General features: G+C 45.6%; 2 protein-coding genes and 1 pseudogene across 15 annotated transcripts; all 3 read right to left on the bottom strand.

Annotated features, from left to right (window-relative positions):
• Positions 1-1,064: 1,064 nt before the first annotated feature.
• Positions 1,065-18,166, bottom strand: LOC125542590. Of its 13 annotated transcripts, XR_007297981.1 has the most exons (9): positions 14,853-18,158; positions 14,480-14,596; positions 14,138-14,300; positions 13,692-13,793; positions 13,578-13,587; positions 12,513-12,629; positions 12,210-12,321; positions 11,909-12,122; positions 9,039-9,303 (listed from the first exon to the last, which is right to left on the bottom strand). XR_007297981.1 is itself a non-coding variant. In XM_048705671.1 (2 exons), exons 1-2 carry the CDS (start codon positions 12,137-12,139, stop codon positions 1,473-1,475), a joined length of 249 nt encoding a protein of 82 aa, XP_048561628.1. In that variant the 5' UTR covers positions 12,140-12,203; the 3' UTR covers positions 1,065-1,472. The 13 variants fall into 13 exon arrangements, 2 of the variants coding, with proteins under 2 accessions (XP_048561628.1, XP_048561627.1); XR_007297973.1 differs by having other exon boundaries at positions 12,513-13,793; positions 14,853-16,414; positions 17,453-18,166; XR_007297978.1 differs by having other exon boundaries at positions 12,513-13,587; positions 14,853-18,163.
• A 4,483-nt stretch (positions 18,167-22,649) lies between these two features.
• Positions 22,650-23,925, bottom strand: LOC125542592. Of its 2 annotated transcripts, none has more exons than XM_048705672.1 (2): positions 23,775-23,925; positions 22,650-23,673 (listed from the first exon to the last, which is right to left on the bottom strand). In XM_048705672.1, the coding sequence occupies exon 2, from the start codon at positions 23,610-23,612 to the stop codon at positions 22,968-22,970; it is 645 nt and encodes a 214-aa protein (XP_048561629.1). In that variant the 5' UTR covers positions 23,613-23,673; positions 23,775-23,925; the 3' UTR covers positions 22,650-22,967. The 2 variants fall into 2 exon arrangements, with proteins under 2 accessions (XP_048561629.1, XP_048561630.1); XM_048705673.1 differs by having other exon boundaries at positions 22,650-23,669; positions 23,775-23,902.
• Positions 23,926-26,955: 3,030 nt separating this feature from the next.
• Positions 26,956-38,957, bottom strand: LOC125542593 (annotated as a pseudogene).
• Between the last annotated feature and the right edge of the window lie 33,132 nt (positions 38,958-72,089).

Genomic DNA, 72,089 nt, shown 5'->3' on the forward strand with positions numbered 1-72,089 from the left:
GTGAAAAGCTCATAGGCAATGGATCAGTGATGGATAATTATGTCGGATGCAATTCCTCATGCAATAGTTATAACATAGGGTGACACAGAACTAACTGCAGTCCATCAATGTAATGTAAGCATGTATTCCGAATATAGTCATACGTGCTTATGGAAAAGAACTTGCATGAAATATTTTGTCCTACCCTCCCGTGGCAGCGGGGTCCTATTGGAAACTAAGGGTTATTAAGGCCTCCTTTTAATAGCGTACCGGACCAAAGCATTAACACATAGTGAATACATGAACTCCTCAAACTACGGTCATCACCGGTAAGTATCCCGATTATTGTCACTTCGGGGTTAACGGATCATAACACATAATAGGTGATTATAGACTTGCAAGATAGGATCAAGAACTCACATATATTCATGAAACCATAATAGGTTCAGATCTGAAATCATGGCACTTGGGCCCTAGTGACAAGCATTAAGCATAGCAAAGTCATAGCAACATCAATCTCAGAACATAGTGGATACTAGGGATCAAACCCTAACAAAACTAACTCGATTACATGATAAATCTCATCCAACCCATCACCGTCCAGCAAGCCTACGATGGAATTACTCACGCACGGCGGTGAGCATCATGAAATTGGTGATGGAGGAAGGTTGATGATGACGATGGCGATGGATTCCCCTCTCCGGAGCCCCGAACAGACTCCAGATCAACCCTCCCGAGAGAGATTAGGGCTTGGCAGCGGCTCCGTATCGTAAAACACGATGAATCCTTCTCCTTGGTTTTTTTCTCCCCAAACACGAATATATAGAGTTGGAGTTGAGGTCGGAGGAGCACCAGGGGGCCCATGAGGCAGGGGGCGCGCCCAGGGGGTAGGTGCGCCCCCATCCTCGTGGACAGGGTGCGGGCCCCCTGGCCTTGATTCTTTCACCAATATTTTTTATATATTCCAAAAATAATCTCTGTTGATTTTTAGGTCATTCCAAGAACTTTTATTTCTGCACAAAAATAACACCATGGCAATTCTGCTGAAAACAGCGTCAGTCCTGGTTAGTTCCATTCAAATCATGCAAGTTAGAGTCCAAAACAAGGGAAAAAGTGTTTGCAAAAGTAGATACGTTGGAGACGTATCAGCAGTCCTCGGATCGTGCGAGCAGATCCTCCTCGGATCATGCTCCCGCCAGCTGCAACCCTATTCCGCGGTCGGACCACTCCCGCGCCACCACGCCAGCGACATGCGGGACCAGCAGCGACAGGCGGGACCAGCAGCGTAGCGGGATCTGCAGCCGTGGTCGGGCAGCGGATCCGCTATGCCGGCTCGGTCGGTTGGCATGCGTGTGTGCACAGGGGAGGCAGCCACACCAGCAATCACAGAATCTCCTGTGCATGAGGCGACAGATTCGCCTGGTACGCTAGCGCATTCGGATTCTTCCGGATCGTCCGTGGCGAGTATTCCAGCGGTCCAGCCAGCGGGTCCTTCACGGGTTATGACTCGGCTACAGAAAGGAGACGAAATCCTAAAATAAGAAAAGATGGGACTATACCATACGGAATGTTGTGTATTTCAGGAGAGCCAACAACATTGAACAGTGCACTTGATGATCCTAAATTGAAGAAAGCGATGGATGAGGAATATTTTGTGCTTATGAGGAACAAAACCTGGCATCTTGTACCAAATTAGAAAGGTAAAACATCATTGATTGCAAATGGGTGTACATAATTAAAAAGAAAGCAGATGGCTTCATTGACAGGTATAAGGCACGTCTAGTTGCAAAGGGCTTTAAACAACGTTATGGTATTGATTATGAGGACACCTTTAGTCCTGTTGTGAAATCTGCAACTATCAGACTTGTGTTAGCCATTGTTGTATCTAGGGGATGGAGCCTAAGACAGCTAGATGAACAGAACGCGTTTTGCATGCGGTGTTCTGGAAGAGGAAGTGTTTATGAGACAACCACCTGGATATGAGAGTAAGAAGCTACCACATTATGTTTGCAAGCTTGACAAAGCACTCTATGGTTTAAAACAAGCACCCAGAGCATGGTACTCCAGATTGAGCCTACAGTTAAAATATCTTGGCTTCATTGCTTCCAAGGCTGATACATCCTTGTTTATTTATGACAAGGCAGGGGTAGTCATTTTTGTGCTTATATATGTTGATGACATCATAGTTGCAAGTTCTTCACAAAATGCTACTAATGCTCTCCTACATGATTTGAGTTCAGAGTTTGCCTTGAAGGACCTAGGTGATTTGCATTTCTTCCTAGGTATTAAAGTCAAGAAAACTCAAGATGGTATTGTGTTGAATCAGGAAAAATACATTGTTGAGCTTCTGTCTCGCATGGGAATGAAGAATTGCAAGCCAGTGCCTACACCTTTGTCTTCCTTAGAAAAACTCTCAGCATATGAAGGTGAGCCACTTCAAGAGGAGGAGATCACAAGGTATAGGAGTATTGTGGGAGCATTAGAATATCTAAATCTCACACGTCCAGATATCTCATTTGTTGTCAACAAGGTTTTTCAATATCTACATGCACCTACTTCTCCACATTGGTCAGCTGTCAAGAGGATTGTAAGATATGTGAAGCATACTATGGGAGCATGACTTCATTTCAAACGGTCTAATTCCTCTCTTGTGAGTGCATTTTCTGATGCTAACTGGGCATGATGTAGTGATGACAGAAGGTCAACTGGAGGCTTTGCAGTATTCTTTGGGTCTAATCTTATTTCTTGGAGTGCTAGAAAGCAAGCCACTATGTCACGGTCAAGCATAGAAGCCGAATACAAGTCTTTGGCAAATGCAACTGCTGAAACCATTTGAGTTGAATCACTTCTTGAGGAATTGGGGATAAAGAAAAATCGTATCTCATGTTTATGGTGTGATAACTTAGGAGCAACATACTTGTCTGCAAATCCAGTGTTTCATGCAAGGACAAAGCACATAAAAATTGTTTTTCACTTTGTGCGAGAAAGAGTTGCAGCAAAAAAACTTGAGATACGGTTTATCCCCTCCAAGGATCAAGTGGCAGATGGTTTTATAAAGGCATTACCAGCAAGACCATTTGAAGATTTCAAGAGTAGTCTTAATTTAGGATGGTTGAGATTAAGGGAGGGTGTTAGAATATGTCATTGTAATCTCAACCTCTTCCCTTATCTCTTGTTCTATTCAAACTCTTGTATCTCTTTCACCTTGTACGCCAAGGCAGGCTTCGCCCAACATCAATATAAACTGAACGCGGCTCCCCTCGAGGGAGTAGAAACGCTTACGATCTTGCAGGATTGTCCTGTTCGTGGAGAAAGTGACATATAAAAGTTGTATACTGAATCTACCATTTTTAAGAAGTTGCTCCCCACTTCTTCCTATTCTCTCAACATGCAACCCGTCCACATCATTATCTAGCCATGTCAGCAATTCTTCTGATTTACCTCACCTATGGTGAAGCCACGTCACCATTAAATGTTGTCGCTACAGTCTTAGTCTAGTCATAGTGAGAGTAACTTAGCTAGTAACATAGCGGAAAATACACAGGAGCTCTCGGGTGCTCCACACCCCTATACGAAAGATATCCATAAAAAATTCTCAGAAAATCAAAAGAAATCCAAATTTTCGAGATGTCAAACCTGGTTTCCCAATCTACTTCCGTGTGAAATTTCGCGAAAAAATACCCAAAAATGTATCCGTGGCGAAGGAATTACTGCCCGGAAAAAATGTACCCAAACAGTGTTTTACTATACATAGGAATTTTTTATCTTCTTTGCTACAAATACGTTTCCTGGTATTTTTTCACCAAATTTCAGATGAAAGTGCATCAGGAACCCATGTTTGATATCCCAAAATCCCAGATTTTTTTTCAAATATCTCGGTATTTTTGTTCCTGGTATTGTACGTATAGGGGTGCGGAGCACCCGAGAGCTCTAAATCCTCGTCCGTAACATAGCGCACTTCGAGAAATTTTTTCTTATATGGCAAGTAATTAATGAAAGATGGTAACATAATATATTACTGTAACATAATACTTTTCAAGACAAGATGAGTCTGTGAGCTAATAAATGAAGTTATCTATGATACTACTAGTATATTACTTTGTATTATGAAGGTAGTAACTTAGCCTAGTGTCATGACACTAGTCTAAGTTACTCCCCACTATGACCAGCCTTACTGGCCATCCAACACGCCTTTAATTCTGCACAAGGCAATTCCTTTTTTTCTTCTACAACGAAACGAAGCGTCTGACTTTTCCACCGTCGCACTGATTCCTGCCTCTTGGTCTGGTCGTTCCTTTCATCTCCCTCTTTATCTACTCCAATTCTTCTCCTCCCCTCTTTATCTGTGCCATACTTCCCATATTGCGCCGCCGCCGGCCAAACCTTCCTGGTCGTGAATAATAAGACCTACGCGCTGCCTCCCTCTGGAAGCCCCAGGAGCGCCGCGTGCTTGGACATGCTGGCCCAAACCAGTCGCCATGGTGTCGAACCTACCTCCCGGGGAACCAGACGTGCCACCGTCAGCGTCCTCCTTCAACCCCACATGCATCAGAGGTGCGAGCTCTCCATCTCCTCAGATTTGAATCGCGTTTTTCTATTTAGCTTGGTAGAAACCCCGATTTCCAGTTGGAGTAGCTGTCACTAGGAAGGGCGAGGGCGCCGCCCCCCAAGGGTAGTTCGATGGCGTGATTGATTCAGACTGATGCCAACCATGTACATGTCTACCGGATCCAAGGTAAGAGCAGAAGGATGAGGTCGTCCCATAGTATGTCTGTCCAGATATTTAAGTCTGTATGTTGACCTGAACGCATATGTGTGTTTTTTAGTGGAAAAGATGCATACTCACTGTAAATGCAGGAGGCTGTTCCCAACTTCCCATCGTATATTTGTACAGATCTTTGTTGTACGGGCCTGATATGTACTGTAAATGCAGCTTAATTACTTTTAGATGTTTTACTGATTGGCATGTGGCTCGTGGTCATGTACAAAGTCTAACATGTATGGATGTGCAGATTGAAAAGTTCATCACAATATTGCACGGGAGGTTCTATCATCCACCATCCAGATTTTTTGTGCGTTGGTTTGCTCAAATTTTCTTTCCTTTAAGTTTATATATACGGCGATTTAATTTGTGGTTCAACTTATTTTGCAGTGAGTTTGGTTGGTCTGCTTGGATAGGGGTTTAGGAGGTGCTTTCAGGTAGAGCTAAGACTTTCTAATATGCAATTCAACACCTTTATAGTAGTATTTGTAAGATTTTTTATGATAGAAAATTATGTATTTTTGAAAGATTTGTGATTGAAGTTTTCCTTTCATTTTGGTTACACATTATTTGCAGTTCTCTCCCTCTCTCTCTGTATGTGATTACATATGACTTGATGGTGATTAATCTGAAACATTTGTGAAGCCAGGCTATGTCTACAGGTTTTGCGGTTCTTTGTAGACATGCCCAAGGTTACTTTAGGATTTCTTGGTGGATTCCATTCTAAATCCTATTTGTTGAAATAATATATTAGCTAATTTCAGTTTTTTTTTCACCCACCTGATAAGAAGATAGGAACATATAAGCATGTGTAGTATCAAATTTGCAGTTGGATATAGTGCTTTTATCTTAACTTTTTTTAATTCAAGAATAACTTATTTCTCCATGAGTGCATTTTATCATGCTATGTTCCCTTGCTATTTCTCCTACATTGCTTGACTACCTAGCTCTAAAAAGTCAGTATTGACTCAATTTTTCCAGGGTTGGGTTAGTATCCTAATATTTTGAACAGGAGCTCTGTGAATAGTTTTGATATGCTACATTGTAAAGTTTTTGTTCGCGGTCAAGCTTATTTTTGCTTTTGATTCCAACAGAGTACACAAAACAATTTATTATTTTCTGACTCATTCATTCTTTATGCAGATCTAGATAACTTTGGTACGGAGTGTTCTGCTTATATTAAATTGATTTTCAGAGATGTTTGAAAATTTCCACAAACACGATTCTTTGGTTTCCAGTGGCCATTTTAAGAAGATGGTCTATTCATGCTTTTAAATTTGTCGATTCAATCCACCAACTAAATAAGTAGGTGGCGTACATGTATGTTGTTCCCAAACCTTCAGCAAAGCCTCGGATATTGTGCCTCGGCCAGCAAGCTTGCTCCAACCAAAAATATGAAGAGGCGGACACGGGAGACATCTAAGGTGAAACTGTGGGTATGGTTTGCTTGTGAGCTGTGTTCTACCGAAAAAGAGTTTCCCTTCGCTTTATATTTCAAAGCAACCAACACCGAGTACAGATAATGTTGTGACGAGCAGCACAACACACCAAGAGAAAAAGAAGAAGAAACAAATGCCAACCATGGCAGCTTGGCAAAGCGCTGATGACCCGCTACCGCGGCGCCCACCGGAAACAAAACACCACAGACCGAGGCTCCGATCCGCCGCGTACCAAGCTGCACCTCCAAGAAGGAATGCGACGCCGATGACGCTGCTGCCCAGAAGAGTCCTCAGGTTTCCCCAGGCACGCGGAGGGAGGTGCGGGGTGGATACCATCGACACCCCTCAGGAAGGAATGGTGACACCTGCAGGTGTCACCGCGTCGGGGCCGAAGCCGGCAGGGATTTCTCCCGCATTCCAACCCCAACCGAACGGAACCGACCGCCAAACCGTCATCCAACACCATGCGCCAACGTAGTAGCGCCGCCACCCAAGCCGCCTCACTACGAACACCACCATGAGGCCAAGAGGATCGAAGAGAAGCTCATCATGACGGGAGCAGCACCATCGACGCCGAGCGGGAGGGAACCACCTCCACCGTCGTCGTGCGGGAGGCCCGTGCCTTCGGCACCATCGCGGTAGCCGTCCGGATGCGGCAGCGGGGCATGCCGGGCCACCCCTGGCCCAGCCAGGCCCGAAGCGGGCCTTTAAGCCCCGTCGGCCGCGATGCAGAAGGCCGGTGTCATCGCCGCCGGCACCCAGCCACGCGTCGCATCTCCCCCGCCTCCCAAAAGCCACACCGGAGCCATCCCCGCCGCCGGCCCGCCCATGCCCAGATCTGGGCCGAGCGGACGACGTCAGATCCCGCTACCCCGCCGCGACCGGCGGCGCGGCCGCCCAATTGCTCGCCTGCATGTGCCACGGAGCCCCGCCGCCACGCCAGACCGCCACCGCCTAGATGCACCCCCCGGAGCCGCTCCGCCCGCGCCGGAGAGCGACCAGGAGGGGAAGGGCCAGGAGCCACCAGCAGCCCAGGGCCAAGCCGGCCGCGGGCGCCGGCGACGGCGGCGAGAAGGAAAAAGAGAGGCGGGAGCCTGGAGGGAGGAGGCCCGACGCGCGGCCGGGCTTTGCTTCCCCGTGGTGAATCTAGTGATTTCAAGTGTAATTTGCGATGTATAGTTGTATGTGATGTAACCAACCTTTTTTCACCTTTCTAAACAATATCCGCAAGTGGCACTGTTAGTTTCCCTTCTTTTGGCTGACGAGTTTCATTTTCAATGGAAAATAGAATTGAGCAGTTACTCCCTATTCTAAAAACCCATTTGTTCTGTTAGAAAATTATTTGTCTAGAAAAAGTGCTATGGAAGTTTTCAAGTTTTTCTTACCGAGGTATGATTTATAGCATGTTGGAATATATTTATAGTACATTGTGTTTTCGATGAATGTTCCCTTATTTTGGCATTCTAAGGGGATTACAACTTTGTTAGATTGATCACATACAAAATCTTTTCATTACTCGCACTTTATGAATTGTGTTATGCTCTAAAGATGTGCTTAACAAGAGACCACAAATTTCCACAGCAATGCGCGGGGTATCTTTTAGTTTTTAAATATTATACCATCCTTGTATACATATATAAGGGCCACGTGCGGGCAGGGGAGGTTTTTCAGGCCATCCCTCGCGCGACTTTCGACTATGTGCGTGCCCCATGTGATGCACAAACGAGAGGTGTCAAAATCACAAGCAATATACCCAGCAACGAGGGCTTGTCACGAGGCTACGCTGGACCTCTAGGCTGAGTGACTGTCGGGGATTGGCATCACCGCCATCTCTATGCCTATATCGACTTTCAATGAGACGGATACAACTGGGCGACAAGAAGACAACAATCAACCCTAGATTGCCCAAGTTTTGCTCGGTTACCCCGGCGAGATGTTCGCAGCGGCAAAGGACGGCTCCGTAGCTGCAAGCAAGACAAGGGGAGCCCTGCATAGTTGCGGCAAAGGACGGCTTCGTAGCTGATTAGTTTAGAAAGACATTACGTAGTATTACGTTGATTGATTGCGTAGGTCCAGTAGCGGAGACAGGGGACCAGCAGGGGCCCTGGCCCCCCCTAATAGTGCTAAAATTAGTGATTATTTTCTGTCAAAAGCATGTTTGCCATTGGCTTGGCCCTCCCCAAGCAGGTTTTACATCATTCGGCCCTGTTGATACTATTTTCCTGGCTCCGCCACTGCGTAGGTCTAGCATTATTGATTACCATATTAGTAAAAAAAATTACGTAGTATTACGTAGTATTACCATAGCCACGTTGATTGATTGCTTTGCTACACCTACGTAAAACTACGTAAGAGAGTTACGTAAAGGGACACGCTAAAACTCAATCGACTGAGTTTTAGCGAAGTCTCAGTCGATGCCTAGTCCGTTGGATTGTTTGACGCTTCAATAACTGGCTCTCTCGTTCAGAATCGGCCTGTTTATGTGCACACGGCCCGCTGTTCATCCTTTCTAATGTCAGCTAGTCCTGCACAAATGGGTTGGGCCTGAGTTTGTCGGGGTAGGGGCCTTTTCCTTGTCTGGTTGTTCTTTTGTTTGGACTGCAGTTTTTTTTCAATAGGGGAACCGGTTGTCTCTTTTTTTTTAAGAAAATGGGGAACCGGTTCTCGTGTGTCCCTTTTTATTTACTAGTGGTTGGGGCGCACCCATGACGCGTCGCTTGAGCGGAAGCAAGGCGGTGCCAAGTAGGACGCGTCCCTTCTACTATCCTATTTAAAGTAGTGTGTTTTGTATACATGTAATGTTGCTATAAAAAAACTGACATTTATAATAGAAGAAACCAGCGAAAATGCAACACATCTGGATCTCTATATATTTATTGATGTATCATGCGAAAGAAACTGAAATTCACTATCAGGTTAATAGCATCATGAGCATATATCTTGCTGTTTAGCAAAATAAGATATATCAATATAAATTGTGCGCGTGTCCGCCCCGGTAGCAGCGAGCCCTTGATGCCTCCCTCCAGCCATGTGGCCAACAACGAGAGGAGCACGCTCGCCTCGTCCGCTATGCGCTACATCACCCGGTGCACGTCGCCGATGAGTCGCCACGTCTTTGCCCGCCTATACATACAAGACAGAAACAAGAAACATCAATCAAACACATGCGGCAGCAGTGTTCTTGGGGATATCAATCGAGCACACTATAATAGAACACGTGAGGCATCGTGCAACGTTTGACGAGATGCAGGCACCAGCCAGATCGAGGCTGTGAAGGTGAGTTGCTGCAGCGGTGCCGGTGATCCACGCGCGGCTTGATCCAACGGGAAGGATTGCTGGGGATGGTCGGATCGCCACCATAGTGCCTGCTGCTATCCCTCATGCATGGACGCCATTAAGGGGTGCAGGCAGCGGCTACAGGTTGTGAAGGCGACTTGCTGCAACGGCCCCGGCGGTCCACACGCGGCTGGATCCAACGGGAAAGCTGAGGGTGGTCAGAACAGCACCATAGTGCCTGCTGCTCCCGCTCATGGACACCATTAAATGGTGCCATCTCCACTGGTTGCAGCCACTCCCCGGCGCCGTCAATCTTCGGCAAGAGCTCGTGAGCAGCTCCCTCTTCCCTAGCATGGAGTGGAGATTCATCCACACTGGAACAGCCAGCTACTCTGGCGTCCACCATCAGAGGCAGCCCAGCTGGTTGAGGCGGTGGCCTAGCACAATTGTCGCGGCCGTCGCCGGTGTCGCCAGCTGGGAGGCGGTGCTTACTTGGGCTCGGGCGCAAGGCAAGGACGACGGAGTTAGTGGCAATGTCTGATGCTGCCGTCTCATGCAGATCAGCTACGGGCTGCCACTTTGTGAGGATGGTGCGGGGCGTCTGAAGTGTCCCAAATTTTGGATTTTGGTAGTGCCACTGTTCTTCATCCCCATCAGACTTCGTCGGGTGGTAGCGAGCGGCTTCGTCGTGTCACGTCAGCTTGCTCGTGCAGGCATGACCATCGCTCACCATCAGAACCGTGTGCATATGCAGCTATTGGGATCGAGGCAAGTGGAGGAAACAACATAAGATGACTTCGATTATTGGATGGTACTTCTCGTGTATCCAGTCTCGAGTTTCGGGGTGAGAACCCTAGGTCTGACCTTGATTGGTTATACCTAACAATGACATCATTTTTTACGTCGTTACCCTGGTGAAGGCATTGCTCGGATTTGATCTTCAGGATGAAAACCCATGTTTTGACCTTTGGTGGTTGGACCGGTGACGACGGCGTTTACGCGTCGTCTCCGGGCGACACGGGCGGCAGCATCTCCTCCGCCCTCCGCCGGCAGGCTCTAAGTCTGCCCCCCTCGCCGTCGCCGGGCAAAGTCCATGCGGCTGATGGCGACGGCGAGGACTCTTTCTATGTGCAGCGGCGGCGGTGTAGTGGGATGTGGTTGTGGCAGATATGCTGCGCGGTTGGCCGGCACCGCACGCGATGTGAGCTGCAGGGCGGCCTGTGATCTTGTCGGGGTCGTCCCTGTGGATCAAGTGGTCGACCAGCGGCTACAAGTCCGCAGCTTCGTGGTATCTCCTCTGGCGGCCGACGTACCAGGAGTCCAGGACTCCAGATCGTGGCTGAACAAGGCATCTTGTTCGCATGTGTCAACCACGTAATAAGGTACAAGATGCATGCTTACATGGATGCATGGTGGCTCATCAAGCATCTCTTGGATCTTCGTGCATGGAGCCGTCTGCTGGCCCTTGTGGGCTCTAGGCGGCGTGCTTGATTCTGAAGTGCGGTGACTCCTCGCTACCGCCATGGCTCGTGTACGGATGCGCTGACATCTACGGCGACATCTTACATGGGCATGATAAGAGAGCGTCGCGATCCCATGAAGGTTCGCGGCCGGCAACCATGGATCTGGTGGTGACCACCCGCGGCGCTACGATCCACAGCTTGGTGGTGGTGATTCAGATTCGGTCGACTGAGTGAGGGTGATTGCACACTGTGCTGCAGCGACCTCCTACGGCTCCACGGAGGCAGTGGTCATTGCAAGATCTTTGGTTCATCTCAAGATCGAGTGGCTGAGTTCGGCAGTGGGATGCAAATTATGGGCGAGCACTTGACGCAGAGAAATGGTTGTGCAGTGGCGGCGGTCACATCGCATGTAACTGTTGGGATCGTGAAAAAAGTCGCGGCAACAACACTTGCATGACTTCGATGGTGGTGCTACTTGAGCACCCGGTCGTGAGGTCCGGGGTGAAAGCCTAGGCCTGGCCCTGGCAATGGCGATGTTTTTCATGTCGTTACCTTGTTGAAGGCATTGCACGGATAAGCTCCGACTGATTCTTCAGGGTGAAAACCTAGATTCTAGCCTTGGTGGTTAGATCCGGTGACGGCGACGCTTGAGTGTCGCTCCCTTCTTCAAGGCGTTGCTGTTGAAGAACCTTGTCGTCTGTGTGATGTCATTAGATAATTGGTGCGGATATGGTGTTCACTATAGTTTGCCGATCGTGGCTCTGATCAATTTGGGTTTTTTCTTTTTTCCTCGGCTACGCATAGCTTTGGTCTTATATGACTTTGATATTTGTCACCGTGTTTTTGTGTGTGTGTGTGTGTTTGTGTTGGCTGTGTGCATCCTAGTTATGCAGAGGCGGGTGTGTGCTCTTTGAGTTTGTATTCTTTTGATGCTCCTTTTTAAGCTAATAAAATCTACCCTTTATCGAGAAAAATAATAGAACACGTACATTTGGATGAGCTCCGCGAGCTGCAGGCTCATCGTGGACGACGACGACCCTCTGGGACAGGGCGTTGACGGAGGCGAGGGAGATGTTGAGCTTGATCCGGTGGTCACTGATGGCAGCTTTGGTCCTCTTGATGGCGAACGACTCCGCACCATCGGCGCCCTGGCTCCTCAGGCGTGCACACTTCTTCTCGTACGACAGCCGGACACGCTTCTGCCTGCAGATGCATTCCATTTCATATTTTTGGCTTGAATGGTTCTAAACTTCTAATGATTATACAAATTCTTGGAGAAGTGAGTGGTACCCTAACTTTTAGGCTCTCCTTGTGGCTTTGGAAGAGCAGGAATGGCTCCGACAAAGCTTCACAGACGCCAACTTGCACGTCGCCTTGGTTCCTCTCGGAGCAGTTGGTTGGACTGTATGTACAGGATAGCAATAATCAATGTTGCAGTCTACCTTGTACTTATATTCCATGAATCTGTTTTCTCAAATCAGTTATCAAAAGAATTAATCCTTAATTTTAGGTCACCTCATTTTGTTTCAGACCTTCCATACGAAAGAGACAACAATTAGGAACAAAAGGAAATACTTGTAAAAAATAGAAAACCTGCTTCATGTTCTTCTTTGCTGCAAGAACTTTCTTCAGCAAACATCAATACATCAAGGGTTCCATTCCCAATTCAAGTTTTTTGCTTCTGAAAACAGTTGTCATTCCTACGTAAACCTGAGAAAACACAACTGACCTCAAGCGTGATATATATGCATAGATTAAAACCGATCCATCCATGGAAACACCCACTTCTTCGTTACAGGGGGTATATATGAATCTGTAAAATGTTCAGCTGCTTGGACTTCTAAACATCAGCTACCAACAATGGTAGAAGGTTCAGTAAAAAGAGTTCATCTAGAGGATGCAAAAAAAATCAGAAAAACATCTAGAGGATGTAAAGCATCAGGATGCAACTAAGGCGGTAAGGTGCGCTACTAATTAGGCTACCATACTTGTTGCTTTTTGGCGCTGTTGGTATGGCATGTGCATAGCAGTATTACTAAACTTATTTTAGCAAGAAGACAGGCAGTACAGATGAGTGGCAGGTCCATGTTGCTGGTTAAAAATCACATTCAAAAACCAAAGCAAGTTTAGGGGTTTGATATATATTAATAGTCTTGTATCAACAGAGAAGCAGCAGTCTTAAAGGGATCAGAAGTAAATGAATGAATGATCCCTCATGCTTTATCAAACTTGTAATTCTTCTTTGTTATCTTGATTCAAAATGTTTCATGATGTCACTTAATTTATACTACAGATTTTCTCTAACATGGGAATTTGCTAAGAATAGAGATTGACCCTGAAACAAATCGATAGTTAACTTAACTGAAGCTAGGTACTATTTCCTGAACCAATCATCAAATAAAAAGTAGTAGATTGCCAAGTACAGATTTTGCCAAGTACGACAGGCAAACAAGTTGCTAATTGCAAGTGCTAGCCAATTTATCTATCACCATTGCTACCTAACGAGTTATGCAAGGGTGGTTAGCTTGTACCTGTCAGCTTCTGTTCCCTAAAATGGATTCTAGTTACTGGAATCATTTGTGGCAATAATGCAAATTCTAATACATGGGCGCTGCAATGTCAAGTGTAGAACGACATATTCAGAAGCACGACACTCACCACACTTGACCTGATTCTTGAGTGAATGCAAGAGCCATGAGCACTGTGGCAGACTGTTAATCCGAAGGACAGCAACAAAATTCTCAAGAACTAAAGGAAGTTGGTGTGGCTCACATTTAGCTTTACTTGAAGATAACAAATCTGCTTATGACCAGACTATAAAATACCAGCAAGCCCATCTAGCCCAGCGCCAACGAGGTCTGAATGCCGAGTTCTCTAAACAAAGAAGAGGACAATCCTTAGCGATCTAGAAACTGTTCAGTTCAAAAAGACATAGTAGTACAACAACAATTTGAGCTGAAGAAATCTTTAAACAAGGAAAACTTGCAATCTGGAAACTTTTCAGTTCAAAAAGACATAGTAGTACAGCAACATTTTGAGATGAAAAAATCTTTAAATAAGGAACACTTGCTTTGGTGATGTCCTTGTGTAAGAATTCCAAATAATTCCAAATCTTTATTGTACTTTGGAAAAGGCAGCATCCATTATTAAAGCACAAAGCTTTGAGAGAACTAAGCTTATAATAATCTAATCTATCATTTGCAACATAGTAGTGGTACCTGAAATTAAAATGTACCGAGACATGGAAGTTTCTCTTTTGCCTTTATTACTATTAAATAATGTGCCAAGATGACTCCATATAGAATTCTGACATGATGTGGGAAGAAAGTTCACCGAGCTATTTCAGATCATGTAATCTGAAGGCTGTTACATATCCTGCAGCTAGAATAATAACATAAGGCAAATGAGTTAAATTAATATCAATACACAATAGTTCAGAGTTGGAAAAAAATGATCAGATGGGTGTTCTGAATTGAAAATTTAGATCTCATACAACACAAAAAGGCTCATTTCAAACAACCCAACAAATTCATGAAACGATGGTGCATGGCAAGACTTACTGAAGGTGTGGAACCATCGTATGGATTTTATCCTGCCTTGCAATCTACCAAGAGCCTTTTGGCATTCTGGATGTATGATGTCAGTCCACCAGGATAGCTTGAATTAAGTCAGCAAACCTGCACAATGAAAACTTTAGCAGGAAAAGGACAATCTTTACTTTCTTACGCACTTGTTCATATGAAATCCCATTGACTTCAAACAGAAAGCTACTAACAGACAAGCTCGCATGTGACTTTCATGTAAAAAACTTATCACAATAAAGTAGTTAGATATTTTTGGTAGTTTGTTAGTAAATATCCCTTGCAAGTATGAGATCCATCATCCATCCAACATAGGCAGTGAAATATTTCAAGGATACAACCCAAGACACACCTGGTCAAAGAAGCTTTTCTTCTTGTTGTCATCAACACAGCTAGAAAGTTCATTATGTAGTCAGGCACCTATAAAAATGACCAGATGATATCAATAAGCCAAGAACCTTATATTCTCCACACCATATAAATAGGTTGGCTCGAACGATTTGCTTCTTTTCTCAAACCGCTTTCACTATATATTTGCGTCGGGAAACCTTCACGAAGAAAATAAAACTGACTTTAGAAATAAAGAAAAAGAAATTTACTCATGCATTAAGGAGCATTAAGCAACCAACGGATTACCTCCAAAGAATGAAAGAAAAACATAAGTATACATTCGGGAAATCTCAAATTTAGGCCAGGTTCTAATTTGGAAGTTCAGTACCTTAAGATCCATGTGAATAAGCTACAGGTCGCATAATTGCAGAGGTAAGAAAAATAGAATTGTTATGTATAGATACAAAATAAGAAGAAAAGAATAGGTGCTTAGAACTGGCAGGTACAAACATAAGGAAACAATTTAGCACACCACAGCAAGGATTCAACACAATAGTAATTTTTCTAATAGAACAAATTGCACAATTAAACTGTATACTCAACTATCTTTGGTTCACAATGTATATGATCTTGTTTAAAAGTCTTGAGTTTAAAAGGGAACAGAGATTGCAGCTGATAATATAATCTTGATTTTAAAAATTATATGCATTGTCAATACAGGTGGATTAGGTACACTGTCAACACATCATTCTACCATAGGTGCTCGTGCCGCTTGATACTTCCTCTGAAAGGTTCCCACTCCACCTAGAATGCCAAGACACATGGGGAATTACAGCTAGCAGTGTTCTACTACAACTTTTCATATAACTTTTCTTTAAAAACGAAATGACATATTTTTCATGAAGAAATGAAAGATCAATTATTTATTCTTTCAGTGCCTATGAGCAAAGTTGAAGGATTCACCCCGGCCATACTCATAGAACCTGATAGCTAAACAGTACTGTATTATTTATTAACCTGATAACATCATAGTATTAGCTAGGTCCTGACATTCAAATCCCTAGTTGGACACTATCACAGACCATGGGGTGATGCAGCACAGAAATATATGTGAGCATTCTCAAATCATAACCAAATTGAAAGAAGAAGATTTATCATGTCCTTACCATGTACATTATTCTTTTCATTTTATCACAAAAACAGGAAAGTGAGTCTATTCGATAATATGTGCTTAGGATATTAAGAAACAAACTATATGGAACAACAAAGGTTGTAAATATACCTAAAAAAGGAATTGTAAACGACAGAACCAAGAACCTGCATATGTATTTGTTACTTCAACCATGAACCCAAATTCCTGACTACGTAAGAAACGTTTTTGAGATTCTAAATCATCTTTGGAAGAACACAGGCCCTCTAATGATATTGAAATATTGCCTCAGCATCAGGGTCATGTTTAATCCTTATTTCTATCTCAACACCATCAGCCAACACAAAGGGATCAGCAGTCAAATCCATCAATCGGCTAACCTCCAGGAGAGACACAGAGACTGCATAAACATCCAATCCTAGAACTGACAAAATCTACACACAAACGAATTTACATCAGCCTCTCAATTTCATCTCCTGCAATAAATTAAACACGAATTCTGCCACTACAAAGCGCATCAATCCAGAATATTAAAAGGCGCAGATGTTAGATCGACGCACAAACGAATTCTGCCTCTACAAAATCCAAACAGATGTTAGATCGACGCAGGAAAGCTATATCATCATAGCCATTCATGAACATGACAGGAAGGAAACTGTTATCTTGACATCTGAACTTTCCCTATATGACCCATAAGTTGAAACCAGTTAAGAAGTGGGGAGTAACCAAAAGTGCAAACTGATAAGTAGATAAATAGTATAGTAGAAGAAAGATATTATAAAAAGTAAAACAGCAATTGAAACAAGCAAACTGACCCAAACCCAATAAAATAACCTAAAATAAACTATCCAAGGGACAGCTGAATGATCACAGCCATTCAAGGAAAAGTAAAAACAGAAAAAGAAAAAGTCTGAATGCACCAAACTGGTTCCCACCATGGACAACAAAATCATGAGAAGGCAAACCAAACACCACGAGAGGTGATATGTGCGTAGCTGCTCTTAATGAGATAGCAGATGCCACAACCACAACAATTCATCACTTTTAAACATAAAAAGGAGATAAATAAATGTGTAGAGGCCACAATATTAGTTGCATTGAGATGTGGGAGGGCTCAGATTCGCCTTTGATAGATCATACAACCTAGCTCCACGGCTCCACCGTCTTCTTGCACCAGATCAATCCCCACCACTGAAGTCGAGCTCCTCTAGTTATCACTCAAAGAGTGACCATCCAAGACAGAGCCCAATATTCAGTGAGAATGAAAAGGTTCCAAAAGAGGGGGGAGTGGGTTTTTTATGCCCACAGGTCCTCGAATAATCAAAGACAAGTTTATGTCAGCCATGTTTTATCATCATCGCCCCCGATATGTTTCCAACATGGTTCATTTTGTGCTGGACTTTTCCAAATAAGTCAAAACAGTGATTTCGGCCGCAACATGTGAGAGAGAGAGAGAGAGATGTGGGTCGTACTGAATCCAAAACAAAACGCAGCCAAGCTGCGAGAAATCCATCGACGGGGGCTCAGATCGCGTGCCAGATCGAGCAAGCCCTCGACCGGAACACACCACGGGCCCCGTCGCTCGGTCCCCCGCCCGCATGGCCGCGGACGCCTCCTGCACCGGCGGCAGCCCAGAGGGGCCTCCAAGCCGATGCGCGATCCGGCACGGGGCGAGGTGGTGGCCCCGAGGAACGGCGACCCGGCGAGCCCGTCGGTCGGTAGCTGGCCGGTGGCGGCTCCCTCCATCATCGCTGCAGTTTGGGGAGGGACGCGGTCGGCGGGATTCCCGTGCACCACCAGCCGCCGCAGCTCCGCCTCCACCTCCACGCGCCCGCGTCCGAGCTGCATCCGCAGCCGCCCTTTGCTGCGTGCGCCGGCTTGGCCCACCTCGTCGAGGCACAGGGGAATAAGAGAGGGGGGTAGGAGATGACGATTGGGTTGGATGCCGCCGGAGGAAGAGGCGGAGCCGCGAAGGAGAGGAGAGGTTGCGTGCTGAGGGGCGGCAACGGCGCTAAATCGGCCGAGGAAGGTGAGGGGCTAGAGCGGCAGCGTTAGGGGAGGAGGAGGCCGCCGGTGGTGGGATTGGGGCGGCGGCGGGATTGGGGCACCGCTGCGTGCTGCGGATGCTGCTCCTTTTCCCTCTCACCCACTCGCTACCGTGTTTTATTTTTGTCGTACCTGTGATGACGTGGCTATCGCGGAGAGGCGCCCTTGATGCACAGCTGAATGATTTTAATTAGTGTTTGTCCGTGTTGTCAGGCCGACGTAAACGCATTGCTAGCATGTTTTGCATTTTGTTCTCTATATTTTTTTATCAACTACACGGGCTGCTTTTTTGGCTGTATGGGGAAGGTGGCTTCTCATTCCTCTTAAGACTTTTTGTTTCTTTGTTGGGCAAGTCCCAACGTCAGAGTAGTTAGTTTGTTTTGCCAACTTTTCTTTGTGATTTTCTTTCTTTGTATGTTTTATTTCAATTTTTTATCAAAAAATGCATCTCTATGTTTTAATGTAATTTTTCCACATTTTATTATGCATCAAATTTCTATGTTTTCTTAAGCTTTTGTTTCTAATTCTTATGTTTTCATCGGGCGCCGTAACATGGGCACATTTGCACGCGTCATGTTCCACATGCAACTACAAGCGTAACAAATCTTGAGTAATTGGTGGTTCTCTTTTATTTGTATATGTTTTAACCGTTGACATGGCACTAACAGTCACACGCAATACTTTTTTTGTTGTGAAAATTGCTTATTAGTTGCACACACCAGTCCCTAGGCAATTGTGCACACAACGTCAAGCTTCGCGCCCCGCCTCTAATTACATGTTTTTCGGCGTGATAGTAACTCAGTGATGATTTGTTTGGGAGGAGGGGGTGGGCATATGCATGTCTGTCTTAGGCATGCAATTGCAAGTGTCGCCCCCGACTGCAACTGCATGTCTTTAACGTGATCACAACTTGGTGGTATTTTCTCTCTGTGGGTGGTAGTTGCATGTCTGTCACTAGGCACGCAACTGCAAGTGTCGCCCCCGACTGCAACTGCATGTCTTTAACGTGATCACAACTTGGTGGTATTTTCTCTCTGTGGGTGGTAGTTGCATGACTGTCACTAGGCACGCAACTGCAAGTGTCGCCCCCGACTGCAACTGCAACTTAATGGAGGTTTGTCCGAGAGGGCGGTAGTTGCAAGTCTGCCACCAGGCATGCAACTGCAAGTGTCTCCCCCAATTGCAACTACAACTCAATGGGGGGTTTGCGCTGGAGGGCGATAGTTGCAAGTTTGACACTAGACTGGCAATTGCATGTCTACCACTAGGCTCGCAACTGCATGTCTTCAATGTGACTGTAACTCAATGGTGTTTTCTCGAGAGGGGTGGGTAGTTGCATGTCTGTCAATACGCATGCAACTATAAGTGTCACCCCGACTGCAATTGCATGCCTTCAATGCGACTGTAACTAAGTGGTGTTTTATCCGATAGGGTGGTAGTTGCATGTTTGCCACTAGGCACACAACTTTAAGTGTCACCCTCAACTGCAACTACAAATCAATGATGTTTTCTCCGAGACGGCGGTAATTGCAATTCTGACACTAGGCATGCAACTGGAAGTGTCGCCCCTAGCTGCAACTTCATGTCTTCAACGTGAACGCAACTCTGTATATTCTGTGGAAGGAGGAAAGGTGGGCAGTTGCATGTCTGCCACTAGGGATGCAACTGCAAGTGTCGTCGTGATTGCAACTCTGTGGTGTTTTTGTCGAGAGGGTCGGTTGCATGTCTGCCACTAGACATGCAGCTGCAAGTGTCACCCATGAGTGCAGCTGCATGTGTTTAACTTGACTACAACTTTGTGGTGTTTTTATTGGAGATGGATAGTTGCATGGTTGTCACTAGGCATGCAATTGCAATTGTCGACCCCAACTGGAACTCCGTGGTATTCCATCGGGGGAGGGGGCTGGGCAGTTGCATGTCTTCCACTAGGCATGCAACTACAACTATCGTCCCTAACTGTAGTTGGATGAATCAACACGACTACAACTTTGTGATGTTTTTGTTGGAGAGGGATAGTTGCATGGTTATCTCTAGGCATGCAACTACAATTTTTTACCCCGGCTGCAACTCTATGGTGTTCCATCGGGGGAAGGGGCAGTTGCATGTCTTCCACTAGGCATGTAACTGCAAGCACTACTAGGGAAAAGCCTATACACAGAATCTTACTAGCAGCGCGCTTTAAAATCAGGCGTTGCTGCTAAGTAGCAGTAGCGCGGGTTTTTAAACCTCGCTGCTACTAAGTTGATAGCAGTAGCGCTGGTTTTTAACCCTCGCTACTACTAAGCGGTCTCTACCGTGCCCCCCGGGACATGCCATAGTAGTAGCGCGGGTTTTTAACCCTCGCTACTACAAAGTTGATAGCAGTAGCGCTGGTTTTTACCCCTCGCTACTACTAAGCGGTCTCTACCGTGCCCCTGGGCCATGCCATAGTAGTAGCGAGGGTTATAAACCCGTGCTACTACTAAGTTTTTACCCCTTGCTACTACTAAGAGGTCTCAACCGTGCCCCTCCGGGACATGCCATAGTAGTAGCGAGGGGTAAAATCCCTCGCTACTACTAAAGGTCCCATTTTGAAACTCTACCCCCCCTCCCCCCGTGGATCGCCTTTTCGGTTTTGTAAAAACTTCAAAAATTAAAATCCTTCGAGACGTAGTTATGTTACTACATCTACTAGTTAGGAAAATTTAAAAACTTAAATTTGGACATGTTTTGCAAAAAAGTGTAGGGAAAATGTAAAACGGCTATAACTTTTGCATACGATGTTAGAAAAAAAACGTATAATATATCAAAATGTTTCAAAAATTAAAATCCTTCGAGATGTAGTTATGTTCTTACATCTACTAGTTAGGAAAATTTAAAAACTTAAATTTGGACATGTTTTGCAAAAAGTGTAGGGAAAATGTAAAACGGCTATAACTTTTGCATACGATGTCAGAAAAAACGTATAATATATCAAAATATTCAGCACGAAAATCCGCATACGATGGAGACCACCTACGGCCTGTTTGCAAATTTTTAGAATCCTCAAATTCTAAAAGGAAAAAAAGTTATGCTCAAATTTCAGTTTTTTTATTTTGGTCAAATCTGGTCAAACTGTGGTCAAACTACTTATTCAAGACGTATTAGTGTTACTAAATAATTATTCAAGAATATTAGTGTTACTAAATAATTATTTCAGTTTTTTGGAATTTTGGTCAAATCTGGTCAAACTGTGGTCAAACTTTGGTCAAAATGTGGTCAAACTCCTTATTCAAGAAATATTAGGGTTACTAAATAATTATTGTGGTTTAGAACAATAGTTTTAAACTCAAACAGCGAAATGTGTGACTTCATGCTCAAGCTAAACTCCCGAGGGTTAATAGGATTGACATCTTACTATTGTCAGGAAAACAACAAGTGCAGACTTGGAATCGAGGGAGAATAGAACCCGGAAGTTAAGCGTGCTCAGGCTGGAGTAGTAAGAGGATGGGTTACTGTCCGGGAAGTTAGATGATTTGGAATGATGAGGGATGATTAGAGATTAAATTGAGCAGCGATGAGGGTGATTAGAGATTAGAGGTTAAAATAATTCAGAAATTTGAAAATTCGGGCAAAAAGTTCGAAAAAAAATTCCGCGGGTTAGTAGTAGCGCGGGTTTTTACCCACGCTACTACTAACGGATGTAGTAGTAGCGCGGGTGCGCCCGCGCTACTGCTATACGTTAGCTGTAGCGCCTTATTAGTAGCGCCGGCCCCCGCGCTGCTAATAGGCCCAAAACCCGCGTTGCTGCTAGGCTTTTCCCTAGTAGTGAAGTGTCGTCCCTAACTGCAGCTGCATGTCACGACTACAACTTTGTGGTGTTTTGTCGAGGAGGAACATATGCATGTGTGTCACTAGGCATGCAACTGCGTGGCCCTGAGGGGGGGTGCCCAACAGAGGCGTTTTCACTTTTTTTTTCTTCCTTTTTGTGTTATGGTTTCTATGAAGAAACATCCTAAGACAAGAACTGCATTATATTGGTTATTATTGACTTTCTCACATTTTTCTAGTGTCTGTTTTTTTGTGTGTGTTGGATTTCTGTTTTATTTATTTTTTTCCAAATAGTCTTGTTTTGGATCTATTTTAAATAATGACATCCAGTTGCACAGATGTCGTTTGCATGTGACTTACTTTTTCTCCTTTCATAATAATATCGTTGTCCGATTGTACACTAGTCAGTTGCACACAATTGCATATCCGTCGGCTACACACAACTAAATTGTCTTATATTTTCATTTTTTGTGTTACACTAAAAATCCTTTTGCATTTAAAGATATCGATTTTTGAAAGAAATGATGAAAGGAAGGCATAATAACTCATGGCCGTATTGCACGATCTCATACACAAGCATGTTCAGAATGCTCCCGGTGGATTAAAAAAAATATCGTTGGAGCAATTTGCTTTGCCTCACACGAGAATGACCTACCAGACCAGGCATCCAAAGCAACACTTATGCCCCTGATCGTGATGCTTGTGATTTTCCTACGAGATTAGGTTACGTGAATATTTGAACAGGGACCGTGTCTACAACATGCATGGTGGGATATACGAAGCCGGCGGCAATGATTAGGCTCAGCCCAGACAAATAATTAAAGAAGGCCAGCCTAAAAAGACAGAAAAGAAATGAGATCGGCCCACACGGAAAATACAACCGAGCGACACACAAACAGGCCGAAACTAACATGGCTGACGTCAGTCGACTGAGACTTCGTTAAGTCTCATTCGACTGAGTCTTAGACACTCCCTTACGTAAAAGCTGATTTGGCCTAATTTGGTTGGAGGAGAAAGAAGGCCCAGGCCCACCCAATGAAAATTAGGCGGAAAGAAACGTCAGTTTAAGTAAGAAGCTTCGTAGGTGTAGCATTTTTGCAGTACAAAACATAGAAATCGAGCGAGCGAGATGTTTTGATCACTCTTGCTGCTTTACGAGGTCGACCAAGTGACGTCCACCCTGACCTTGCCGTCGGCGCCGGCGATCTCCGCGGTGTCGGTCCCGGCGAGGCGCGGAGCGAAGACCACGGAGCCGCGCGCGATTTCCTGGTCGGGGTTCTGCCACGACGCGCTGGCGTCCAGCAGCTCGGCGGAGACTTGAAGCTCCGAGTCCGAGCACAGCGGCGCGGAGACGAGCGCCGCCGTCCGCAGCGGTACGGCCGCGTCTCTGGGCACGCGGGCCAGCTCGCCTTTCGCCCTGTGGAACAGGCTGCGCTCCTCCACCCAGCGGTCGTCCGAAGCCGCTCTGGTTTTCGCGGTCACGGAGCCGTAGACGTGGACGACGGGAGCCGAGCCGCCGTCGCAGTCGTCGACGTCATGTTCACGCGTCGTGTCCACCACCACGACCTCCACGGCGGCGGTCACCACGGCGCCACACGGGCGCGCGTTACAGGCTGAGGGTGGAGTCGTCGTTCTCCTCCGCGTACTGACTAGCGCCCATGAGGTCGACGTCGGCAATGGCCAAGCGGTCGGCGCCTCAGATGGCCGGAGGTGCTGGGTTGCAGGCGAGGTCAGCCATGCTGCCCCCAGGCGGGCGCACCGTCTGAACGCGGTAGTCCAGCGGCAAGCCCAAGCCATCGTACGTCGGGTTGCCTTGCCGGCCGGGGTCTTCAACTTGGCCGTGGACGATGCAGCCTAGCTAGGATGAGAAGAGACAAAGTCGATGCATCCACTGATAGGTAGACACACAGAAAAATCTAGTGCGTGTATGTAGAGCACAAACTGACAGGGAAAACTTACTCTAGAGCTTCGTATGTGAGCCGCGGGCGACCGGCGACGGAATCGGCCCGGTCGAGATACCCTCCTCCCTCCCTATACATACAGGTCTGCACCGTCCCGTCACTCTCAAGCTTTCGTCTCTTTTATCTTGAATAAATAGTAAAGAAAATGCAGTGTGGAGTGTGGACGAGGATGACTCCGGGCGCTGAACTTTGTGGCTGTGGCTACATGGAAAAACATTTCTGTTTTGTGATGGAAGAAGACAGAGGTGCTTTAAGATCTGAGCTGACATGTGGCGTCTTCTATGATGTGTCTAACTTATGAGAGAAATACATCAGGTCTTCTAGGGGGGAAAATCTGTTAACAGAGCATCTCCAGCCGCGCTCCCAACAGGCCCTCTCTAGATGTTTTTGCCGCGCCGGCGCCGAAAAAACGGCCCAGTCGCGTCCCCAGAAGCCCGTATTTCGTCGGCTCGGGCTAAAACTGGTGCCGGCGGACCCAGGCCGAACCCGGCGTCCTGGGGGGCGCCTGGGGAGCCGGCACAAGCAAAAAAGGCGTGTGGGTCCGCCCTGTCGGCGAGTCGAGCGCCTCTTCCCGCCCTTTCTTGCCGCTTTTCCCCCACTTCCTTCCCCCCCGCTCGCCTTCCTCCCGCCATTCTCTTCCTTCCTCCCGCCAAACTCCCTCCCGCTCGCCTTCCAGTCGGCCGCCATGCCACGGAAGAAGTACGTCGTCCCACGCGCGGCGGCAACCGCGACCGGCATCGTGGCCCAGCCGAAGCAGAGGAAGCCGAGGGCGCCGCCGTCCAAGCCACCGGGTATGCCAAATGCCGAGTGGAGGGCGGAAGTTCAGCGGCGCGAGGCTGTCACCGCCGACCGGCGGAACAGGGCCATCGCCAAGAAGGCCCGCGACAACGCGGCACGCGCGGCTGCGGCTGCCTCATCGGCGGACCAGGCGGGGATGATGAATCCACCCGGTAGCCACGCCCAGTACGCGCCCTGGGGACATCAAGGCGTCGGTTCTCCGCAGCCATGGGGATCGCCCTCGCCGGGCTACGCCGATGGCGACGCGCACGGTGGGTTCAACCCAAACGTGACTTTCCCCCATGGACACCCGGCCCAGCGCACACCCTGGCTCGCCTTCGCCAGCGTGCAGTACCCTCCATACAACTACTCGCCGCCCGCCTGCGCGTCCTCACCGACGCCCCCTTTCCGCCATGGCCCGCTGCCCTTCTCGCACCTTGGCGACACCGACGAGACCGAAGCCGACATGGACGACATAATCGCGGCAGGTTCGACCGCGGCCGCCGCGTCTCCCGGGTTCGTCACCCAGGACGAGACGGTGGATCTCAGCGGCGGCATGGACGGCGAGCTCGACTACGTCTACGGCGAGGACGAGCAGGAGGCGCAGGAGCTGGAGGAGGACGAGGAGGAGGAGGAGGAGGAGCCGGCGCCTGTTCCGACGAAGGGGCTCAAGAAGAAGAAGCGGGCGACCAGGCCAGGCAAGCCGCGCATCAAGTGGGCGTCCAAGGAGGAGGAATGCCTCGCCGAAGCATGGAAAGTCGTCTGCCTCGACCCGACCACCGGCACGAACCAGAGCTTCGAGACGTACTGGGACCACATCAAGGCCGAGTTCGACGAGCGGAAGCTCGTCGACCCCTACTTCAAAGACGTCTACATGCAGCGCGGCTCCAAGGTGATGGCGAACCATTGGGGGCGTATCCAGGGGTCATGCAACAAATGGCATGGGGTCGTCGAGGAGGTCGCGGCTCGCCCGGAGAGCGGCGCCAGCGTTGAGGATCAGGTATGCCACGTCGTTCTCCCGCCTCTCTTCATCGTCTACGCCCGCCAACTGTTTGTTCCTCCACGCAATTGCTGCGCATGTTCGCCCTGTATCGGCGTGACAACCGCGACAACGAATTCAAGTACCTCCACGTCTATAAGCACATTGACAAGTGCGAGAAGTGGGCGGAAGTCCGGTGCACCCTCGACAAGGCCAAGGAGACATACAAGCCGGACACGCCGACTCCGGACGCGTCAGAGGGGCGGCCGGACGGCAACAAAGGGGCCAAGAAGGGGAAACACGCCGACTCGGCTACCGCGCGAGTGCAGGAGTCCATCGAGCATTGCCTCGCCGATGCGCAGGCCCGGGCCGTCCTGCGTGAAGAGAAAACCGAGGCGCGGTGGTCGTCGTCGTTGACGAACAACGCCATCAAGCTCGACCTGCTGCGGACCAACGTCGTCGCGAAGAAGAGGAACACCGACCTGGCTTTTCTGATGGGCGGGGTTGACATGCTCTAGAGCAACGACGAGAAGCTCAAGGCGTGGTACATAGTGGAGCGCGGCCTCATCCTCAACCACCTGCCAACTCCCGCGCCCACGCCCACGCCGACGCCAAGCCCGAGTGATGATGCCTCCCCGACGTCGCCCAGCAGCACCGAAGTCGCGCCGACACCGCCCAGCACCGAAGCAGCTCCGACACCGCCGAGTCCGCGCATGCCGACTCCGCCGACGCCTGAAGCCAACCCCGCCGAGTGATTCGTTGCGCACGCGAACTTGCGGCGCTCTGTTTTTTGTACGCCAGACTTGTGATCGCCGAACTGTGACTTGTGATCGCCGGATTTGTGGCGTCTTTTGTGATGAGCGGGAACGACCAAGTTTAAATTTTCCGCATCTTGGGGCCGGCGCCTGGGGGTGTGACTGGGAGTTAGGTCGCCCCCAGAGGCCGAGCTAGCGCCCTAGGGGGCCGAACGGCTGGAGATGCTCTAACTTGATGAGTAGTATAAGCAAGAACAAGGTTATGATATATGACAACAGGAAGGATTTTATTAAGGATGCAAGTGGCAAATAAATGGCGTCTGCAATCTCGTTTAGTTAATTTTTGCTAGTTTGATAGTTTATTTTCCTCAAACAAACAAAAAACATTTTTGAACTACCATATTATAAGTGGACTTTAAACGGGACCCGGTTTACATCCCTAAATTTGATGGTTTGTTTGTCGGGTGGAGGCTCTTTGCTTATATTCCCTCTGTTCCTAGTGTCGTCGTTTTAGTTCAAATATGAACCAAGACCACAACACTTATTTTGGAATGGAGGGAGTAAGTCCGTCTTCTATGACACACTTTTGTATTTGTCAAATTGCCCTCCCAATTTTTTTTGGCTGAATTTCATATTTTTGTAGAAGAATGGGGCCTAGCTCCGGTTCCTTCAATGATAACACAAACTTTCAATAATTTTCATACCAAATTAGCTAAATCCTTACAACAGAAACAGAAACATCAAACTGATGGAGTTCTTTGCCTCGTAGTGGCAACTGCCAAAGCAGAGATCCGCACCTGCAGCAGGCACTAGAGAAACAAGACAGACACACATAATCAGCCAGTTGATTCTCCAACGCTAGCTCAGTCAGGATCATGCAGGCCATATGGCAACCTCGGAGTAGCCGTCCTCGGTGGCGCACGCCCTGAACATCCCCGTGGTGTTGTAGGGCATGGTGACCTCCCCGGCGGCCGACACGGCCACGAGCCCCACGGAGCCCCGGGGCACGCCGGCCACGACGCGCGCGGCGGCCTCCTCCAGCGAGAGGCCCCGGTGCTCCATCACCGCCACCACGTCGCGCGCCACGGTGTGCCTGATGATGTCCTCGCCCTTGCCCGTGGTGGACACGGCGCAGAGGGCGTTGGCGTAGGTGCCGGCGCCGATGACCGGGGTGTCGCCGATCCTGCCGGCCATCTTGTTCACCAGCCCGCCCGTGGAGGTCGCCGACGCCAGGCCGCCCGAGGCGTCGACGGCCACGCAGCCCACCGTGCCGGTCCGGCTGTTGTCGTCGTCGTTGGGAGCGCAGATTGGGTCGGTGTAGTTGTACTGGGTGTAGTCGATCTGAGAAGCAAGCAGCAGGAAGGTTGCGGGAATCAACAACTGGCTGACTGAACTAGTTAATGATCTTGCTGAACAAACACACATGATAGTTCAGATGTAATATGATTTTTTTTATTAGAAATGTGAAATGTAATCATTCTGATTTGGCCATCTCTGTGCAATGCAACAATGAATCAGGAGCTAGCAGCTCTATCCACTTCGTGATGAATGAATGTTCAGCATTCTGAATCTACAACATGTGTGACAGTTAAACGGTAGTGATTAACACATGATCAACTTGCCGACATCTATGGGCCTGACATATATGCCAGGTCACGTGCCAAGTGAGTCACTCGAGGCCTGAACATATATGCACAGGACATGGTACCTTTTGTTTGTTTCAAGTGGGGAAGGATATGCTATCAAAATGAACAAGAAAGCAGTGTGACAGACAGAGATAGTAGTATACATACCTGCACCCTGTTGGCCTCTTTGGCGTTTTTGAGCCTCTCAATGTTTTCCTCTGTGATGAAGTGGCTTTGATCTCTAGTCTCCACACCCTGAGAACACGCACACATGGTTTTCACTTTCAGTTTTAGAAGTATTCCGGAAGCAGCTAAAACCATCGAAATTCGACTTGATGATTTTTTTTTCTGTAAATTCGATTTGCATTTCAGCCTAAAGGCTGAAACATTTGCTGGAATTTAACGAAATATTTTAGAAATTATGAAAAATATTTGAATCCTTGTGCACTACCTAAATTCCTAAATAAATTTGGCCGAAAGGTAAATATTTTGGTGTCTACTGAAATTACTGAATTAAGTGATTTTATCGAAATCTAACTAAAAGTGAAAACCACACACAGGATGATTTAGATGAAGTCTCACAAATTCTTCTTGGGTGAACAACTAGTTTGGCTATGAAATGCTATTATTGCTAGTTAAAAATAGGATTATTACTCCATCGCAAAAAAATAGGATTATTACTACAGTAATAAAATAGCAGCTAGTATGTACCTGGTCCCTTGCGAAGGCCTCGGCCCCGTCGAAGGCTAGGTAGATGTGGGGCGTCTTGTCCATGACTCGCCTGGCGAGCGAGATGGGGTTGACGACGGTGGAGAGGCCCGAGACGGCGCCGCAGCGCATGTCGGTGCCGTCCATGACGGAGGCCTCCATCTCCACCGTGCCGTCGCTGGTGAGCACCGACCCCTTGCCGGCGTTGAAGTGCGGGCAGTCCTCCAGCTCCCTCACCTGCGCGCGCGCGTGCGTACGCGTGGCCCAAACATCGATCAAGCACTTGCGTCGACGCACCAGAAGATGTGCTAGAACAAGATGGAGAAGGGAAAGTGAGGAGACGGGATGCGTACGACGAGCTCGACGACGTCGAGGGCGGAGCGGCCGGCCCGGAGCGCGGCGGCGGCGAGGTCGAGGCAGCGGCGGAGCGTGGCGAGGCGGGGCTCCCTGCGCTCCGGCGGCAGCGTGCGCGGGATGTCCCCGGCGCCGCCGTGCAGCGCGATCGCCCACCCCATCGCTCGATCGATCGGTCAGCTGCTGCTACCAGTAGCCAGTAGCCAGTCGGATCGTCCAGCCAACTAACTGCTCCCTTGGTGGCGCCGTTGCTGTTAGGCCAGTGGTTGAGCGAGGCACACACGGGCGCACGTCATATATGCCGCAGCTAGCGCAGGTACGTCACGTGGTGGTCCGGCGTGATCAGTGCGCGACGCAACAAACCCATAGGCTGCCGGTGCCGGCTGCGTCAGCTGCAGCAGCGCTGGACGGTAGATTGGCGCTGCTTTGGCAATGGCGTCGTCAGTGATTCAGTGCCCGGACGTCTGCCGTCAGTCGTCACGCCGGGCGCATGGGTCGGACCGACGGGCGCCCGCCACCAAATGCAATCAGATCAAAGCCGCGTCACTAAATTCTTTATGAACGTGACTACAAGCGGTAACCATTTTTTTTATAAAATATTTCTTCTTACAAGTTGCAATTGGACTAAGCTGCAACCACCTTTTGTTTTAGGGGCCTGACATGACTTGACTCTCTACCATCCCACATATGCGGCAGGAGGCTCTACTCCCTCCGTTCCATAATGTGGTGCGTATAGATTTTTTCAAATCTCAAACCTCACAAATTTTGACCAGGTTTGTGCTTGTGCGGAAAAAATAATTACATCTAGAAGAATGTCAAACATATATTACTAGATTAATCATAAGGTGTAGTTCCATATTTTGCATAGTTGATACTGTAGATTTTTTTTTCTCGAATACGCATAGCATGCGTATCTTGTATTAAAGAAGAAAGGGGTACAAGGACCCTCCACCGGGGTTTTTACAACACACCAACACCACTGAGGGTGCTACGTAACACCCTCACCACCGTACCCTAGACTAGCTCTACGTCTCGTCCATAGCCCACATGTGAAGCTGCTCGAAGAAGGACCCCATGTCCGTCCTTATGAGGCCCGCCATCTTCCAAGTTCTACCCTCAGAAAGGTACCTACGAACTAGTCTAGTAAGTGAAGGGGAGTCCCCGTCGAAGACAATCCCATTGCGATGCTTCCATAGCTCCCAAAGAGCGAGAATGATGATAGCTCTCACATCCTTATCCGGCATTCCCTCAATAGCCTTGTTGAGCAGCCAGTCCGGCAGTGTGTCGTCCGGTGTAGGGGTCCATCCTGGCTTGCCCAACGCCGTGCAAATCTGGAACCAGAATCCTCTGGAGAAAGCACATTGCAGCATGATATGGTTCATTGTTTCCTCCTCTTGGTCGCAAAGTGGGCAAGTGTCCTGGTGCGGCATGCCCCTCCTGGCCAAACGATCGGAAGTCCAGCAGCGGTTGCGAATAGCAAGCCATAGGAAGAATCGGCATTGCAGGGGGGCACGGTTCTTCCATGTCAACGCGTCCGTCGGGGCTACCTCTCGACCCATGAACTTGGCCACGTACACTGAGCGGGCAGAATATCTCCCATTGCGCTCCCACGCCCAGGTGATCGTGTCCGGTACTCCCTCCCGGAGTTGCACCGCGTCCACACGAGTCCACAGCTCCATGAATTCCCTGATCGCCGGTCCGTCCATGTCAGGGCCAACCTAATGTGCCCGGGATCCGCTTGTTATCGCCTCACTGACATGGAGCCGCTTCCGAATGTGTTTAGGGATGCAGGGGTTGATGTTTGGGGCAATTTCCTCGATCCTAAGTCCATCAAGCCACCTGTCCTCCCAAAACAAAGCGTCACTGCCATCACCAATCGTCATGTGCATTGCCGCATTGCATAACTGTCTGGCTTCTTTCGGTATTGGCATTGTGAACTCGCTCCATGGCCTCGAGCTGTCGGTCCGAGCTAGCCACAGCCACCTGGCCTGCATGGTCGTGCTCATCCAATTTATATCCGGCATGCCTAGACCACCGACCCACTTAGGGGTACAGACCGCCGGCCATGCCACCGCACAGTTGCCCCCATTCGCTTCGGCTTTGCCACACAGAGGAATCCTCTTAGAATTTTGTTAATAGCCTTTATCGTCTTGGCCGAAAGCTCGAACGCCAACATAGCATGGATTGGCATCGCCGACAGGACAGACTTGACGAGGAGCAGCCGGCCGGTCTTCAGCAGAGCAGATGCACGCCATGTGGGCAGGCTTGCCGCGATGTGATCGACAAGTCCTTGGAGCTGCGTCGTGGATTGCCGGCGGATGGTCAACAGGAGGCCGAGGTACTTTATCGGGAACCGGCCAATGGAGCAACCAAGGATGTTCGTGACCATATCCATCTGTGCCTGCGAGCATCTGATCGGGAGGGCCGCACTTTTCGTCAGGTTGACGCGGAGCCCCGAGGCAGCAGCAAAAATATCTAGGATCAAAGAGCATGCCGGTAGGTCCATCCGATGTGGCTTGAGAAAGAGCATAACGTCATCCGCAAACATGGAGATTCTAGTCCGCATGCCTGATGGAGCTAAAGGCGTGAGCAGATGCATCTCTGAAGCTCGCTGAAAGAGACGGTGAAGCGGCTCCATGACCAATAGGAAGAGCATGGGCGAAATAGGGTTGCCTTGCCGTCGGCCACACTTTTGTAGATGGGCATACCCGGCACCCCATTTAGCATGATCCGTGTGGATGAAGTAGCAAGCAATCCACAAACCCACTGTATCCACCTTCGACCAAAGCCCATAGTATGCATAACCTCCAACAAGAACGGCCACTGAACCGAATCAAATGCTTTTGAGATGTCCAACTTGAGGAGCACCGCGGGGTCTCGCAGAGCATGGAGGCGTCGAGCAGTTCCTTGCACAAGCATGAAATTATCATGCAAATACCTTCCCTTGACAAAGGCACTTTGGTGCTTGCCCACCAAGAACGGGAGCTCATCCACTAGCCTGGTTGCCATTATATTGTCAAAGATCTTGATGACTCCGTGAACCATGCTAACCGGTCTAAAATCCCGCAGCTCATCCGCGCCATCGAACTTCGGCAGCAAAGAAACTAGGGCTTTGTTGATGGCAGGCATGCCCCGAGTGTCACCACGATAAAACACATCCAAAGCCCTCATCAAGTCCAACTTTATGATGCTCCAACAGCTAGCGAAGAACCTGTTGGTGAAGCCATCCGGACCCGGCGACTTGTCCGGTGACAAGGACTTAACCACTTTCTCCACCTCCTCCTCCATGAACGGCAGCTCCAGGTGAGATAGATCACGCGTAGGCAGCCCCAGGTCCTGAAGCCGTAGGGTTGCGCCTCGAGCCTCCACATGGCCCAACAAGTTCTCATAGTAGGAATCCACTTCAACAGCCATTCGATCATGGCCCGTGATCAGTTGCCCGTCCTTCCTTAGGGCGGTAATCATATTCTTCCGCTGTCTTTGCCTCGCGTGCCTGTAAAGAATTCAGTGCTGGCGTCGCCCTCTCTTAGGTGTAGAATCCTAGAGCGCTGTCGGGCGATGCCCCTCTCCAATGAGCAGAGGCCGAGAAGTTTCCTCTTGAGAGTTTTCCCTGAGCTGGAACTCCGCTGTCGAGAGCACTCTGTGGTCTGATGCACTGTCAAGTCTGTAGATGAGTTCCATTGCCATGGCAATGTGAAGCTTAATATTTCCAATCCAACGGTGGCTCCAACCTTGCAGCTTCCTAGCCGTGGCTCTAAGCTTTTTGTCGAGAACAACAAACGGGTTACCAGCAGAGGACACCGAGTGCCAAGCCGTGGCCACCGTGTCCATGAACCCCTCCGCACGCGGCCAAAAGGCTTCAAACTTGAAACGACGACCCACATAGAGATCAGCATGGAGGTCCAAGAGCATAGGGCAGTGGTCGGAGATCGAAGTACCAAGTGCTTTGAGAAAGCAATTCGGGTGTAAATCATCCCACTCATTGTTGTTGAACACATGATCAATTTTCTCCTTCGTGGCGTTTTCACGCTCATTAGACCAAGTGTACCTCCTGCCACTTAGGTATAGCTCCTTGAGCTCCAGCCACTTAGGTATAGCTCCTTGAGCTCCAACTGGTTCAAGGTGGTCCTAAAGCGGCCTAGCATCCGCCTGTTGATCAGGTCATTGCTCTTGTCTCTTTAAACTTGATCAAAGCTTGCAAAGTTTGATATAAATAGTTTTCTCTTTAAACTTGATCAAAGCTTGCAAAGTTTGATATACGCACATATCAGAGAGACCGTGAAAAACATATGCCCTTTTCCAGACACAGATGAAAGCGCTATCAACCCTCCCAGCAAAAGGACTTGCCCACAGCTTGCAAGTTTTTATCACTTATACTCCCTCCGTCTGGAAATACTCGTCATCAAAATGGATAGAAAGGGATGTATCTAGGCGTATTTTAGTTCTAAATACATCTCTTTTTATCCATTTTGATAACAAGTATTTTCGGACGGAGGGAGTATGTTCAAAGCCAAACTCCAAAGCTACAAGGCTCGCAATCTATCCTATGCAGCGATAATTGTCCTCTTTAAACTCTGTTTTTGCCTCTATCCCAGGAAAAGCACTGGCCAGTAATAAAGCATTTAGCAGGTCCATCAATTGGTTTCCCTCACAATTAAAACGATCACCGAACAATGCAAAACCTCAAATAAAGAAAAGATGATTTTGTTCGTATAGAAAATAAGTACATCAGTTTTCAATTTTTGTAACAATGTAACCGAGAGACGCCACACATATTACGAAAATCGATTGTACAGGTCCTGTGATCTCTCTCACATCAACATACAAACAAGGAACAAGCAGGCGGCAAAAACTCTGTCGTGCTGCTCTGTTTTTCCAAGGCCAGACACTTCCACAATGCTTTTACGAATGCCAGCTAGGGTAACAATAATTCTACAAAAGTCTGAGCCGTTGTTTCTAGCTGTGCACCTTGAAGCAACTCAATCGTGGGAACAGTTGGATCAGCTCGTCCCGGCTCCTCTTCTGTCGAACAAGGGTACTCGTCAATCAAACAATTCGTTTGCAGAAATGATACAGTAAAAAGTGATGGTAACTCGGACTAGAAAACCTATGAAATATTGAAGGATAGGGTTGTCTGCACAATAACTATCCTTTATTTACTTTTGAGTTTGATTTTTTTATTTCCCCCAGTCAGCTTACTCATCCTCTTAAAAGGAGTTTAATGTCTACGAGATGGGAGTGTTTGGCAACAGGATTATCTACAACTTCATATCATGGTCGTTAGTTATGCAAAGACCAAAATACCGTTGTTATTTTTTTTACCTCTTATACACGTTAGTGCCTGGATCACATGAACCAAATTAGCAGGTTCTCACATGAGCACATAATATTTCAGTGCCATGGAAGCGAACTGAATGGGCTTTACCCTAAACAAATCACATGAACAGCTTCAACGTGCTATTTGCCGCGAGCCATCTCCAATGAACTACAATTTCTACAAGCTAATTCAATTAGAACCGCGGTTTGGTACAAGGCACCACCAAGGAAGTAATCTGAGATAGCTAGAATCAATCCCTCCATGCCATGAATAATTATTATCAGTTAGAAGCACTGAATGCTCAGACGCAAATTGAAAAGCTTTGACCTGCAGACCAACTGATATCGCTGCGAGGCAATACTACTTGCCATACTAAGATTAGATGAACAGGGATTTCACAAACTCGCAACTCAATCATGAGATGGATAAGCCGCTCCCTAGACAACTCACAGTAGGAAAACCAGATCTAGACAAAAAAAATCAAGAACATGAGAATTCGCTGGATCGTCCATTGGCTCCTAGATCCACCACCACCTCATACCGCGGAGCTCACAGCAAACCCCAGAGTTCATCGGGTGGAGGTGAAGGCCAGCGAGGAGATCTGCAGGTCAGCGTAGTGTCTCCAAGCCTGTCGAGACTCGAGAGTGGAAGACAACAGTGGGGAGATCTGCAGGTCGATGCAACGATCTTCTAGGCGCCACCTCAGGATGAATCTGGTGGATGAGGCGGTTGCCGCTGAGGATGTGGAGGATGACAAAGACAGCAAGAAAGAAGTGGAGAAGGGTTGGGCAACGAGCTAGGCACCAAATGATCTTAGGGAGAAATGCTCGGTTGGTGTGGGGGGTTTTGTCTAGTGGCATTCGGTGGGTAATTTACTCTCAAGTTCAGGGGCGGACTTATAACTGGAGGTGCAGAAAAGAGGTGGAGCAACGTCTTTGCATCTTCACTGAAATGCACTACAGTCTAGAGGCCCGTTCAGCTTAACTCCACCAAAAATATGGAGTTTGGGTGTTTGGCATGACTTCACCTGCTCCCAGCACAGAATCTATCAAGTAGAGAGCTGTCCCAAACACACCCTAAGATTAACCATCAAGCCTATCGCCTAATGTCATTCAGACAGCACAAGGCATATGAGCTAATTAGAAACATGATGTAGAAAATGCAGAAAGAAACTAAATTCTAGTTCTTTTACTAAACTGTACGTTGCTTGGCAGGAATGGATACAGCCAGATAAGGTTTCTCTTATTTGTACGGTCATGGCTTGTGCCATAATCCAATTGGATAATTAACATTATTTTGAATTTAATGGTGTTATGGCAAGCAGAGCTTTGACTTGAAAGCAGAGGACTGGTTGAGGGAAATTACTTTAAATTAGAGCAATAGGTTTCAAGTCCTCACCTTAATACCGGTACAGCCATTTACATCCAGAGTCGTGAGGCTATTTGAACAGGATTTTGACAAAGCCTCGAGGCAGGCATCAGTTACTCCAAGTATTCCAAATAAACTACATACACAAAACAGAATGTGCATAAGCCACAACAAATGCACTATCTTTAGAACAAAATAACCACACATTACCTTAGTAGTTCAAGGGACCGACAACCTTGTGCGATAGCTACCACCCCAACATCAGTAACACGTACGCACCTGTGAGTAGTGATTCCAGAGATAAAACACAGCAACTTCAATTCTTAATTTATTTAGAGAAAGTAAAGTTTGCTCCTGTATTACCAAGATAAATTGAGATATGTCAAACTTCCGCATCTTGATATACTGCTAAGACCGTCGTCAGTTAGGTTCTGGGAACCCTGAATTAGTGAACAAAATAGTTTGATAGTTCAAAATTCGAAGTAGATTTAATAAATAGTTACCTGGGCCCCACATAAGTCTAGAAATGTGAGGTTGGCTAAATATCCAATTTTTGTATAAGCCTTGTCAGTAAAACTGCATGATGTGAAGTAGATTGTTAGATGCTCAAGTTCACTGCAACACAGAATTATCTATCTCAGATATTTTTAATATTACCTTGAAAGGGCATACATGTTCAAGCTTTCAAGAGCAGAGCATTTCTCAAGAACTTTTTGCAATGCATCATCAGTCAACTTAATGCACCTATAAATTCAACACACAGGATATTTAGGTGTGCAAATTGTGTTTCCTGCCCAAGCTCGCCAAGGTTGTAGTAGATGAATGTTCAGAATGAAATGAAAGATGTGGTACTGGCATCTAATCGTTGCTGAAACTACTTCAGTTTTTGAAAACGGAAATCGGGGGCCAATCCCATTACTCAAAAAAAAAATCTAATCGTACCTGGTTATGTCCAACTTCTGTAGTCCTTGATAATTATCGGCAACTAGCTGTATTCCTCTATCTGAGATATTCTGTGTACATGTAATATATATCCAATCAGTGGGATAAAAAGCCACGAGAAAGTAGAGGTGGACATGTAAGATGCAATCTACTAATGCTTCATTATCACCCTGTTATGCTCAGCCCAACACTCCCAGTCAAGATGGGTGATAGATATCGTTCGCATCTTTTGTTACAAGCTAAATTATGTTCCTTGACTCCAAAACCCTTAGTTAGACCACCTGCTACTTGATTCCCTGATATTACATGATTTAATTGAATTATACCATCATATAACTTCTCCTTAATAAATAAAGGATCTATCTCCACATACTTGGTTCTGTCGTGTTGGATCGGGTTACTGGTTATGCTTATAGCTGATTTATTATTACACCACACCTTAAAAGGACCTTTTCCCAGCACCTTCATTCTGATAGAGGATTTCTACCCATAATATTTCACCAAGTCCTAGTGACATAGCTCTATACTCTGCTTTGGCCATTGATTTGGACACAACTAATTGCTGTTTGATTCACCATGACACCATGTTTCCCTCCACCAATGCACAATAGCCTAAAGCTGATCTTCTGTCATCAAGACAACTCGCCCAATCGGCATCGCAATAACCATCCATATTAAGATGGCCATTCTTCTTAAACCCCTTCCCAGGACTGCATTTTACATACCGCAAAATAGGCTATACTGCATCCATATGTTCACTCCTAGGATCAAGCATGTATCTGCCTACCACAATTGCGGCATAGGCAATGCCAGGTCTTATATGCCTTAAGTATAGGAGGCCCCCAACAAATCTGGAATCTCTTAGTACATTCTAAGAGATTTGCAGATTCCAAGGTCGATTCTATAGTTCCAACAAGTAAGCATGAAACAGGAATGTAATAAATATATCCTCCTGATTCGAGTAAAAGATTAATGTTGCAGATTCCAAAAGAAAATAATAAAGAGAGCACCACCTATCTATAATATTTTGTATTGATTGCATAAATTTAGAATTAACTGCTTAGATTGGCACAACCATAGACAGCCTCATCGTTAGATAAACTGGAAACACTGTCAGCTGAAAAAACATGGTAGAGTAACAATACCTTACAGCCACTCAGATTCAAGTCGATTATCTGCTTGCAGTTCTTCACAATATGTTCAATGCTTGCGTCTGTCAATCTGACCACCCACCCAAAGTCCCATGATTAGAAGTGCAAGTTATGTAAAGTAAAAGGAAACCTACAGCAAGCGATGTACCCAACAATCCAATAGATCGACAGGGCCTGAAGATTAGGACAAAGACTGGTAGCAGCTCCAATCCCTTTATCTGAGATCTTCTGACATGCATTTAGGTTCAGGAGCTCCAACTCTTCTAGTAAGATAGCACCCTGTAAATAATCGCATGTCAAACCAGCTGCAGCTTCTAGTCATAGATAGTACTAGAAATTATGTAATAAAAGGTACAAAGCAGAGAAAATTCCACCGTTTCTTTCAGATGGAGAAAATGCCGGTCCTCGATATCTTGAGCGAATTCAAGGTTCACGACTTTGAGATGACGGTACCTTGCCTACACAAGAACGGAACAGCAGCCCATGTCACAAAATTGCTAGTCAGATCAGACAGGAATGAAATTTGGAATTGTAACAGTGTACTACTACAGTATGTACGGCAAGAGTTGGTCGATGTTATACTCGGTAAATATACAAGGAATGACCATAGAAATAGAATAAAATGTTGTCTGGAAGACTTGGGGAATGGGATTGTGATGATGATGATGATAACCAGTGAAAGCGCGGAAATGAGCCGCTCGCCAGCTTTCTTCGTCTCGTGCAGGTCGAGTACCTGAGAAGTATATCAATTTGGTAATGGTGAGAGAGACGTTTGTGCATCGTAGGCTAGAGAAGTTATACTGAATCGAGAAATCATGCGTCAAGCATCAAATAAACTTCTTTTCCGCCCAAATCGGGAGCGCGCAGCGAAGGGGAGATTGCTATCCCTGCGAGAGAAAGCGAGGCAGAAGGAGATGGCCGAGGCGGCTGGATGGATGTGGTACGATACGCACCTCCCAGAGCTTGGGGTTGGCGGCGAGGGCGCGGTGGCACCAGGGGCTGACGGAGAGCAGGGCGCAGGCGTCGCGCTGGGGGAGGCGCGGGCTCACCAGCTCCATCACCCGGGGGACGGTCTCCCGGCACCACGCCTCGTCGGCCGCCGCCGCCGCCGCCGCCATCGCCGAGGTTCGCTGAGGCTGCGGGGAGGGGAGGGGAGGGCGTGATTTTTTTTATTTCTTTATTAGAAGACTGGGCAAGCAAATTTCTCCTTGCCCGGAACGTGAGGCACGAGAGGCCCACAAAGGGTTTATACGTCCACACTCGGGCCTTCGGGAGCCGAGTCATTTGAGTCTTGGGATGGGCTGCGAGCTTGTCACTTCACGCGCTCTCAACGGTCATCATGTGTCACGCTCTAAACGCTTCATTTAGATTATGTTTCCAGTTTTATTTTTCTGTATGCATTTTTGGTTTTTAGATGATTTTTTTGTTTTTTCAGCTTCTAGATTTTCCTCTGGTTTTTTCCTTAGCTTTTGAGTCGAAAAAATTGTGTGAAAAACCGCGGTTTCTTTTTTCCTTTCGTGAGAGACACGGCCGTGCCTGTCAAAAAGGAAAAAAGAATGTATTTTTTCCTTCCGCGACAGGTACGGCTGTGCCTTTCAAAAAGAGAAAAATGTATTTTTTTTCCTTTTCCGAGAAGCACAATTTTACTTCTCGTGGAGGCATGAATTTGCTTCCGCGAGAGGTACGTTCATGCTCTCAAAAAGAGAAAAAAAACACACGTTTTATTCCTTCCGCGAGAGGCACGTATTTACTTCTCATGGAAGACTCGGATTTGCTTCCGTCAGAGGCATGCCCGAGTCTCTCGGTAAGGGGGAAAACATGTTTTTTTTCTTCCGCGAGAGGGATGGCCATGCCTCTCGAAAAAGAGAGAAAAAATGTTTTCTATTCTTTTTCTTTCCGTGAGAGGTACGGATTTGCTTCTGCGAGAGGCACGGCCGTGCCTCTCTGAAAAGGGAAAAAAAATTCTTTTTTTCCTTCCGTGAGAGGCAGGGACTTACTTCTCGTGGAAGTACGGATTTGCTTTCTTGAGAGGCATGCCTGTCAGAAAGGAAAAAATACGTGCTTCCGGTTCGATTTTTTCATGAAAAAAAATCGTCAAAACCTATTAACATTGGATCTAATTTTGAAAATCTCGACGCAAGGAATCTAATGGTGAAAACCGTTCGAGATTAAAATACGCGGTTTCAGAGATAAAACATTTTGAATAAACAAATCTATGAAAAAAGAAAAAAAGAACTCCTATATTGTGACAATATGCGCCACTTGTCGCAACCTTAGTTGGGCTCGAACTGACCGACTTCTTGTTTGAGCTGCATTTTTCCTCTGCTACAAGAGTTCGTATGTAACTTTTTGCGAACGGTCTGGACATGCATAAATACTAGATCTGGACATTCATATATACCCATATATGATCCTGACTAGTATAATTTTGGGTTTGTTTAAGTCTCAGTCGACTTAGACTTCGCGAAGTCTCAATCAGCTGATGTCACTTAAGGTAGATTAGGCCCATTTCTTGACTTGGTCTAATGGGCTGTATCAGCCTGATTTCTGGGCTTTTATTGTTCCTTCTTATTTGTTTGTTTTCTTTGTTTGTGTATTTTGGACTGGGATATTCCCTTGTTTGTTTGTTTTATACACACACAGAAAAGGGTATTGAACAAAATAGTACAGGCCCAGGATAGAGACAAAAATGTACAGGACAAGTGCTTTTGGCCAGCGATTTTTCATTGTCTTGTGATTTTTCTGGGCGCTACTTCTTGAAGCACGCCACAACATATCGTTAGGTCTTTGTACGATTTTCCCGCTTCTAGTTTTCTGTTCCTTTTTGCTTTTTTATTTTCATTTTTCTCTTGTTTGCATTTTTCTTTATTTTTCATTTTCAGTTCCATGTTCACTAAAAAAGAAAAGGAAGCACTTGCCTGCATTTGTCGTGATATTTTAGGAAAAAGTGTTTCTGTATTTCAAAAATCTTCATCTTGTATTAAAAAACTCATTGTGTAATTGCAAAACAATGTTCAATAAGATTTTAAAAATTCTCTATATATTTAAAAATATATTTAAAATTGTTTAATGTGTATTTGAAAAATAATAAAAGTGTAGAGAGCGGCTAGTTGCAAGCCTAGTGTCAGATATGCAACTGCCTACCCCTCCTCTCCCGCCTCCCACTGACAAAAAATAGGTCGGTTGTGGTTGGGTGTGTGGACATGTAGTTGCATTCAAAGGAGACACTTTCAGTTGCAAGCCTAGTGTCAAAAATGCAACTACCCCCTCTCTCGTCGCCTCCCGACAAAAACACAAAGCCAATTGCAGTCGGAAGGGAGCCATGCTGTTGCGGTCGAGGGCCACACTTGTAGTTGCAAGCCTAGTGTCGAGCATGCAACTGCCCCTTCCTCTTCCATCAGCCTCCAACGAAAACACATGGCCGATTGTAGTCGGGAGGGAGACATAAAATTGCAGTTGAGGACGACACTTGTAGTTCCAAGCCTAGTGTCGGGCATGCAACCGCCCCTCTCTCCCACTGCCATCGACAAAACAAAATGTAAGTTGCAGTCGGGTGTGTCGACATGCAATTGCAAGTGTTGCATGCCTAGTGCCAGACATGCAACCCCCTCCCGTCTCCACCGACCATTGACAAAGCAAAAGATCAGTTGCAATCGACTGTGTAGGTATGCAATTGTAGCTAAGAACGCCACTTGCAATTGCAAGCCTAGTGTTGGGCTTGCAACTACTCTCCCCCTTTCCTGCTGCCCACCGACCCAAAAAAGGTTGGTTGCAGTTGGGCTTGTAGGCATGCAACTGCATTCTAGGGCGACACTTGCAGTTGCAACCTTAGTGTCAGACATGCAACTACCCTCTATCCCGCCACCCACCAACAAAACAACAAGGTCAATTGCGATTGGGTGTGTGGACATGTAGTTATAGTCGAGTGTGACACTAACAGTTGCAAGCCTAGTGTCAGACTTGCAACAACCCTCACCTCTTCCTCCACCCTCTAAAAAATAGAAGGCCATTTGCAATCGAGGTGAAGTCATGCAATTGCAGTCGAGAGCATCACTTGCAGTTGTAAGCCTATTGTCGAGCATGCAACTACCCCCAACTCTCCTGCCAGGCTCCTGACAAAAACACAAGGCCAATTGCAGTCGGGAGGAAGATATGCAATTGTAGCCAAGGACGACACTGGTAGTTGGAAGCCTGGTGTCGGACATGCAACCCCCCACCCTCTCCCTCTGCCCACCGATAAAACAAAATTTCAGTTGCAGTCGGGTGTGTCGGCATGCAATTCCTGATAAGGCGACACTTGCAGTTGCATGCTTAATGCCATACATGCAACTGCCCCCATCTCCCACCGATCATTGAGAAAGGAAAATATCAGTTGCAATTGCGTGTGTAGGCATGCAATTGCAGACATGGACAACACTTGAAGTTGCAATCTTTATCGATTACTTGGACCAATTATAGAAAGAAGACAGTAGCTGAGTGAGTTTTATGGATCTAGTTTATGAGCGGCTTAACTAGAAAAGCAAGCAGAAGGAATAGAAGAATGAAATGCAGTTCCTACTGTCGGGCATGCAACTGCCCTCCATCCTTCCTCGCCGCACATCGACCAAAAAAAGTGTTGGTTGCAGTTGCGTGTGTAGGCATGCAGTTTCAGTCTAGGAGACACTAGCAGCTACAACCCTAGTATTGGACATGCAACTACCCTCCTTCTCGTCGCCCACCAACAAAACAAAAAAGGGCGGCTGTAGTAGGGTGGGTAGGCATGCAGTTACAGTGCGACACTTGCAATTGCAATCCTAGTGTCGGACTTGCAACTGCCCTCTCCTCTTCCTCCGCCCTCCGACAAAAATACAAGGCCAGTTGCAGTCGGGAGGGAGACGTGCAATTACTGTCTAGGGAGACACTTGCAGTCGCAAAAGCCTAGTGTCGGACATGCAAGTGCCTCTCCCTCCCTTTCCCATCGTGTAAACAACCCCTTTCATTGCATGTCATAACCTATTTTGTTTAACACACACCAAACAAAAGTTAATAAAAAAGAGGGTGGTATCGTGAGGAAACAAATAAGAAACACAAGGATCAAAAAATAAAAAATGGAAAAAAGGATGCTGAGTTACCTTGTGTATTTGAACTCCTCCCATACATACATGCTGAATAACACACACCACACATACATATTTCATACAATAGCTAATGATTAAGTAGGAAACATGCATGCTAAATGTAAATAACCGCGGGCTTCAAAAATGGCCCAAAAATAATGACAAAAAAACAAAAACAACGAAGAAAAAAATTGGGGCAATCGTGTGGCTAGAAATATTCAACTGGTATGCTAAAATATTAAAAAAAATACATCACAAAATACTACAAAATAAAAATAACGACACGCTGGAAATTTGCTTAGCTCACGTTGCACATTGAAAAAGATAGGGCAACTAGAGAATAAAAAAAGAAGTTAAAAGCGAAAACAAGAATAAAGAAGCAATTATAGATATATTTTTATACAGATAGATAATATTTTTAGTAGATACATAAAATTATGAACAAAAAAATAGAAATAGAAGTGAAATAAACACATATATTAGGCAACAACAACAAAAACACATATTTTCGAGTAAAAAAGATGGCCACTTGCACACAAGGAAAAACAACCATATACTACAAAGAGAGTACGGAGAGAGGAGTTTATCTGACAGTACCCCTTCCGCTCCCTAATTCACGGACAGTAACTGTGGCAGCTTCCTTTCTCCCTCTTCAATCGTAAAAGTTTGCAAAAGAAAGAAAAGAATAGAAGGCAAACAACGAAAAAGGCCCGAACACCTGCACAGCCCACGGGCAAACCCCAGCCCCTGTCACAACGAAAAGAGTCCAGAACAAACAACGAAACAGACAGAAAAAACAGGCCAGAGTCATGCTTTAACATGCCTAACTCAGACAAAGACACTGGAGCTGCGCGAATCTTAAAGCAACAACGATCCAAAGGGAGGTTGGAATCTCTTTATACTGAAATCGGAACAATTTAGAGCTCTAGAATAATTTTACTAAAAATATGCTACTTGTGTTATATTGCTATATGGGATTAAATCTTGCCCAATGCAATGGGAGATAACGAGCATAACGCATCAACGCATGGTTAATAGAAGATGTACGCAATTGTTTTTTTTTCACAGTAAGTTTTTTTTCACTATTTTTGAAAACAATTGATGAACAAATAAAGGTTCACCATTTAAATAATTGTTCATGGAAATTTTAAATAAAATATGTGTACCCTAAATATGGTTCACTAAATATTCACCGTCTAAAAATTGCGCATGGCATTTGAAGAAAGTTTTTCTTACCATTTAAAAGTGTTCACAGGTCTACAAAATTGATCACGACAATATTCAAGAATGCTCACGTGTTTATAAAACTTGCTCACAAAAATATTTAAAATGTTCATGAAATGCAAAAGAGATTGTGCATTCAATTTTTTAAAACATGTTTGTGGCATATGATTTTTGTTCACCATGTATGAAAAAATGTTCACTGTGTATTTACAAAATGTTTGTCATATAATTAAAAATTGTTCAACATATATCAGAAAATGATCAATGCACATTCAAAAAATGTTGTGTATTGAAACGTCGACATTTATTAAAAAATAATCAATGTGTACCTAAAAAAGTACATATATTAAAAAATTCAACATGTATTCAAAAAATGCTCAACGTGTATTTGAGAAACATAAGATGAAAAAGGACAAGAAAATGAAATGGGAAAAGGGAAAAGCGAGCAAAAAAATATATGATAAAATGGGTTAAAAAATTCTGAAAATAAATAAAAGACATAAACCTTTCCAAAAGCATGTCGAAGTTTGAAATATCGCACCGAATATTATCCACCTCGCTAATGACAGACAGCCCGTATGGCATCGCCATTGGCGTGCGCTCGCTCGTTCGCGATCACAATAGGTGGTATGTAACAGTTATGGGCGGATGTTGGGGTGTGGACTATACCATGGCCCATTACTTTAAACTAGCGTGGAAGAAGTGCGGCGCATGCCGCGTTCATGAATGGTTATGTCTGTATTTTGCCAAAACAAGCCAGTCCATCTGTATTTTGCCGAAATAAGCCAGAAAACAACATGTATCACGTGAGAAAATAAAACAAAAGGGAGAACATGAATTCTATCTTTACCCTATTATCCTGTAGGCACGTAATAAACATTAAATGATTTAACAAATTAAGTAAACTGGCTGGCCTATTAATGTTTTTTTCATAAGCACATATTTTCCTCTTTCGTATGTAAAAAAGTGATGGGCGCCGTAGACCATGGCAAGAAAATGGCTATTCTTCTTGCGTAGGTGAACGCACCAAGGGGGAAGGAGTCTTAGTTTATTTAGGGATTTTCTTTGGTATTTCTTTTGGATTGTTGTGCACGTGAATGCATGGTGTTGATTTACTGTTTTTATTGTTCCAGATTATTCGGGTGTATTGTTCTCGTGTCACATCCCTAGTTCTGGTTTGCTCTGGGCTAGCTAGTCATGTGTTGCATCATGTTTAAATTGCTTTTAAACTTGAAATGGGGATGACAAACCCTAGCACCAAAATTAAGTCAAATAGGTTCAATTAAAAACATTTTCAAGAACCCAAAATGCTCTTTAGAAAAGTTCATCATTTTTGAATTGGTCTAGAACCTCTGATAAAAATGGTGCACATTTTTCTAGGACAATTTGGATTTTTGAATTAATCCATAAGTATTTGAATTTGGACATTTAAATCTTATAAATATTTTTAATTGTCCAAATAATCCTGAAAGTACTTGAGGGCTGTTGGGAAATATTTCAAAGGTGCCTAAAATTATTTCCAGGATTTTACCAAGTGGTTTAGTATTTTTACTAAACCAAAAACAACAGAAATGAAAATAGAAAATAGAAACTAAGAAAAGACAGAAACCTCACCTGGGCCTTACCTGGCAGAAGAGGCCCAGCCCACCAAGGGCTGAGTGGTCTTCTTCCTCCTGCCAGGAGGACAGACAGGTGCGTGGCGTGCGCGCCGACGACGCCTTGCCACCTCCTGCTTCAGCCGCGCAACCCCGACCCCTCCAGACGTGCCACGGAGACGCCCATCTTCCCCTCTTCCATTTCCCCCTTTCTCTGGTCGCCTCCCCTTCTCTGTTCCTCGTGCGCGCAACCACCGAGCGCCTCGCAGCGCGCCGACGAGCTCCAGCACAGCCACCGTGCACGCCTCGCCTCGCCGTTCGGTCCCCTAGCTCCGCCTCGACGCCGTGGAGCCGCACGCTAAAGAACGCGACCGTGGGAGCCCCTGCAACGCCGCCTGCATCGCCTTCTTCTCCCTCCGGCCGCCGAGATCGCCGGCAATGCCACGACGCCGTCCGTGCTTCCCCGAGCCCACTTCGACGCCCCCTACAACCGCCGTGAGCCACTACACCGAACCCCTCTCTCCCGGTGCTCGTTTGCCCCCTCTGGCTGTCGCTTTCGTCAAGCCCGAGACCTTACTGTCGCCGGCCATGGCGCCACCGCAGCTAGTGATGCCATAGCTCGCGCTTGAGCGTGTCCCCGTGTTCAGTACTTCCCCAGGAGCACATAGCACCCATCAGTTCCTCCCCTAGTGCACCGTAGCGTCTAGTCGGTCGGCGCCCGAGCTCCGGCCGCCGCTGTTGAGGTCGCCGCCGCCGTTTCCGGCCACCGCAGCCGCTGACTTTGGTCCCATTGGATGCGGAAGAGCGCCAGCTACGCATAGAGCCTCTCCGCCGCTTGTTTGGTCATCGGACGGCAAAACCTGATGCCCTCTGCCGCGTCTGTCGACGCCGGCGTCGAGCCGTGGACCAAGTTCGGTAGGTTTGAACCACTGACCAGAGGATTGACCTCCCCTGGCTGACTGGCGTGTGGGCCAGGCCCCTTTTTTAAATTAGTGTTAGATTTAGTTAGTACTAATTAACTTAGTTAAGTAGATTAGACACTAACATGCGGGCCCAGGCTCTAGTTAACTTAGGTTAGTTAGTTAGTCACTGACCAGTGGGCCCCACTGGTCAGGTTTGACCTGGACCGGCCCTGTTGACCTGCTGACGTCATAATGACGCAGTGCTGACGCAATAAGCTATTTTCTGGGTTTAATTTAATCCAGGAAATTCCAGAAATGTTTTAAACTTCTAAAAATCATATAAAATCAACCGTAGCTCAGAATGAAATAAATTATATATGAAAAATTATCAGAAAAATTCAAGGAATCCATCTGTACCATTTTCATGCATGTTTGAGCAAGTTAACCTCACTATTTAGGATGAAACATGATTAGGGAAAATTTCATAATAGGTTTGGAGTTGGAATTTGATATAGTTTTGAATTCCACTTCAATTAAAATGACTTTCTGTTGCATTAGCCCAAAACACATTCATATTGCCATGTCATAGCATGCATCATATTGTTGCATATCGCCATGTGTTGATTGTGTTCTTTCTCAGTTGCCGGTGTTTGTCCCCCCTCAGTAGACATTGATCCAGCGATGAATTCGATGACACCGATGAAGAGCTATACTATCTTCAGAAGTGCCAGGCAAGCAAAACCCCCCTTGTTCATTCCGATACAATCCCACTCTCTCGCTCCTGCTCTCTTTTACTGCATTAGGACAACAACGTTTCAACTGTTACATGCTGCGGTAGCTGAACCCCTTTTCCTCTGCATGACCTGTCATTGCCACAGTAAATAGATGAAACCCACTAGCATGAGTAGGAGTTGTTTGAGCCCTGATGTGCCTACTCATTCATGCTTGTTTGTCATGCCTGCTACTGCTTAGAGTTGAGTCAGGTCTGATTCATCGGGGATGAATTGGAATGGTGTTGAACATGTCCTACTATGTGTGAACACGATTTGGTAAAGGTAGCGGTGAGAGGCCATGTAGGAGTACATGGTGGGTTGTCTCATTGCAGCCGTCCTCAGGAACTGAGTTCTGTGTTTGGTGATCCATGCACAGTTACTACCACATATTGGAATGCTTAAGTGCCCCTCTCGACTTATTAATCAACCTGATCTCTGTCCAGGAGTTGCAACTAGTTTCTGGTGTTTGTAGGTAGTGTTAGTAGTCTACCAAGTGGCACCCGGTATAGGTGGGCTTGGGACAGACTAGGCACAATGGCACGGTGTACCAAGTGGCACCCGGATGGTGGGCTTGGGAACCCTGCACATATAGTTTGGGGCCGTGAGCGATACCCCGGCCGGATCTCCTTGCGGATGGAACCCGAATAGGCAATAAACCTGGACGAGAGACTTGTTGGTTAGTCAGGTCATGGCCGACTCCCTCGCCAGGCTTCCGCTTGAAGGTTGCCGAGATACACGATGTGTACATGGTGGTAAGTGGCGAGAGCGTGCGTGAAGAAGTACACCCCTGCAGGGTTATCATTATCTATTCGAATAGCCGGATTCCTCGGATATGGAAATTTGGAACCCTTGCATAGTTCATAGACAAGTGAAAGTGGATACTCTAAAATGCTCAACATAAGTGTGAGTGCTATGGATGGCGTTATCGCAGGGAGACGGGAGCGGATCCATAGTGGTGTATTGGTATGGTGAATTTGTGGACTCGTGTGCGCCACCTCAAAAGAGTTACTTGCAGTCGTAGTTCATGTTAGCCACTGAGTCAAAGCTGGCTTGCTGCAGTTAAACTCGACCACCCCTTTGTTGATACCGATGCATATGTAGTTAGTTCTGATGTAAGTCTTGTTGGGTACATTTGTACTCACGTTTGCTTATTTTATGTTTTGCAGAGAGATTTCAGTCTCGCTAGTAGTTCCACGTGGACTTCGACGTTTAGCTTGTTACCTCAGCTACGATGTTATACCCTTGGGAGGGTCTTGTAGATAGGAAGGCTTCTGAGCCTTCTTCATTTGTAGTTGTCTGTACTCAGACAAGTTAAGCTTCCGCATGTGCTTGTTTCTTGTATGCTCTGTATGTTGGGTCATGAGACCATGTTTGTAATATCTCGCTCCTTGGAGCCTAATGAATAAATACTTGAGTCGTAGAGTTATGTTGTGATGCCATGTTGTATTTACACATATCGAGCATATTGTGTGTATGATTGAAATGCTTGGTATGTGTGGGATCCGACAACCTAGTTGTTTATCCTTAGTAGCCTCTCTTATGGGGAAATGTAGTTTTGTGCTTCCATGAGCCATAGTAGTCCGCTACAGCTCGGTTCACCTAAGTCCTGCTAGCCCAGCACTACTGCTCCGGAACACTTGACTGGCCGGCATGTGATTCACTTCGTTCCTATGTCTGTTCCTTCGGGGAAATGTCACGCGGTGACATCCGGAGTCCTGCCTAGCCTGCTATAGCCCGGTTCACCGGAGTCCTATTAGCCCAGTGCTACAGCCCGGATTCGCACGCTGCTGACCGACATGCTCGATGTTGATTCATGTATGCATGTCCCTGTAAGTTAGTGCCACTTTGGGTTCACGACTAGTCATGTCGGCCCGGGTTCTCTTTCATATGGATGCTAGCGACACTATCATATATGTGAGCCAAAAGGCGCAAACGGTTCCGGGCCATGGTAAGGCGGCACCCGTGGGAATACTGTGCGTGAGGCCGCAAAGTGATATGAGGTGTTACCGGCTAGATCGATGTGACTTGGAATCGGGGTCCTGGCATCTCGATTATAATTCAGGTATTGTTTTGGTTTATAGTTCGGATGGGTTAATATTTTCGGTTTATTCAGATGTCGTTCCGTGTCACTGGTTTTCTGTTTGTTCGAGGGAGGAGTTTTTTCTTTTATTTCTTCTAGATAACTGTTCATGAGAATGCATATTGTTGATTTACCGTGTTTGTTGTTTCGGTTTATTCGGGTGTATTGTTCTAGGTTACAATTAAGTTACTGTTTCGACTTATGGTTCAGATGCGTTAGTTTTTTCAGTTTATTCAGGTGTTGTTCCGTTTCACTGGTTTTATTATTCCGGGCTATTCGGATTTGCTTTCGGTTTAATTGGATTATCATTTCGGTTAGCAGTTCTGGGTTTATTCATGATTTTATCTGGGTAATTGTTGGTGCACTATTCACTGATGTCGCAGTGTAAAAAAAGTAATTGGTCAATAACTTAAAATTATGTTCCTCATGGTTACTGTTCATGAAAATATACTGTTTCGGTCTATTGTTTTGTGCCTCGGCAACACCATCACCGGAAAAGTTAGGGAGACGATTGAGGCGACTCTGCATCGGTACATCGATGGAGAGAAATGATGTGTAGAAAATCCTAATAACTCTCCATATATGGACGTGATGGCGTAGGAGGGAGAGAGAAATGATGTGTAAAAAATCCTAATTTTTCTTTTTGAACATGTATTTTTTTCTTGGATCACTGTTCACAGAATGTACTGTTCATTAGTGGGTGTTGTTCATACATATCTACTGTTCGTTGGTACTGTTCGCTATTGACCACGTAAATGAACAATAGAAGTGCAAAAAAGAGTCTGAAAAATAAGAAAAAGGAAATGCTTCCCGCTTTAGTATAGTAACTTATTAGTACATGGCCCCGTTCAACATGGAGATGTTTCACAGTGCAAGCCCAATAGATTTGAAATTTTGATGTTTATTTCCTCTAATTCACGTCTGCGCCTAGGCCCGTCTACATCTGATGAAAAGTAAATTCAAAAAAAAATAGTAGAATAATAAAAAAAAATCTGATTTTTGTTTGGCATTAAAGCTGCTCAGGAGTACAAGGAACATGCAAATTTTTGCACTGTTGGGACATTTGAGGACCTCTAGGAAAAACAATCGGGTCCAAATAGTGTTCTTTCTCAAAGTTTCTTTCAGAATCAATTTTTGTCTATTTTGCTACGACGTCCTCAAATGTTTAAACTCCATGCATTTTGCACGCACAAAACGCATTCGAGCGTCTTGGATGAAAAAAGTTTCAACTTTTTGTATTTTATTTAATTTACTGTTCATACCTAGGTGGAGATGCACCTTGGCACTGAATCCTTGGTACTTTTTTTTTCTTGTTTTCTATTTTTGAATGAGATAAATACAACATAGGAAAGCCAACGTCACTCTCAATCGACAGCGATTTAACAAAACAGAAAAACATAGTGGACAGAGTGATACCGAAAAGAGAGCTAGCAGCAACCCATTTCGGGGTGTATCTTTATCGTAAACTAATCTTCAAAATTCCGTTAGCCATTGTTAACTTGTTCATGCTTACTATAAAGTGGCGCCATCTGCAGGTTTTCTGGATTCTCAGCTGAGCCTGAGCGATACAAAGATCCCTTAATTATTTACTGTGAGGCAATTTCCTGAATTCTCAGCTGCAGAACATAGGTTAGCCTGGGTACCAGAGGATCCGAATCAACAGACCACTATTTGCTTGCACATCCAAGGACTTGAAGCACAACAACGAAAAGGGAGAACATCCAATTAATGATTTAAAAGTAGAAGTTGATTTTTTAATACATAGTTAAAGATCTAGTCTCCGCTCGCCTTTCTTGTTTCTGAACAATTTGAAAACATTATTAATATCCAAATTGATAATATTAGTTAGTGAACCACAAATCAATTGCGAAGAGTGATCCGAGCTGCAACTGCTATCTTCACCGCCTTCCAGTGGCTACGCCAAGTAATAATGGTCCCAAATGTGTAGTGCCCTGCAGCTTCCACACGGGCTACAACTTGGGCTTTGAACGTCCGGACTTTTACACCAGCACCAGCCTTATGTGTAGTGCCCTGTAGCTTCCACACGGGCTACAACTTGGCTTTGAACGTCCGGACTTTTACAACAGCACCAGCCTCGACCTCCATCTTGACTTCAGCCGGGTTCGGCACCTCGACTTGGTAGTTGGTACACAGAGTCAACCTGGCCAACATTGGTCACCGTCTTTGACATGGTGACCGGACGCCTTAGGCCGGGGACCAGGACCGTGATGGAGGATAGGTTCGATTGGTATTCGCCATCGTCCATTTTGGCGAACCTTCCTTGCATCCTCAGTTGGTGTCTGTCAGAGCCTTCGTGCAAGCATACTGCAAAGAACAGAATTGCAAACCTTGATCACTATCTGATCTTCCATCTTGTTGTTTAATAACTACTTGTGTATTAGTAGAAGAAGAAAAGGAAGAGAGATTTGTTTGCATACCTTGATCTTTGTGCCAAAGTTCCTGTTGATCTTCTTCTGGAGAGCTTCTGCTTCCTTTCTTCGCTTTTCGGGTCACTGATGGTCACAAGCCTCTTGCCTGCACATTTCCCGCCAACCCAGGTCAAGGGGTATTTTGTTAGGGAACGTAGTAATTCAAAAAAAAATTCCTACGCACACGCAACATCATGGTGATGCATAGCAACGAGAGGAGAGTGTTGTCCATGTACCCTCGTAGACCGAAAGCGGAAGCATTATGACAACGTGGTTGATGTAGTCGTACGTCTTCACGATCCGACCGATCCTAGTACCGAAAGTACGGCACCTCCGCGATCTGCACACGTTCAGCTCGGTGACGTCCCACGAACTCTAGATCCAGCCGAGTGTCGAGGGAGAGTTTCATCAGCATGACGACGTGTTGACGGTGATGATGAAGCTACCGGCGTAGGGCTTCGCCTAAGCACTGGAACAATATGACTAAGGTGGATTATGGTGAAGGGGGGCACCACACACGGCTAAGAGATCAATGATCAACTTGTGTGTTCTAGGGTGCCCCCCTGCCCCGTATATAAAGGAGCAAGGGCGGAGGCCGGCCGGCCCTTGGGGCGCGCTAGGAGAGGAGAGAGGAGAAGTCCTCCTCCTAGTAGGAGTAGGACTCCTCTTTCCTAGTCCTACTAGGAGGGGGAAAGGAAGGAGGAGAGGGAGAAGGAAACGTGCCCCGAATCCGGATGAGCGCGGAGCCACCAGGGGCTATATAGTAGCCCGACTGTGTGGGATCTAGAAGTAGATGTGTCTAGAGGGGGGGGTGATTAGACACTTAATGCTAAAGTTGTAGTTTTTAAGCTTTTTCGGTTTAAGTGGAGTTTAGGCACAATTCCAACATTCACAATACATATCAAGCAAGCATGCAAAGAGTATATAGGCAGCGGAAAGTAAAGCATGCAACTTGCAAGAATGTAAAGGGAAGGGTTTGGAGAATTCAAACGCAATTGGAGACACGGATGTTTTTCCCGTGGTTCGGATAGGTGGTGCTATCCTACATCCACGTTGATGGAGACTTCAACCCACGAAGGGTAACGGTTGCGCGAGTCCACGGAGGGCTCCACCCACGAAGGGTCCACGAAGAAGCAACCACCCAAAAAGGGTCCACGAAGAAGCAACCTTGTCTATCCCACCATGGCCATCGCCCACGAAGGACTTGCCTCAATAGCGGTAGATCTTCACGAAGTAGGCGATCTCCTTGCCCTTACAAACTCCTTGGTTCAACTCCACAATCTTGTCGGAGGCTCCCAAGTGACACCTAGCCAATCTAGGAGACACCACTCTCCAAGAAGTAACAAATGGTGTGTTGATGATGAACTCCTTGCTCTTGTGCTTCAAATGATAGTCTCCCCAACACTCAACTCTCTCTGGATTTGGTGGAAAGAAGATTTGAGTGGAAAGCAACTTGGGGAAGGCTAGAGATCAAGATCATGTGGTAGGAATGGAATATGCCTCAACACATGATAGGTGGTTCTCTCTCAGAACATATATTGGAAGGTAGTAGATGGTTTCGATGGCATCTCATAATCCAGTCGATGTGAGAGGAATAGGAGGTGGACTGGGGGTATAAATGGCCTCCAACGAATACAAAATACGAAAACATATATATATAAACAATCACTCATTTACTCTCGAGAAATCATATCAGTAGAGGCCAACCGGCGGAAATCAAAAGAACAAAAACTGGTCGGCACCGAAAAATAGTGAAACACTCGTGTACTGTAGCATTTCGGTTGGACTGATATGTCACCTCGGGTTAGGACCGAGTATGTGTTAGTTTGGATCGTCGGCAAACATATTGGTAAGTCATTCTGTTTGAAAGACCTAGATGACGACAAACTAAGCCGCAGTTGAAGCCACCGGATTGGTGTGTTATATATAGGTTATTATCAGGGCACGGCACTCGGGTTGGGACCGATATACAACACTTTGGGAACCGGATTTGGTATTGACATACACAGGGAAGTGTGCATTTAACAACCGGTAAGTAAAACGACAATTGCAAATTATATTAGATTCGTTTACGTTGAGTACCGAGAGATTGTTTATGAGAGCTAATTGGTACATATACATTGCTTAAGGTGGAAAAGCATTATCAATCCCATCCCTCGAGACGGAGCCTTATCGGTAGATAGACGCTTTTGGCTAGGTTTGGCAATGGGCTTGACAAAATGAACTCGATATGGCGCGAGGAATAGAAAATAATAGGCGAGGTTAGGAATCCGAAGTGGGCTTTTAGTTGTTATTGCATCGGTCATAAATGTGGAAGAGTCGGGAAAAAGTAAGCTGACGAGTATTATGGGAGCATATTCATTATGGCGCGTTTGAAGGCAGGAGGAAGACTATTTAAGGAAAAACACCTCATGCCTCTCCATTGATACGTAAAAAGTTGAATTATGGAATATTTCCTATGGACTCAAATGCTGATCTGGTCAACTAAAAGGTAAAGATGTATGATGGCTTGGAGCTTTAAAAGCTTTAGCCAACTCCTTTTAATACACCTAAAGCATTCATTGAACGATCCCTCGTCCATACCCACAACCTGATAGTCGCGCCACTATTGATGCCTTGAAACTTATCTGAAAAACATGCTAAGATAGAAACTGTTAGTCCAACAAGAGATATGTTGTCATTCAATTATCAAAACCACCTAGGGAGCACTTGTGCTTTCAATCTCCCCCTTTTTGGTAATTGATGGCAACATACATCAAAGCTTTAGATAAAGATATAAAGAACAGCAAGTAAAGCTTTGGAAGACATGTACAAGCATAGGCTCCCCCTACATGTATGCACTCATGTAAATATGAAATATAGAGGCATGTGAGAGCATAATCATGACAGAGTAGGAAAATGTGTTACATGTATCTTGGCCATATGCATCAGAGCAAAAGATTATAAGGAAAATACCTTCATGCTCATGAGTCCTTCTTGCAAACAGTATGTACATAAGCAAGAACTCCTCATACTCATGATTTTGATGCATATACTTACCTTGTGGTCTTGAGTTGGCTTAGGATGGAATGAACCTGCACAAACAAGGTTAGATAACACAGGTACCTCCACTAGCCAGAGCAAACCAAAGAAGCCACAAGAGTACCAAGACTGGGATGACATGTAGAGAGTGAGTACAAGGTACCACATTGGATTCAACATGTCCCCAAGAATAAAGATATGCAATGAATTTGACTGATTTCTTTCCCTTAGGTGTCTTGCTCCCCCTGAATCTTACATGGGATATTGGGAGAAGATAGGGAACAGAAAATCAGAGCTGAAAGATACAAATGGATAGAACTTAATGCAAATAAGCACATATGAACATGTCTTTCCCCCCAAAAGACATGTAACATCTCTCCTCTTGAACATCAAGCATCCAGGATCCTTGAGTATTTTCTCCCCCTGGAAATCTCTTTCTCCCCCTTAATACTTTCTCCCTTGTAGGTGATAAGCTTTGATGTGATCTCTCTCTCCCCCTTTGACATCAATTTCCAAGAAGGGCTTTCTGGAATCCGTCGTATAGGTTTGGTCCTTGAGACTCAGCACAAAGCAATGGATAAAACTGTGATGCTTGTAGAGGACAAGATTCATTGAGTAGAGCTGGATCAGAAGAAATATAGAACAAGTGGCAAACTGTTTTTCCTGTTGTGAAGTCGGTGGCACCGAGTGGCATGTTTCGGTGGGTGTAGGATCGAAAGTATGTCTAGAGGGGGGGTGATTAGACTACTTGACCAAATAAAAACTTAACCTTTTCCCAATTTTAGTTCTTGGCAGATTTTAGCTATTGTAGGACAAGTCAAGCAATCATCACACAATTCAAGCAAGCATGCAAAGAGTATATTGGCAGCGGAAAGTAAAGCATGCAACTTGCAAGAATGTAAAGGGAAGGGTTTGGAGAATTCAAACGCAATTGGAGACACGGATGTTTTTCCCGTGGTTCGGATAGGTGGTGCTATCCTACATCCACGTTGATGGAGACTTCAACCCACGAAGGGTAACGGTTGCGCGAGTCCACACAGGGCTCCACCCAAGGGTAACGGTTGCGCGAGTCCACACAGGGCTCCACCCACGAAGGGTCCACGAAGAAGCAACCACCCACAAAGGGTCCACGAAGAAGCAACCTTGTCTATCCCACCATGGCCATCGCCCACACAGGACTTGCCTCACTAGCGGTAGATCTTCACGAAGTAGGCGATCTCCTTGCCCTTACAAACTCCTTGGTTCAACTCCACAATCTTGTCGGAGGCTCCCAAGTGACACCTAGCCAATCTAGGAGACACCACTCTCCAAGAAGTAACAAATGGTGTGAGGTAATGAACTCCTTGCTCTTGTGCTTCAAATGATAGTCTCCCCAACACTCAACTCTCTCTCATAGGATTTGGATTTGTGGAAAGAAGATTTGAGTGGAAAGCAACTTGGAAGGCTAGAGATCAAGATTCATATGGTAGGAATGGAATATCTTGGTCTCAACACATGAGTAGGTGGTTCTCTCTCAGAACATATGAGTTGGAATGTGTATGTGTTCTGATGGCTCTCTCCATGAATGAAGAGGAGGTGGAGGGGTATATATAGCCTCCACACAAAATCCAACCGTTACACACAGTTTTCCAATCTCGGTGGGACCGAATCAACAAACTCGGTCGGACCGGAAAGGTAAACCTAGTGACCGTTAGAGATTTTTGGTGGGACTGACATGCAACTCGATAGGACCGATATGGTTAGGGTTTGGGCATAACGTAATCTCGGTGAGACCGATTACACAAACTCGGTGGGACCGAATTTGGTAATTAGCTAACCAGAGAGTTGGTCAGGCAAACTCAGTGGGACCGATTTGCTCTTTCGGTGAGACCGAAAAGTTACAAAAAGGAAACACTGAATTTACATTGCAATCTCGGTGGGACCGATTCGCTCTTTCGGTGAGACCGAAAAGTTACGAAAGGGAAACAGAGAGTTTGCAACCCCATCTCGGTGAGACCGAGATCCCTATCGGTAGAACCGATTTGCTAGGGTTTGGCAGTGGCTTATGACAAATGAAACTCGGTGGCGCCGGATAGGAAGAATCGGTAGGACCGAGTTTGGTTTAGGGTTTTGGTCATATGTGGATATGGGAAAGTAGTTGAGGGTTTTGGAGCATATCACTAAGCACATGAAGCAAGAGGCTCATTAAGCAACACCTCATCCCTCCTTGATAGTATTGGCTTTTCCTAAAGACTCAATGTGATCTTGGATCACTAAAATGTAAAATGAAGAGTCTTGAGCTTTTGAGCTTGAGCCAATCCTTTGTCCTTAGCATTTTGAGGGTTCCACTTTCACATCCATGCCATGCCAATCATTAAGCTTTTCTGAAATAATCATCTTGGAATAGCATTAGCTCAATGAGCTATATGTTGTTATGAATTACCAAAACCACCTAGGGATAGTTGCACTTTCAATCTCCCCCTTTTTGGTAATTGATGACAACATATAGATCAAAGCTTCGACAAATGATAATAAGCATGAAATATATCGTCGCTTTGAGAAGTATGTGACAAGTAAGAGCTCCTCCTAAATTTGTGCATATTTAAAATTTGCTTTGGACTGCAAATGCACAAAGAGTTAGAGTCATGGGTTACTCTTCCATGTCACATACATCTTGGTGGAGCGCTTAAAATGATAAGAATGAAATACATGCACTCATCACCAAGAATAGTGAATGATCACATAAGATAGATAAGATAATAGCATTCATCAAGCGTTAAGTGTAGCTTATGATCAAACACATGATCATCAATGTCTCATAAATAATGACGTAGTATCTCAAGCACTCAAAAGCAAATAAAGTTCGAAAAACCACCAAATAAAGCAAGAGAGAAAAAGGCAACACACTCTCTCTCGAAGCCTATGATCTATACATTTTTCTCCCCCTTTGGCAACAAGTTACCAAAAAGTTCCTAGAAAATGCATAGTACTAGATTGACGCTCAGGCTTGATCTTCAGGTGGTGGTGGAGTCCGGATCACTCCAAGGACGAAGGCTTCTGTAGACGTTGAAGTAGACGCCGGAGTTGGAGCTGAAGTAGATGCTGGAGCTGGTGGAACTGAGGCTGTGGCTGGAGCTGAGGCAGTTGCTCTTGTGTCAGGAACTGGCACTGCAGACGAACTCGGACCTCTTGGCACTCTAGCAAAGGCATCAGTTGTAGTCCTGCCTCTCCTCTCCTGCATGTCATCTTGGAGCTGCTCCACTGCAGTCTGAATCTCTGTTACCTTGACATCCAAGTCATAGAACTTTTGTTCCATGATTCTCTCTAGGCTTGCCTGGTTCTGAGTTAGGGTGGCTAGTCCTTTCTCAATCTGCAGGGTGGATGCAATCAGGTAACCAAGCTGCTCTTGTTTGGTTTTCAAGAAGTACTCAGATGCCTCCTCTTGAGTTGGCATCTTGGTAGCTTTCTCCTTTCTTGCCTTCCCCTTCTTTGCTTGTGCTTGGGCAGACGATGGCTCATTCTCATTCATGACAACTTGATTGTCCTCAAAATCTGGACGGATGGGCAGGTGTTCCTTGTCTAATAAATATATGCCCATGCCCATCTTAGAGTTGATGAGCTCCTGAATCTGAGGGGAATATCCACAGCTCCTCTTCTGATCTGCTGCAGTCCTCTTGATAGTTTCTACTATGAGGCTCATGACCTTGAACTTCTGTGGCACATCAAAGACATGAAGCAAGTTGATTGCATGGCCTCTGATCATCTTGTGATCTCCAGACTTGGGCAAGAGAGTGTGCCTCAATATCCAATTTATAGTTGGCAGCCCTGACAGAAGGTAATGCACAGACCCAAATTTGAAGGTGTCAAGAGCTTCATTGGGAATTTCCTTGTACATGTTGGACATTGAGTTATGATCCATCTTTTTCTTGGCATAAATGTCCAAGTCATCTGCTTGCTCCTCTGGGGCATTGATCAAATTTGCCCATTCCTCAACAGTAGATTGGTACCTCGTACCTTCAGACATCCAAGTGATCCTTCCATCAGGATAAAAATGTGCCGTGGAGTAGAATTGCATAATGAGCTCCTCGTTCCACTTTGTGAGCTTCTGCCCAACAAATTCTGCAACTCCACAAGCACTAAAGCTGTCATACACTCCAGGGTAGTGTTCCTCATTGTCCTTGATGTATTGCCAGTCAACCCATCTCATATCACAGACTATTGGCTTCTTATCAAGCAGCACTGTCTCATAGAAATCTTGCTGCTCCTTGGTGTGAAATCTGTAGTCCACAGCAGTCCTCCTCCTTGAAGCATACGGGTATGCTTCTCTCCACTTCCTCAGCCCCGAGTCTCTCCTGAGCTTCATATCCTCAGCCACAGGATGAGCATCATTGTGGTCTGGGATCTTGGGCTTGAGCTTTCTAAGAACTTGCTCTTCATCCTCTTCTTCAGCAACAGTCTCAGGCACTGGGGCCTTGTTCTTCTCAGCTGCAGGTATGTTCCTTGTATTCCTCTTTGGTTTTGGCTTGGAGGCAGCTTTGGGTGCTCCTTTGGGCTTAGATGCAGCAGCCCCTGATTTGATAGCATCACCCATCAGCTTGGGTGCCTTAGGTGCTGGTGCAGCTACCTCTTCTTCCTCTTCCTCTTCCATGATGGAAGCCTTTCCAAGCACTCTGGCCACGGTCTTCTTGACCCTTTCCTTCCTCTTCTTGCCTTCAGCAGCAACTGGCTCTTTGGGTGCAGGCTTTTCAGTTGAAGCTCTTGCCTTTGATATGGGCTGCCTGCTTGCTGGCCTTTTGATTTTCAAACCTGGCTTTGTGCCTTGAGCTGGCTCAACTCTCTTTGATGTGGCCTCTTCCTCTGCCACATAATCTTCATCTTCAGAATCAGAAGTTCTCTTCTTCCTCTGTCTGGTGGCAGCTTTTGGCAAATTGCTAGGAGTACTCCTGCTGCCATCATCTGAAGAACTTGAGGGACTAGTGCCCTCACTCATCTGCACCTGCTCTTCTGACATGTTCTGGCTGTCACTCTGGTCTGACATGATGAACAAGCTGACTGCTGACCCTGTGAACAGATTATAGATGAGGTAGAATAGATGAGCATCACAAAATGCAGAGATTTTTGCAAAAGAATGATCCAAAAACTTAGTTTTAGTTTCCCACTGAAATCATCTCGGATCTACCGATTTTTAAAATCGGTGATACTAAAGCAGTTTTGGCACCTAAACTAGTGAACTCGGTCAGACCGAGTCACAGTTCGGTGGCACCGAGACTGCTAGGGTTTCACAGAGTTCCAAAATCGGTCACACCGATAAGTAATTCTCGGTCAGACCGAGTCTCACTTGTGCAATGGCATAAGCCAAATCGGTGGGACCGAGTTTTTCAACTCGGTGGGTCCGAGATGGTTTCGGCGGAAACCTAACCCTAAAATTTTCGAATCAAACCTAATCTACAAGCGTATTGACTGGATAGGAGTGTTTCAATCGTGGCAAGAATCATGATGATCACAATGTGCTAAGAATCGGATTGGAGAATAGTACAAAGATCGAGTCCATACCCTAGTTCGGTGGAGATTCGCTACGGCGGCAACGGCGGGGCAGAATTCCCGTTGACGGCAACGGAGACCAGCGACTGGAGGCGGCTGGCGGCGAGAAGACGATCCGGAGACCACGTTGGTAGAGCAGGCTATCGCGCGGGCGAAGGGGTTCAGAGAAATTTCCAAATTTTGCCCGTGACTATATATAGCCCGACCCCGTCGGTGTGACTGAGTGGAACAACTCGGTGGCACCGAGATTCATAACTGTAAGCAGTTACTGAAACTCGGTGTGACCGAAAAGTTCAAATCGGTTGCACCGAGATCGAAAACCTAGATCAACTTAATGATCTCGGTAGGACCGAAAGTGGGGTATCGGTCAGACCGAGAATCATAAAGAGGTTTTGGAAGTTTAAGTCTATGACGAATCGGGGACTCCGAGCGCTCCTCACACAGAGTGGTTCGAATCTGACTTGATCAAATTTTGTGATGTAGCATGAAAAGAGTTTGAGACGAGAAAAGCATAGATAGCTAGAGGAGGTTCTTAGGCATTCTTGTCCATCCACTTGGCAAAAAGAAATAAAACCGAACAATCAAAACAACAAGTGGATGTCCTCGAATGAGTAAAATATGCAACCAGCATGCTCACACAATAAGATGGCAAATGAAATATGTGACAAGGCATGCACAACCAATTCTAGCATCTATCAAGCAATTTGCGATGACTAGGTCATCTATATATGAGTATATTGACTTAGGAGTCAAGTGAGAACACTTGATCATAGGTCATACTCATCGTTTAAGCTCAAGTGGGGTTACCACTTTTACATAAAGCATTGTTGTGTTCACATCTTTAGAGTTGCTTTAGATCAAGTCTTAGAGTAAAGCTCCCCCTAGATGTGATATCCCCCCCTAAGAGGGATGAACTAACCTTGGGTTTTGTCGATGATGACTTCATGTAGATGTTGAAGATGTGGATGCTCAATGTTGATGTAGATCACTTGGAGCTATCCATTTGAGTGAATTGCACTTTTAATACCTACATGGGTTAGTCCCACAAGGAACAAACAAGGATATCCATAGACATAGAGTGATGCACACACAAGATGATGTCCATGAAAACTTTTAGGTTACCTTGTCCCTTGTCTTACCAACAAGAGGGTTTGTGACTCCTTGAACTAGTGCAAGATGTGGAAGTTGATTGCACTTGTTCTTGCCAAAATAATAAGAGTGAAGTATGTTGGCGGAGTCACCCTCAAGAACTCTCTAGTTCTTCTTCTTTTGGATCCACACCATCTTGATGGGAATCCTTGGAGTTGTAGTCGTACTTGATGAAGTGGAACTTGAAGTAGTCTTGGGAATCCACTTGACTAAGGTCTTAGGAGCTTCTTCAAATGCATCAATTTCCTCTTGAAGCTTGTCCTTGCCTTTTTGCTTGTAGTCTTGTGGTGGAAGATCATCTTGAGCTTGTGTCCCCTTGAAAGAAGTATCATACTTCTCTTGTTGAGGAACAAACTTTGTCTTGGGGTATTGATCTTCTTCCCACTCAACTCCATTGGCATTGAACTTTCGTTCAAAACCAACACCTTGATTCTTCCGGTGCATTCCTTGCTTGCGCACAATTTCCTCGAATTGCTTACTCCCGGCAAGGCTTTTGTACACTCCTTTCTCTATAATTCCCTTCAATAAACTATTTTCTTGCTCAAGTGTAACTTGGATAAGAGAATCATTAGTGGAATCAAGAGAACTACTAGAAGCAACAATATTGGATTTAGCATGATCATTGTTACTGCTAGAGGAAGAATCTTTCTTGTTCTTGTTACTAGACTTGACTTGAGGCATGTAAGTGGATAAGAGTAAACGCTTGGCAATGTGAGAAGAACTTTTCTTACGGAGATCATCATTGATTGCTTTTAAGAACTCATGCTCTTGCTCAAGATTGAGCTTTTCAAAGCGTAATTTCTCATGAGCTCTTAAAAGTTCTCGATGATCTTCGAAGATAGTTTCATGAGCTAACTTAAGAGTGTTTAATTCTTTAGTTAGAGCCTCAATCTTCTCCTTATCATTGTCATTCGTTTTATCTTGATTAGCATGATTAATTGGTCTTTCATCATAGTATTCATCACTAGAGTTGTCAACAAGCAAATCATCACCTAACAAGTCATCTTCATCACTATTGAAATCAACATACTCGGGATGTGTTACCTTAGGACCTTTGGCCATGAAGCATCTTCCAACTCCTTCATTTGATGAGTCAAATATGTCGTAGGAGTTGGTTGACACAAGTGCTAGACCGGCAACACCTTCATCTTGAGTATCTTCGGAGTCGGAGTGATAACTTCTCTCGGAGTGGCTGTCGGAGTCGGAGCCGGATACCCATTCACCAACATGAGCTTGATGTCTTCGTCTTGTGTAGCTCCTTGATGATTTTCCCTTCCTTTCTGAATCCTTGCTTCTCCGTGAGTATCTTCGTTCATAACGATCATCTCTACTCCTTCTCTCTCTTGGTGGTGATTCTTTGCTTCTTCTTTTTGGAGAATCTTCTCTTCTCTTGTAGGGAGCCGTACACTCATTGGAATAGTGTCCGGGTCTTCCACAACTGTAGCAGTTTCGCTCTCGACTAGAAGATCTTTTGTCATTGTAGGACCTTGACTTGAAGCTTCTATCTTTGCTTCTACTCTTGTAGAACTTGTTGAAGTTCTTCACCATTAAGCTCAATTCTTCATTGAAGTCTTGTTTCTCACTTGATGATGTGGGGGCTTCACATGAGGCTTTATAGGCACCACTTGACTTGTTGTGAAGTTCCTCTTTATCCTTAAGTGACATATCATGAGCAACAATTCTTCCAATCACCTCCGTTGGCTTGAGATCTTTGTAATTGGGCATCATTTGGATCAATGTGCACACGATATCATATTTTCCATCCAAGGCTCTTAGGATCTTCTTGATGATGAATCTATCGGTCATCTCTTCACTTCCTAAGCCGGCAATCTCATTTGTGATGAGAGCAAGCCTAGAGTACATTTCAGCGACACCTTCACCATCCTTCATCTTGAACTTGTCAAGTTGACTTTGAAGCACATCCAACTTGGATTCCTTGACGGAGTCGGTACCTTCGTGCATATCAATCAAAGTGTCCCAAATTTCCTTTGCATTCTCAAGACGGCTGATTTTGTTGAATTCTTCGGGGCACAATCCGTTGAAGAGAATATCACAAGCTTGAGCATTGTATTGCAACATCTTCAACTCATTCGCAGTAGCTTCACGGTTTGGTTCTTTCCCATCAAAGAAGTCACCTTGCAAACCAACACACACGATAGCCCAAACGGCGGGGTTATGTCCAAGAATATGCATTTTCATTTTATGCTTCCAACTAGCAAAATTAGTACCATCAAAGTAAGGACCTCTACGGTGATAATTTCCCTCGCTAGACGCCATACTCTCCTAGGTTGTGAAACCAAGGCTATGACTACCAAAAGCAATGGAGATCAAAGCAAATGGAGACCAAAGCTCTGATACCACTTGTAGGATCGAAAGTATGTCTAGAGGGGGGGGGTGGATTAGACTACTTGACCAAATAAAAACTTAACCATTTCCCAATTTTAGTTCTTGCAGATTTTAGCTATTTTAGGACAAGTCAAGCAAATCATCACATAATTCAAGCAAGCATGCAAGAGTATATTGGCAGCGGAAATGTAAAGCATGCAACTTGCAAGAATGTAAGGGGAAGGGTTTGGAGAATTCAAACGCAATTGGAGACACGGATGTTTTTCCCGTGGTTCGGATAGGTGGTGCTATCCTACATCCACGTTGATGGAGACTTCAACCCACAAAGGGTAACGGTTGCGCGAGTCCACACAGGGCTCCACCCACAAAGGGTAACGGTTGCGCGAGTCCATAAAGGGCTCCACCCACGAAGGGTCCATGAAGAAGCAACCACCCACAAAGGGTCCACGAAGAAGCAACCTTGTCTATCCCACCATGGCCATCGCCCACACAGGACTTGCCTCACTAGCGGTAGATCTTCACGAAGTAGGCGATCTCCTTGCCCTTACAAACTCCTTGGTTCAACTCCACAATCTTGTCGGAGGCTCCCAAGTGACACCTAGCCAATCTAGGAGACATCACTCTCCAAGAAGTAACAAATGGTGTGTAGGTAATGAACTCCTTGCTCTTGTGCTTCAAATGATAGTCTCCCCAACACTCAACTCTCTCTCGTAGGATTTGGATTTGGTGGAAAGAAGATTTGAGTGGAAAGCAACTTGGGAAGGCTAGACATCAAGATTCATATGATAGGAATGGAATATCTTGGTCTCAACACATGAGTAGGTGGTTCTCTCTCAGAACATATGAGTTGGAATTGTGTATGTGTTCTGATTGCTCTCTCCATGAATGAAGAGGAGGTGGAGGGGTATATATAGCCTCCACACAAAATCCAACCGTTACACACAGTTTTCCAATCTCGGTGGGACCGAATCAACAAACTCGGTCGGACCGGAAAGGTAAACCTAGTGACCGTTAGAGATTTTTGGTGGGACTGACATGCAACTCGGTAGGACCGATATGGTTAGGGTTTGGGCATAACGTAATCTCGGTGAGACCGATTACACAAACTCGGTGGGACCGAATTTGGTAATTAGCTAACCAGAGAGTTGGTCAGGCAAACTCGGTGGGACCGATTTGCTCTTTCGGTGAGACCGAAAAGTTACAAAAAGGAAACACTGAATTTACATTGCAATCTCGGTGGGACCGATTCGCTCTTCCGGTGAGACCGAAAAGTTACGAAAGGGAAACAGAGAGTTTGCAACCCCATCTCGGTGAGACCGGGATCCCTATCGGTAGAACCAATTTGCTAGGGTTTGGCAGTGGCTTATGACAAATGAAACTCGGTGGCGCCGGATAGGAAGAATCGGTAGGACCGAGTTTGGCTTAGGGTTTTGGTCATATGTGGATATGGGAAAGTATTTGAGGGTTTTGGAGCATATCACTAAGCACATGAAGCAAGAGGCTCATTAAGCAACACCTCATCCCTCCTTGATAGTATTGGCTTTTCCTAAAGACTCAATGTGATCTTGGATCACTAAAATGTAAAATGAAGAGTCTTGAGCTTTTGAGCTTGAGCCAATCCTTTGTCCTTAGCATTTTGAGGGTTCCACTTTCACATCCATGCCATGCCAATCATTGAGCTTTCCTGAAATAATCATCTTGGAATAGCATTAGCTCAATGAGCTATATGTTGTTATGAATTACCAAAACCACCTAGGGATAGTTGCACTTTCAGTGGGGCCGAAAAGATTCGGTTGGACCGAAAACTACAAGTCGGTGAAACCGAGCTCAACACAGAGAAAAACACTTGTCACCTCAGCTCACTAAACATGTAGGATCTCACAAAGATTTGCAATGAATTATCTGAAGGATTTGCAAGGAATTGAATGCAGAAAATGCAGAACAAAAACAAAAAGAAAAGAGAAGAAACTGAAAGATCTAGATGAAGTTTTTTTTTTGAAAAAGAGAAAGAAAATAAATATGCACGAGACAAATGCAATAACACAGAAAAGAACACAAGAGAACTTCATCTAGAGTTGGGCGGTGACATAGTCACCTATGTTAGAGTATATTGACTTAGGAGTCAAGTGAGAACACTTGATCATAGGTCATACTCATCGTTTAAGCTCAAAATGGGGTTACCATTTTCTGTTTAAGCAACTTGATGTATTCACATCTTGTTGAGTTGCTTTGACTCATGACTTGGAGTAAAGCTTCTCTAAGATGGAATAACGTCCCTTGGGTGGTGGTGTGGGTCTTGCTCATGTAGTTGAACTTGTGTGGGTGCTCAAGGTTGATGTAGCTCATCAAGAGTTGGGAGCACCACTTGGAGTTTGAGTTCACCTACCTACATGGGTTAGTTCTTGCAAGGAAGAGCACTTGTGTATCCAAAAATGACAATCATGAAGCTCAACATAGAATTTGTCAAAGGATATGTTTGAATGGTTTTGTGCTTCCTTGTCTTCAACCACCATTGTGTAGAGACTTGGTGATGTAGAGATTGCTCAAGATGTGAGTGAGTTGCAATCTCATAGAATTAGATTCAACCAAGCACCTACATGGGTTAGACAACATGCAAGGTACAAATATATCCAAGACATAAGATAGTCATCATAAGAGATATATCGTGGATTAGTCATAAGCTCATGTCTTGCATGTATCCAATGAAGTTCCTACTCCAAGTTCGAAGCATCAATAATGTTCAATTCACCTCTCAACCTGCAAAATACTTTCTCATCAAGAGGTTTAGTAAATATATCCGTTAATTGCTTATCGGTGCGAACATGCTTAAGATCAATGTCACCCTTAGCAACATGGTCTCGAATGAAATGATGACGAACTTTAATATGCTTAGTTCAAGAATGTTGTACAGGATTATGACCAATTTTGATAGCACTTTCATTGTCACAAAACAGTGGAACATGTTTCACATAGATCCCATAATCTTTAAGAGTTTGGGTCATCCAAAGTAATTGAGCACAACATGAACCAGCGGCAATGTATTCCGCTTCGGCGGTGGATAAGGATACCGAGTTTTGTTTCTTGGAAGACCAAGACACAAGAGATCTACCAAGAAATTGACAAGTACCCGAAGTGGACTTTCTATCAACCTTGTCTCCGGCATAATCCGAGTCGGAATAGCCAACAAGATCAAAAGAAGACCTCTTAGGATACCAAATGCCAAAGTTTGGTGTATGAATTAAGTATCTCACTATCCTTTTCACGGCCTTAAGATGACATTCTTTAGGAGCAGCTTGATATCGTGCACACATGCACACACTTAGCATAATGTCGGGACGTGAAGCACATAGGTATAACAAAGAACCAATCATAGAGCGATAAACCTTTTGATCAACCGGTTCACCATCTTTGGTCAAATCAAGATGTCCACTAGTAGGCATGGGTGTAGGCATACCTTTGCATTCTTGCATATTTAACTTCTTGAATAAGTCCTTGGTGTACTTCGTTTGAGAGACAAATGTACCTTCCTTAGTTTGCTTGATTTGCAAACCGAGAAAGAATTTGAGTTCACTCATCATAGACATCTCAAACTTCTCTGACATTAGCTTTCCAAACTTTTCACTAAAGAGAGGGTTAGTTGAACCAAATATGATATCATCAACATAAATTTGGCATACAAATAGTTCTCCATTAACCCTTTTAGTAAAGAGAGTAGAATCAATTTTACCAATTTCAAAACCACTTGCAATAAGGAACTTGGTCAAGCATTTATACCATGCTCTAGGAGCTTGTTTAAGACCATAAAGAGCTTTGTGAAGTTTGTAAACATGATTTGGTTTCTTAGGATTGATAAAGCTGGGAGGTTGTTTGACATAAACTTCCTCCTCTATTTCACCATTTAGAAAAGCACTTTTAATGTCCATTTGGTACAAGGTGATATTATGGTAATTAGCATAGGCAAGTAAGATGCGAATGGACTCAAGTCTAGCAACGGGAGCATATGTCTCACCATAGTCCATACCTTCGACTTGTGTGTACCCTTGGGCGACGAGACGTGCTTTGTTGTGAACCACTTGTCCATCTTCATCTTGCTTGTTGCGAAACACCCATTTGGTACCAATGATGTTGTGGTTGTTGTCGGGCTTCTCAACCAATGTCCAAACTTGGTTTCTCTCAAAGTTGTGTAGCTCTTCATGCATAGCGTTTATCCAATCCGGATCTTCCAATGCTTCTTCAACATTCATAGGTTCAATGCTAGAGATGAATGAATAGTTTTCACAAAAGTTAGCTAAACGAGTTTTTGAGCGAGTGATTCTCCCGGTTTGTATATCATTGTAGATTTGCTCGACGGGATGATCTTTGGCAATTCTTGCTCGAACTCGTGAGAGCTTTTGCTTGGGTCTTCATTGAACATCTTCTTCATCTTGTTCTTCTTCTTGGCCTTCTTCATTGTTGACGTTGTCGTTCTCTTGTCGTGGTGGAGAAGGAGGTTGTTGATGTTCGTCTTGATGCATTTCCTCGTCTTCTTCGTCTTGGTGTGTCCCACTTGTGGATGCTTCCGTATCAATTCTTGGTTCACCTTGTCGTGAAGTAGAAGCTTCCACTTGGACGGACGAGGTACTCTCCTTCACCTCCGTTGGACGAATTTTGCCAATAGACAAGTCTTGGATTGCTTCTGAAGGGTCTTTGTCTCCTACATCGATTGGCAATTGCTCTACTTGCGAGCCATTAGATTCATCAAACTTCACATCTACCGTCTCTTCAACCTTTCGGGTGAAATTGTTGTAGACACGGTAAGTGTGAGAGTTTGAGCCATAACCAAGTAGAAAACCTTCATGAGATTTAGGAGCAAACTTTGAACGACGATGCTTGTCAAGAATGTAGCACTTTGAGCCGAATACTCGAAAGTATCCAACTTGGGGTTTGTTACCGGTGAGGAGCTCGTATGCCGTCTTGCCGAGTAGCTTGTGAAGATACAAGCGATTTGTTGCATGACAAGCTGTCTCAACCGCTTCTGCTCAAAAGTGCTTCGGCGTCTTATACTCATCAAGCATCGTTCTCGCCATTTCGATGAGCGTCCGGTTCTTCCTCTCAACAACTCCATTTTGTTGAGGTGTGTACGTAGCCGAGAACTCGTGTGAAATCCCTTCTTCGTCAAGAAAGGTGTCCACATTTGCGTTCTTGAACTCCGTTCCGTTGTCACTCCGAACCTTCTTGATCTTCACGTCAAACTGATTTTGGGCCTTCCTAGCGAAGTTTTTGAAGATCTTCTGGACCTGCGACTTGTCATCAAGAAAGAACACCCACGTAAATCTTGAAAAATCATCAACTATAACTAGACCAAAAGAATTTCCACCGAGACTCTTGTAAGCGTTGGGACCAAAAAGATCCATATGAAGTAGCTCGAGTGGCCTCCTTGTGGTCATGATGTTCTTCACGGGATGCCTTCCTCCAACCTGTTTACCTGCTTGACAAGCACTGCAAAGTCTATCCTTATCAAATATGACATCGTTAACTCCAAGGATATGATTTCCTTTAATAAGCTTGTCAAGGTTTGTCATGCCAACGTGACCTAGTCGTCTATGCCACAACCAACCTTTTGAGGATTTAGCAATAAAGCAAGTTTTAGGTTGTGCATTTTTAGAGAAATCGACAATGTAAAGATCACCTCTACGTATACCGGTAAAGACCATTTTATGATTGTCTCGATGAAACACTTGGCAATCTACCTCAGTAAATAGGACATTCAAACCGAAATCAGCAAGTCTAGATACTGAAAGTAAGTTGTAGCCGAGAGATTCAACGAGCATGAAATTTTGAATGGAACTATCATGTGAGATGGCCACCTTACCAAGGCCAACCACTTTACCTTTTGAATTATCACCAAAGGTGACATATTTCCGAGGGCCGTCATTTTCAGCAAGCTCACGAAACATCTCTTCATCTCCGGTCATATTGTCAGTACATCCACTATCAAGAACCCATTCCTATCCTCCTGACACATATCCCCGAAGATTTGCCATAAGACCAAAATGTCTCATTGCATCATCAAGATCGAAGTCACTATCATCATCATCATCGTATCCATGTTCACCATGATCTTGTGACTCATCATTTCCTAGAGAGGGTAATTCATTAGATAAATGATCATCAAAGTGGTCACCTTTATGAATTCTTATAGCTTCGGATATAATGATTCCAACATCTCCTTTAGCACGCTTGAGATTGGTAAGCTCAAATAGACAATCACCAAAACTAGGATCACTAGAGTTCATCTTACTCAAGGCAATAGATTTATGGAGAATTTCATCCAAGTTTTTCAAGGAATAATCGGGAAATCGTTCCTCAAGAAATTTCCATATAGTATAGGCACAATTAAGAGTAGGCAAACTAGCAATCAAATTTTTGGGCAATCCTCTAATGATGAGCTCAATAGTTCTAAGATTGCGAATTATGTCGATATCTTCATCTAGGGTAGGATGCAAAGGATCAATATGAGGTGCACAAGGGCTAGCAATATACTTGTTCAAATGATATTGATTGAAAATTACAAGCATCTCATTTTTCCACTCATGAAAATACTCTCCATCAAGAATAGGCACTCTATGTCTAAGACTACCTAAAGTAGACACATCCATCTTCCTCCAATGGTGATTAAACCAAGGCAATGGAGACCAAAGCTCTGATACCACTTGTAGGACCTTGAAGTAGATGTGTCTAAGGGGGGGAGGTGATTAGACACTTAATGCTAAAGTTGCAGTTTTTAAGCTTTTTCGGTTTAAGTGGAGTTTAGGCACAATTTCAACATTCACAATACATATCAAGCAAGCATGCAAAGAGTATATAGGCAGCGGAAAGTAAAGCATGCAACTTGCAAGAATGTAAAGGGAAGGGTTTGGAGAATTCAAACGCAATTGGAGACACAGATGTTTTTCCCGTGGTTCGGATAGGTGGTGCTATCCTACATCCACGTTGATGGAGACTTCAACCCACGAAGGGTAACGGTTGCGCGAGTCCACGGAGGGCTCCACCCACGAAGGGTCCACGAAGAAGCAACCTTGTCTATCCCACCATGGCCATCGCCCACGAAGGACTTGCCTCACTAGCGGTAGATCTTCATGAAGTAGGCGATCTCCTTGCCCTTACAAACTCCTTGGTTCAACTCCACAATCTTGTCGGAGGCTCCCAAGTGACACCTAGCCAATCTAGGAGACACCACTCTCCAAGAAGTAACAGATGGTGTGTTGATGATGAACTCCTTGTGGGTTTCGTAGTAATTTCAAAAATTTTCCTACGCACACGCAAGATCATGGTGATGCATAGCAACGAGAGGGGAGAGTGTTGTCCACGTACCCACGCAGACCGACTACGGAAGCGTTGACACAACGTAGAGGAAGTAGTCGTACGTCTTCACGATCCAACCGATCAAGCACCGAAACTACGACACCTCCGAGTTCGAGCACACGTTTAGCTCGATGACGATCCCCGGACTCCGATCCAGCAAAGTTTCGGGGAAGAGTTCCGTCAGCACGACGGCGTGGTGACGATCTTGATGTACTACAGCAGCAGGGCTTCGCCTAAACTCCGCTACAGTATTATCGAGGACTATGGTGGCTGGGGGCGCCGCACACGGCTAAGGAATAGATCACGTGGATCAACTTGTGTGTTTCTGGGGTGCCTCTGCCTCAGTATATAAAGGATTAGAGGGGGGGGAGGCCGGCCGGCCACAGGAGGCGCGCCAGGAGAGTCCTACTCCCTCTGGGAGTAGGATTCCCCCCCAATCCTAGTTGGAATAGGATTCCTTGAGGGGGGAAAGAGAGAGAGAGGGGGCCGACCACCTCTCCTAGTCCAAATAGGACTAGGGGAAGGGGGGAGGCGCATAGCCACCTTGGGCTGCCCCTTTCTCCTTTCCACTAAAGCCCACTAAGGCCCATATAGCTCCCGGGGGGTTCCGGTAACCTCCCGGTACTCCGGTAAAATCCCGATTTCACCCGGAACACTTCCGATATTCAAACATAGGCTTCCAATATATCAATCTTTACGTCTCGACCATTTCGAGACTCCTCGTCATGTCCGTGATCACATCTGGGACTCCGAACAACCTTCGGTACATCAAAATGCATAAACTCATAATATAACTGTCATCGTAACCTTAAGCGTGCGGACCCTACGGGTTCGAGAACAATGTAGACATGACCGAGA

This window comes from Triticum urartu, chromosome 3 (genome assembly GCF_003073215.2).
Source record: "Triticum urartu cultivar G1812 chromosome 3, Tu2.1, whole genome shotgun sequence".
NCBI classification, from domain to species: domain Eukaryota; kingdom Viridiplantae; phylum Streptophyta; class Magnoliopsida; order Poales; family Poaceae; genus Triticum; species Triticum urartu.

What these genes read in the sequence shown, in the direction of transcription:
- LOC125542590 (XM_048705670.1), bottom strand. Translation starts at nt 12,139, where the DNA reads ATGGAATGCATCTGCAGGCAGAAGCGTGTCCGGCTGTCGTACGAGAAG. An exon ending in CTCGCGGAGCTCATCCAAAT is followed by an intron (nt 9,304 to 11,908) that starts GTACGTGTTCTA and finishes TTGTATGTATAG; the next exon opens with GCGGGCAAAGACGTGGCGAC.
- LOC125542592 (XM_048705672.1), bottom strand. Translation starts at nt 23,612, where the DNA reads ATGGCTTGGGCTTGCCGCTGGACTACCGCGTTCAGACGGTGCGCCCGC.